This window comes from Dasypus novemcinctus, chromosome 6, assembly GCF_030445035.2.
Source record: "Dasypus novemcinctus isolate mDasNov1 chromosome 6, mDasNov1.1.hap2, whole genome shotgun sequence".
NCBI classification, from domain to species: Eukaryota; Metazoa; Chordata; class Mammalia; order Cingulata; family Dasypodidae; genus Dasypus; species Dasypus novemcinctus.
This window is the reverse complement of record NC_080678.1, coordinates 13,026,012-13,097,252: the sequence shown is the minus strand read 5'-3', so window position 1 is coordinate 13,097,252 and position 71,241 is coordinate 13,026,012. Positions and strand designations below refer to the sequence as shown.

Here is a 71,241-nt window from a genome sequence, read left to right as displayed (position 1 = left end):
AGTAAGGTTTTGACATTTGTAAGTGATTTAGATGGAAGCTTCTGGAATTTTCCTTTTCCTACTGTATTTGTCCTTTCCTGGACATCCTCCAGGGCCTGGGGAGACTGACTTCACAATCTCAGCAGCACCCTAGGCCTGACAGATCAGCCCCCCAAACAGGACCCACCCTTAGGGCAAGTTAAGGGGTGCCATGGACTCTCTTGAAGTTAAGAGCTCTGTGTAGATTATAGGGCCAGGAGGCCACCCAGAGAAACCCCCCCATTCCTCCCAAAGACACTTGCTCAGCCACCCACGAGCCAGTGGATCAGGGACTGGAGCCCGGGGCGGCAACCCCCACCCAAGTGCCCTCTCCCCCAGGGCAATGACACCCTTTGGGCCAGATGGCTCCTCCCCATAGGTGGGAGTGCAGGGGGTGGGCGGAGGGAGGGGCGGGGAGGTGTCACTGATTTGTAGCCTTTGCCAATTACTGTGGTGTAAATACTGCATGGCCAACTTGAAGCTACCAACCTGAGGTGGCGGGGGCAGAGTTAGGAAGAGGAGCTCTTCGCAGCCCATCTCTTATAGCATCATCACCGAACAGATACAAGAGACATAAATTACCTCAGAAATGCAGGTGACAGCAAAATGTAGTTAAATAATTAGAAAATAAGTTTGGGGTTTTTATTACCTTTGTCTTAAATATAATCTAATAATGAGTTTATGTAATTTAGTTTTTATTGGGGGCTGTACCAGTTCTCAAAATGCCTGAAGACTTAACCTTTGGCTCTCGTGAGGAGCTACAGGTTGGCTCCAGCACACCCTTCAGTGCTGCCCCCACAGAAAGTCAGTGGCTATGTGTCACTGTCATTAGCCAGGACCTGCTTAGGAAATGCCCATTGGACTGCCTTCTGGCCCGTGACCAGCTCAGCCGCAGACAGGCCGCTGGCCTGGCCTGGAAGGAAGAGGCCCTTTTCCTGGCCTAGCTATTGACAGATACTTCCTTTTCTCATCCATTGGCCTAAGTAATTGCTCAGCTCAAATGCTGTAATATATTTTGCTCCCTCCTCAAACGAGATTGAGTCTTTGAGCAGTATGTTCAGCCCTGCTGCAGGAAGGGAAAATTGAGCTCTCACCACTTATTTTTCTGGCCTCTCCCATCTGATCATCTCTTGTGGTCTTTTGTCAAATAATGGATCTGTCCCACTGATCCAAGGCAACATGAGGCATCTCTTTGGCACCTCCAGTTTAGACTCTGGAAGTGAAAAGAAAACCATGACGTGCCTTCTCTTAGGGATGGGGAAACAGATCCAGGAAGGAATGAGGCAGAATTCAAGATGCTCCCCAAGGATTCTAGCCTCCTGGTTTTCACATCCTTGGGTAGTTCCTCCCGCACCGAATAGGACAGAACAGGATATTGTGACAATGCACAGTAGGACTGCTGAGACCCGGGGAGAGTGTGACAATGCAGAGTAGGGCTGCTGAGAGTTAGGATAGCATGACAACGTAGACTAGGACTGTTGAGATCCGGGATAGCATGACAACGCAGAGTAGGACTGCTGAGACCCGGGGATATCATGGCAATGCAGAGTAGGACTGCTGAGACTCAGGATAGCATGACAACACAAAGTAGGACTGCTGAGGACTCGGTCATAAAAGACATCAAAGACCCCATGGCTTCCACCTTGCTCTCTTGGCTCACTCTCTGGGTGAAGCCAGCCACTATGTTATGAGGACACTCAAGTAGGCTGGAGCTGAGATCCAACAGCCATGTCAGTGAGCTGCCTTGGAAGTGGACCCTCTAGCAGCATCTTTTCAGTGCCAACACCCTGCAAAACTTTTGCAGGGAGGATAGATAAGGAATAAGTCAAAGAATGAGACCCGCCCTCAAGACAAAGTCTCCAAGGGGCTTCTATCCATTAGGAATCGGTTTGTCCATGCAATGATGCTCCTATGGTCAAACAGTAACCGCAGCTTAAACAACATAGAATTTCACATCTCTTAAGTAAGGCCTGGAGGAGGGCCATCTAGATCTCTTACAGCACTCTACCAGATCAGTGGTCCACATTCCTTCTGTCTGGTCACTCTATCATCCTGAGCAAGCTGCTTCTGCCTTCTGATCCAAGATGACTGCTTGAGCTCCAGCCACTAAGTCATCTTTTAGCCAGAAGGAAAGAGGAAGGGACAAAGAAGGGTGCACCCCTTCCACTGAAGACAGTTGCTTGAAGTTGCACACAGCCCTTCTGCTCTTATCCCACCAGCCAAAACTTAGTCACAGGGCCAGTTTTTATCCGTGGCAATCCCGCACTCAGCTAAAAATGTGAGGGTATAGTACTGAAAAAGGAAAGAGTGGGTACTGAGGGGGCAGTTAGCACTCTCCCGCATGGGGCCTCGTGGAGGCTTCACAACTCCTCAGTCAACAGATACACCCAAGGGGTAGCTTCACCCCTCTTAGCAGTTGACTGAGAGCCAGTATTCTATTTAGAGGCACTTCACCCCTCCCCTCTCCCAATCTAGGCTCCTTTCTTCCTCAGAGAACAGAGAACTTGCCTGGACTCCATGCTGCCTCCACGCAGCCATCGGGACAGCCCTCTTTTCCGCCCCCACTTTGACAGTGTCAACAGGATGCCTCCCCGAGCAGTGGAGTCAGTGCAAGTATCAAGCCACATGGCCCCAGAGCAGCTGTGGGTGGAGGGGTATCTTCTCAGCTGGGCAAGAACATGGAATCATAGATTGTCCAAGAGGGTTGTGGCCTCCCTGGTGATCTGATCCAAACTCTCATTCTGCAGGGAGAAAACAAGGCCCAAAAGGAGGAACAGGCTTGGCCCAAGGTTGCCTGGCAGAGTGGCCAGGCAAGGCAGGGACCCAGCTTCCAAGCAGCCCAGAGATTCTTTTGGCTCATGCAGCTGATATTCTACTGTCAGTCCCATAATGAGTCTCAAAATGAACAGAACCAAGAAGGCAACTGCCCTCATTTCCAGCTATGCTCATTCCTTCCCCCCTGGACCTTGCCATCAAGGACAAGCATTTGGACATAGGATCTTTTGTTTTGTGGTTGTTTTTTTTTTTTTGTCTTTATTCATTTTTTTTAATGTTACATTAAAAAAATATGAGATCCCCATATACCCCCCACCCCCCTCACCCCACTCCTCTCATAACCACAACCTCCTCCATCATCATGGGACATTCACTGCACTTGATGAATACATCTCTGAGCACTGATCATGTACCACATGATCAATGGTCCACAGTATAGTTTACACTCTCCCCCAGTCCACCCAGTGGGCCATGGGAGGAGATGCAACGTCCAGTAACTGTCCCTGCAGCACCACCCAGGACAACTCCAAGTCCTGAAAATGCCCCCACATCACATCTCTTCTTCCCACTCCCTACCCTCAGCAGACACCATGGCCACTTTCTCCACTTCAATGCTACATTTACTTCCATTACTAATCACAATAGTTCCAAAATAGAATATCAGTAAGTCCACTCTAATCCATACTCTATTTCTCCATTCTGTGGACCCTGGGATGGTTATGGACATAACATCTTAATTTAATTCCAATTGGCCCAACCAAAATACATTGGTCTCCAACGATTTTCCCTAAACCCATCACCACTCAATCATAATTGTGCAGGAATCATCCCTTTAGGGCAGGGGCTCTTACCCTTTCTTGTTCCATGGACCCCTTTGCCAGTCAGGTGGAAACCATGGGCCCCTTACTAAGTCCACACTGTACTGTGCATTATTTAATAAATAGATCACACCTGCATCGACATCTCCCCACAAGAATGTTTCTTTGAATTTCAAGTCACGCTCACAGACCCCTTGTTAAGAACCCTTGTCTTAGGAGAAGGGAATCTGTCTTGGTCAACTGAAAGCTTGGCTGCAAAGGTTTGAGTCAAAATATTAAAATTCTGTGGAAGCGTGTGGTGCTGCCAGCATCAGCCTGGGGTTTCACTGAGCAGAAACGTGCTGGCCGTACAACGAGGCCTTCACCTGGGCTTGTCTTCGAGTCAGAAGAACTCAAATTGAAAAACAGGAACAAGATTGAGGGGCTTACAAAAGGCTCTTCGTTTTTCATAAAATCAGATGAGCCTTTTTGAATTCCCAGAGGGGGCTATTCAAAAGGTCACACACAAGTTAAAAATATGAATGCAAACATGCTTGAGGGTCACGTAAAGGAACTATCACCTCGCAGAGTTAATTGACTTTAGGAAGCACTTCAGGCCTTTGCCTCCTTGCAGAGCATTTCTATGAGTTTCCCCAGGCTTGCAGGATCCTATTTTCAATGGGGGTTGTGGGGATCACCGTTTCCCACGAGAGGCAACCCCTTGGCAGGAGCCATGCCCGGGGCCCAGGTGGGAAAGTGCCCCCACGCTGGTGACTCTTTTTCCAAGAGATGGTCTAAGACAGGATGCCAAGCCTGGCTGCACAGGAAGTCATCTGGAGAGACTTAAAAAGGACTGATGCCTGGGCCTCGCCCTGATCAAGGGAATCAGAATCTCTGGGGGTGGCGCCCTTCCAAGGGTGCTCTTAAGCCCCCAGGAGATTCGAATGCTCTAACCAGGGTTCAGAGCCACGGATCAACAACACCCAGTCACCAACCTGTGGCCCCAAGGGCGAAAGCAGCCCAACTGTTCAGGTCAAGCCCATTTTATTTTAAGGGGGAAACATTTGGGGGGGGAGAGCTGGAGCTTGGCTCTTGTCCAATATCCACACGCCCCCATGTACCTCCTCACAGTACCTCTCCAAGCAATCTATCCAAAACAAAGCTGTATTATTCTTTAACCTGCCACCTGATTTGTTTGTTTCCTTCTTTATGAAAGCATTTTATCATGGTAAAACATATATAACATAAAATCTGCCACTTTAACCATTTCTAAGTGTACATTCATCATCATGAACGGATCACCAGTATCTATTTCTGAAACTTTTTCATCACCCCAAACGTTAATTCTGTACCCCTTAGGCAATAAGTCCCCATTCCTCCTCCCCCAACCCCTAGAAACCTCGACTCCGCTTTCTGTCTCTATGAGTTTGTTATTCTAGATATTTCTAAAAGTGGAATCAGACAATACTTGTCCTTTCATGTCTGGCTTATTTCACTTCGCATGTCTTCAAGGTTCGTCCATGTTGTGCGATGTAACAGAGCTTCATATTTTAAGGCTGAATAATATTCCATTGTCTGGACAGACCATATTTCATTGCTCCATTTATGTGTTAATGGACACTTGGGTTGTACGAGAATCTGTTCGAGTCCCTGTTTTCAGTCCTTTTGGGTCTCTACCTAGGAGTGGAATTGCTGGACACTACCTTCTTCATCATGTCTCCCTGCCTCTTACCGTAAGGTGGAGCCAGGAGGAAAAGGGCCTTGCCCTCTGGTCCCACTTTGAAACCCCAGCTCCTGGATGCTGGAGGAATGGATGAACGGGTGACCCAACCCTTCCTTAAGGTCAACAAGTTCACATGGACGCCTGGGATTAGGAAACCAAGATTTAAACCTTTGTATGTCTCTGGCCTCAGCTGAAACCATTTCGGAGGTATGCACAAACCTTTTGCCCAGCTCCTGTGCACAAATGCAGGGCCTCATCCCCTGACTCTCAGAGAACAGCTCTGTCACGTCGGTCACGCACAAAACACACCTGCCGTTCTTGTGAGGAAAATGAAGCAAATACAGAGTAAGCAACTGTGTTTAGAGCCCTTCTTCTTTCCCCAGCGAGCCAGAGTCAGTGTCTACACCTGCCCAGAGCCCTAGACAAGGCACACAAAGCACACTCAATCAACATCAAATAATTGGTTTGAGAATTTTTGCTTCTGCCAAACTAATCAGTTGTTTAGAAGGTCTTGGAGACAGACAACAGATCATGCTCAAAGTTACAAATAAAACCACAGTTAAAAGCTTAGAAGAGAAACCCCTGTTAAATGTGAGCCGAAGGTGCAGAGGCTGCACAGGTTAACCGAGAGCTGTGGTGCTCCAGCATCACCAACGGGGCAGTGAATGGCTCTCGTGTAGACACAACAGCTCTAAAAGCAAAGAGTAAAAGGAAGCCGAATAAAAAATAGACAAAATTCACAGAAAACAGGAACATAAAAGACAAAAATAGACGAAAAACCACTCAACTGCCTCACTAATCAAACGATTTTGACCCTTGAAGTGATAAACAATTTTAAAACTAATACTCAGGGCTGGCAAATATGTGATGAGATGGTCAATTGCACACACTGCTAATGGAGGGCAAATTTGTATAAATTGTCTGGAAAGCAATTTGGAGATGTGATTCTAAAGCCTCAAAAATGTGCACAGCATATTTGTCATAGTAATTCTACCCCTAATAATGTACCCTAAAAATATTCGCTCATTTACTCAATAAATAAATTTGATTGCCTGTTATATGACATTTCCCATGCCAGATACTAAAAACATGTGGGTGGATAAAAAAGACACATTTCCTGCCCCGTGGAGTTTATCATTTAAGGGGGGGTGGGCAGACAATAAATAAGAAAACAAGTCTGTAAATATAAAAACATCAGTCACCATCGTTATGCTGAAGGATGTTTGGTTACTGTGGTACAATGACAGAATCACAGGGTGAAGAAGACACTTTCTCTGAGAGGATGATACTGAAGCCAGTATCTGAAGATGGCGGCAGCCTTGTGAAAAAATGGGTGTGCTAGGGCCTCAGATAAGGAAAACAGCAAGTGCAAATGTGCTGAGGCAAGAAAACTCTTACAGTACTCACAGAACCAAAGAGCAGCCAGGATGGCTGGTTCTAGCTATCAAGAGGGGCAGAGATAGTTGGAGAAGAGTCAGAGCTGGATAAAGAAGCCTGACTATCAGTTGGACTTTATGCCATAGATAATGGGGATCATTTGAAAGTTCTTGAGCAGGGAGTGACAGAATAAGTTGCCTGTAAGGAAGCTCCATCTAGGGATTTGATAGGATCAAAAGGTCAAAGAAGACTAGTCCGGAGGCAAGGAGGTCATCGCAGGCAGTGGCCTGGGATCTAGGAAGGGCAGATGGAAGAGGTATTTTGAGGTAGAATCACATGGCTTGGTCACTGATAGCTGTGGGTGGCCAGGGAATGGGAGGAGCTGAAGAGGCTGCCAACATTTCCAGCGCGGGCGGCTGAGAGAATGTTGGGGTGATGAATAGCAACAGGAAACAGCAGGATGAGGTTTTGGGGGGAAGATTAAGGATCACAAACTGGATGTTGAGTCACAGTCTTGCATCAGAAACCATTCCCGTGACTGCCCAAACACATGGGGACTTCATCCCCTGTTGACTGAGGACAAAACCGAGATTTTCAAAATTCAATCCAATGGAAAGACTGGGAATTAAACGAGAAACCAGTTTTCTTTCCTTTCTCAGCCCTGTTTCTTCTATGTTTATGATTTCAACGAAAAATTTATCAAGGTCAAGTATTTCCCTCAATTAAACATTTTGTCAAGGTCAAGTATTTCTCCTCAATTAAGGATTTTATCAAGGTCAAGTTTTTTCCTCAGTTAAACATTTTTATCAAGGTCAAGTTTTTTCCTCAGGAAATTTTTTCTGGTAAATTTTCCCATTGAGAACACTTCTCTCATTCCTCCATTCTAGTTCAGGAAAGCGACTTTTATAAGTTTTATAACAAGATTTTCTTTTCCTGAGGCACTACAAATCCTCCCAAGCCCTTCATTTGGGAATCCCAGCTTGAATTAGTTGATTATCCTCAGCAGATTTCACAAAAGGTCGCCTCATACTTGTTAGCGGTTCTTTCCAAGAATTAATTACCTCCCCAGCAATTTAATTCTTCTTTTCTTAAAGGAGGCTGATGGGGACTTTCCTCAAGGAGGAAACTGAGCCAGGAGAGGATCCTCGCCGGCGGAGGTGGCACCCATAGCGCCTTCCCGTCCTCTCAGGCGCAGACTTGCCTGGAGGTGGAACGCAGCCGCCAGGCCTAATTGCCTATCACTGTTTCTCCTCACATAAAGCGGGGTGTTTAAGGCAATGCTCATTTTTCTGGAAAGCTTGTGTGGGCCTAAGGAAGCAATTGTAATATATGCAAGCCCACTGCCGGGAATAGAAATGAAGGAATTGCGTCCAGTGGCAGGCTCCCATTAAGCACGCTTCAGAAAACAAACACAGGCCTCCTGAAGTGTGTTGGCTGCGAGGTAATGAATTCTGAAAACACGATGGCAGGGATTTTGTCCACTTCTCATAAAGTGAAAACTTTTTCTCATAGAGGAAAATTGTTCTGAACGAACCAACTCAATAACTCAATTTTGGAACTGTTTTCTTAAGTCCTATTGAAAAGGGTGGTATTAGGGCTGCGCTATAAATCAGTTTATGAAAATACAATTTCCAGTCAGCTGTTCTAAATAAGGCTCTCTTAAAACCATTGCATAGTCGAGAGAAGAAATGATTCCCACTTCTATTTGGAAGTGTGGTGCTTTTTTTATTTTTCCTAATGATTTTAAATCTTGTGGATGGATGTAGAGTAAGAAAATGAGATGTTTACAACATTTTAAGACACAAGTTTTTAATACTGTGAAACCCTTCTTATCACAAATTCAGGAGAGTGTGGGGAGATTACATTAAACTTCTCATTTTGCACCACCTCATGTCTGCTTCAGAACTGTAAAGGATGCCCATTTAAAGAAAGGAAATCTTCCCACTCCAGCTGCCAGCATAGCTGCAAAGTCTTTAATAGAATTCCTTTCTGCAGAAAGAAAGAAAGAAATATCAGCTTCCCCTGACAGAGGCCCAACCAACAGAACCACATAAAAAGAAATTGAAATGTGCTCTTTTCTGGGAGTACCCTGAAGCAGTGGAAACAGTTATCTTTTCTTTTTGCTGCTCTTTTTTTTGTTGTTTTTAATTATGAAACATTTCAAACACGCAGAAAAGTGTAGAAAAATAATGTTAGACTCTTCTCCACCAAGATTAAACATTTGCCGTATTTGTCTCAGATGTCTCTCTCCCTCCCTCTCACCTCCCACCACCCCCCTCACTAAAATGACTTAAAACCAGCTAAAGTCACACCTCTCATTCTTGCTCCTTTTCCCAGAAGTAACCATTGCCCTGAAAATGGGCCATTCACACCTTAATTTTAGTCTGTTTACAACAGATGCATGGATCCATGGATAGACTATTGTTTTATGTGTTTTTAAAAGTTCATTTAAATGGTATCATTCTGCATATATCTTCTTAAAATGTATTTTTCCTTCAAAATTATATTTTTTGATGAAGAGACAAGCCATGTTTTTGACTAAAGAGGCTCATCATCATAAAGATGTCACTTCTCTCTAAGTTAATTTATAGATTTAATGCAATTCCAACTTTAAAAATGCCACCAGGTTTTTTTCCTGGAGCTAGGCAAGCTGATTATAAAGTTTGCTTGAAAGATCCAAAAAGCAAAGAGCCATATGCAGAGCTGGTGGTCCCAGGCATTGCATCCTGGAGAGCCTGTAATTAGGAGTTTGGTATTGGCACGTGAAGAAACAGACCAAAAGGGAAGAAAGAAAATCCATAAATAGATCCAACTGCCTCTGGAAAGTTATTATATGAGAAAGGTAGCTTTGCAAATTTCTGTGCAAAAGATGCGTTTTTTTTTAAATGAGTGGTGTTGAGATAACTGGAGAGCCATATGGAAAAAGTCAACATTGGAATGACTTCTCACACTGTAACCTGGGGTAAAGCCCAAAATAGATCAGACACTTAGATATAAAACTGAAACCCTTTAAGTACTAGAGGAAACCCTTTAAGTACTAGAGGAAAACGGGTGGACGCCTACAAAGCATGGGTGTGGAGAAACTTCTCAACCAGGGTCAATAAGGGAAAAAAGCGTTACATTTGATTATGTTAAAGTGAAACCCTACTGAGTGCAAAAACTCCCAAAAAAGTAAAATGACAAATGATAACCGGGTGGAGATCCCTGGGGCTCTTGTCACACGGTGATGTTAGGGAGAGCCTGGATTGTCCCTGGTCAGTGGGCGGTTGGGTTGGCACTCTGTTCTCAAGGCCACGGAAGTCGCGTAGCTGAGTGCTTGCATCCTGGGGTCCAGCTACGTGTGGTTGACTCTGACTCCACCACTTCCTAGTTGTGGGACCTTGGGAAAACTGTTTAAACTCTCTGGACCTCAGTCTTCTCATCTCTCATAAAGGGTAAGACCACTACCTAGGTTTTGATTCACATTAGGATAAATGAATTTCTTCATGTAAAAATGCTTAGAACAGTACCTGGAACATTCTAGAACCTCCTACTTGCTGAGGCTCATAGCTTCCTACAAAACCAAAGCCCAAGTAACAAATTGACTATGGAGTTTTTTGTCTCCCAGCCTTCCTTCACAAGGTGGAAATCCACCCCAGAGCAGGGTTTTAAACAAGTCTGGTTCTGTGCATCCATTTCACAAGGATACTTTATTCCTTATTCACCAAGAGGAAGCAAGCTTTTGACTGTCACTGTCAACAAAGGTGACTCTTTCTGACCTTTTGGCAAGAAAACCCTAATTTTTTTGTTTGTGCTTTCTCTTTTTAAATTGCCCTCAGTTTCTCTATTTTGTTCTTCTTTTAAATGAATCAGCTTTTGGTTTTATTGATCCTATCTATCTTTGTTTTCTGTTTCATTAATTTCTGCTCTTCATCATTTTCTTTTTTCTATTTTCTTTGGATTTACTCTGCTTTATTTTTTCCTACCATCTTTTTTTTTAAGATTTATTTTTTTATTTATTCCCCCCACCCACCGTCACTTGTGGTAGCTGTCTGCTCTCTGTATCCATTTGCTGTGAGCTCTCTGTGTCTGCTCGTCTTTTCTCTAGGAGGCACTAGGAACTGAACCTGGGACCTCCCATGTGGAAGAGAGGCACTCAATCACCTGAGTCATGCCAGCTCCCGTACCATCTTGAATTAGATTCTTAGCTCATTTATTTTTGGACTTCCTTCTCTTCTAATATTTTGCATCCAAGGCTACCCATTTCCCTCAGTCCACAGCTTTAGCTGTATCCCATGTATTGTAATCTGTGTGGCAGCCATTACTACTATTCGCTGATATCTGGTACCCTTCTACACATGGGAGTAGTGGACTTCTCACTCCTTCAAATTAGGCCTGGTCAAGTTCTAACCAAGGAAATAAGAGCTTACATGATGCATGTTACACTTGGGAAACATTTAACTGATGTTTAAGTCTCTCCGGAGTTGCCCTCGCCCTCCACTACAGGGACTGGTAACGTTCCAGATGGTGGAAGGCCCTTCAGCCTCAGTCTCTGAGTGAAGGTGATACAAGGCAGAAAGCCTTCCTAGTGATGAATATGCAACAGCAGTGAGAAACAAACCTTACTCTGCAAGCCACTTGACATTGGATGGGATTTTTTATGCAACATTTATGCAATCTAAAGGTTCTTTTAAAAAATTTTTTTTAAATTAAAAGTGATTTACAAAATCACACACAACACACACACACACAAGATGGAAGAGGGGCTGTTTGTAAGCCCAGCTTAACTTTACCTGTCCTGCCTGTTACATAATGTTTTCATTACCATTCGGTTTAAATATTTTACAGTTTCCATTATATAATTTCTTCTTTGATGTATGAAGTATCTGGCAGTACTTTTTAATTTCCAAGCTTATGATGAAGGGTTTTGATATATAGTTACATTTCATTGTGGTCAGAGAGTGTAATTTCCATATGATTTGATGACTTGGCATATATTGAGTCTTGTTTTAACGCCCAATAAATGGTCAGTTTTGGTAAATGTTAATCATATGCTTGGAAAAAGTACATATCCTCTAATTGTTGGAACCAGGTACTATATATTTCATTAGGTCAATCTGGTTTATTATGTGGTTCAACTTTTCTAGAACCTTGCTCATTTTTTTCTTTGCTTATCTAGCAGTTGCTGAGAGAAAACCATTAATTAAAATCTTTCTCTGTGATTGTGTATTTGTCCATTATTCTTTGCATTTCAACAAAGATATGCTTCTGTCCACTCTGTGCTCCAATGGTTTCCAATCTCAGAATCGTGGGGAGGGATAACTGAAATCACATAGCCTTTGCCCTCCAGCAACTCCAGCCTGGCAGGTGCTCCCTTTTCCAGACAAAGACTCCTGCAAGTATCTGATGGAAGCTAGGAGCCTTCTCTCAAGTTAACATATGTGCACCCATGGCGTTCTCTTTTCCCCCAAAAGCCTGACAGCCTCAGGAGGGAGGTTTGGGGACCGTGCTATTGAACCAGAAAGGCAGACTCGGGCCGTATAAATGAGAAGGAGATGAAGGAAAGGCTTTCAACCTGCGCAATGATGTCCCTGCCACTGGCTGGGAGGATAGCTCCGTGAATAGCCAGCTCATCCTCTCTCCAGTCCTGACCCTGCCTCCAACCTTGGCCATCTCTCCAGGACTTCCCAGGTGAGGAGGTGGCACCAAATTGCGCATCCCCCAATTTGAGAAGAAGTTGAAAGGACCCCTGCTCAGAGACAGGGACGAGCCAGGAATGGGAACCAGAGGATTTGGGGATACTGGTGGGGGTTCACAGGGAACCAGAGGCTGCTGTCATTGTCACTTGGTGAGAATGAGGAAGACAAGGACTACAAGACAGATGATGGAGAGGAACAAGAAGGAGGCAAAGAAGGAGAAGAAACCTCGTAGGCCACTGGGCACAAGCAGAAGAGAGAGTATTCTGGAGGCAGATTGGAGCTAGATTTAGGCTGGAAGGAGAGCAAGGCTTGTAATGCTACCCTGAGAAGCCTGGGTTTAACCCGAAAAGAAAGGGGGTATCACAGAAACATTCGGAAGATGGAGCTCGTAGGCATAAAGCAGCAGAAATTAATTGCGCAGCATCTGTAGACCAACTGTGATATGAGTGTGAATTGGGATATTGCCTCACAAGACTGTCAAGAAAAACTGGGAAGACTCATGCCTCATTGGATTTGAGATGGGGGGATGGAGATGGTGGCTTCAGTCCAGACCAATGGGGCACTGGCTTGACAGTGTGACCAGACATTGCAATCACCTGGTTCACAGGTATCTTCAGGCTTTGGGTGCCCTATATACCAGCTTACCAAGCAACGTATTCCTGAAATTATGAGTGGGGCACATTAATATTCATTTTTACAGAGGAGACAGCTAAGGTAAAAAGAGTTTAGCATCAATTTCCTGCATCTAGCAACTCAATGTAACGTGGTACTTAGGAGACCAGGATTTAGATTTGAAGGTCAGCTCCATAATTCCTTGCTGTATGACATTGGACAACTTACTCAACCTATCGAAGTCTCCATCTGTAAGGATCAAATCAAAATAACCTGTGTACAGTGCTCAGCAAGTGCCAAGCATACAGTAGGATCTCAACAACTATTAGCTGTTCTTCTTGCTATTATTGTTATTGATATTATTCATGCTGAAAGGACATGACACAAGATCCAGGTCAGAAGTTCTCCTCTGTCACTTCTAACTTGGCGACCTTTGGAAATACTTGGTCCCTCTGAACCACAGTGCCCTCCAGGGCGAGTGGGAGCTAAACCCTCCCCACCTTGCAACTACCAGTGAGATAAGCCAGGGGTTATCGGATGGTCAGACCTTTGCTCATATCACCAAAGATGAACTTGTAAAGTTAAATCTAGTTTAACATCAAAACCCAGAAGTCCCTGCAGCCAGTAGCATGTGGCTGCTTCTGCCCCTAAATGGAATCAGAAGCTGATCATTCAAACGATTTTCCTGTTTGCTTTGCACCAGAAAGAAGATGGACACCAGCTTAAAAAGACTTAGCCGGGGCTCGGAATTTTGTTGGATGCCAACCTTCCTCCAGCGGGGCTCACTTCTGTTCCAGCTGATGCAGATTCCAGACTTTAAATAGAAATGATAAATTATTGACTATGGTTATGATTGATTCTCAGACTGTCTGCTGACCACCAAATTGCTCGATTGTCTCCCGAAGGAAAATCCCATTAGTCATTAGCGTGAGCCTGTACCAACATCCGTCACGTTAATGATGCGGCTGCAATCACTCTTTGACACTAATTTCCTTTTCTGCCTAATTTTGAATGTGAAATTTTGCTAATGACTGAGACCTGCTGTAGAAGGCCCCATTTTTCCTGTGCGTTCCATAATATCTGGCACCTTCGTGCCCGTGTTGCAATTACTAACATTGTACCCGATCCTGCATTCTTTAAATAGAGAGCTCTTTATTCCAGGCTCCTTGACATGAACATAATTTTATCTGGAGAGTTCCCTGAAAGTCAGTTACCAGAGGAGCAGAGTGTGCGTGGCTAGATTGCTAACTTCATGGGGACAATCATGAAAAATGTTTAATCCACAGTTCTTCTCTGGCTAAGCAGAGCGGAGGGAAGCACAGCTTGCAGGGTGCAGGTGCTGTGTGTGGCTATTTCACAGGTTATTGCATGTTACCCTCACCATTTCCTGTGAGCCAGCTGCTATCACCCCATTTTACAGGCAAAGTAACTTGGCCAATGAAACAGCTTGTGAACGGAGCATGAAAGGAACTGGGGTTGTGGTAGGTGTCACCACATTGCTTCCCAACCATCCCCGACTTGTGTGATAACGTTCCCTTGAGTGTGGGCTGGAGCTATTGGCTTTTGTGAACAGACGATGGTAAAAGTGATGGGGTGTGGTTTCTGAGACTCAGTTACAAAAAGACTTTGTCTTGCTCTTTTACTGGCTCATTCATTCAAGGGAAGCAACTGCCAAGCTGTGAGCTTCCCCACAGAATGGCCCACATGGCAAGGAACCAAGGACGACTCATGGCCAAAAACTGTCGGCGGGCTAAGAGCAAGCAAGAAGCTAAAGCCCTTAGTCCAACTACCTATAAGGAACCACATCCTGCCAACAACCACTTAAGTGATGTTGGAAGAGGATCCTCCTCCAGTGGAGCCTTCAAATGAGATCACAGCCGCAGCCGCCATCTTGATTCCAGTCTCATGAGAGACCTTGTGCCTGAAGACCTAGCTAAGCCATGCCCAGATTCTTGACCCGCAGAAACTGGGAAAAAATAAATGCGTGCAGTTTATGGCCCTAAGTTTTGGATTGATTTGTTTTACAGCAATAGATAACTAATACATGGATCAAACATAGGTTGGAATGACATGGAAGCCCTTGTTTATTTGCTTCTCTTTGTGTGTTTTAAATCACAAAAGTAATGTTTTATTAATATTAATATAATCTTCTGGGTTAATTGTTTGTTAAGAATTCAAACATACATAAAAATTAATATAAAAGTTTACTCTCCCATCATCACCATCTACTTCATCTCCAAAGGAACCACTCTCTGCAGTTTTGTGTACCCTTCCTGATCTTTTCCCATGTATTTATTTACATACATAATTTTATTTAAAAAAACAGGATTCCTGGAAATGGTGTTGGCTCAAGCAGTTGGGCTTCTGTTTACCATATAGGAGGTCAAGGTTTCAATGCCCAGGGCCTCCTGGTGAAGGCACACTGGCCCATGTGGCGAGTTGGCCCACACATAGTGCTGACCCACTTGGGGTATCACCCCACGTGGGAATTCTGCCCTACGCAGGAGTGACCCAGTGCAGGAGTGCCAGCCAATGCAGAGAGCTGCAGCAAGATGATGCAACAAGAGACACAGAGGAGAGACGATAAGAGACACAGCAGAAAAGGGAGCTGAGGTGGCACAAGAAAATGATCACCTCTCTCCACTCTGGAAGGTCTCAGCATCGGTTCCTAGAGCTGCCTAATGAGAATACAAGCAGACACAGAAGAACACATAGAGAAGAGACACCGAGAGCAGACAACAGGTTGTGGGGGAAGGGGGGAATAAATAAATAAATCTTTAAACAAAAAAAAAAAACCAGGATTCTCCCACACACATTTTTCTGAGAGTTGATTTTTTTCATGTAACAGCATATATCAAACATTTTTCCATGTTGGTATAAAAAGATAGCTCTCCCTCATCCTTTTCAATGACTACAGAGCATTCAGAGGGATGGATTTTCTATGCATTATTTAAATATTCCTCTCCTGATGGACATTTGTTTCTAACAGTACTGCAATAAATTGCTTTATACATAAATCTCTGTACACATGTGCAAGAATTTCTGTAAAAGATGCTAGAAATGGAATTGCTAGGTCACAAAGTATGCATTTTTTAGATTTACCAGTGTCCTTTCCAGTGCATCATATTGCATCCTCAAACCAAAAAATAAAAAATAAAAAAATCACAGTGTCTCTTCATCATGAGACAAATGACATCAGCAGTCCCCAAAGCTCAGACACTAAACCCCACAAAATGTGGCGAGGTCTCAGGGGCTTCAGAGGTGGGTATCCCCAAGCCCAGAAGACAACAAAAGTCACAGACAGCTCCCTTTCTCTCTTTATAGCTTGGAATACTTTCTCTATTTTCGGTTGTCTTGATTTTTCGTGTGTGGAACAAAACAAATAGAATCCAGTAGGAGGAGTGGACATAAATGTGTATCAGGGCAGCCAGGATCCAGGCCTGGCTATTGCCCAAACTTGCTAAAGAGCCCTGGAAAAACCACTGGCCTGCCCTGGCCTCTCACCATCTCACTGAGGGGCTGGATGAGATGGGCTGCAGCCGAGACCACGGGGAATCTGCCTTCTCTGCTGCGCGCTGTGAGGCCTTGGGCAAGCTTCTCACTCTCTCAGGCCCCTGAGAAGAGGACATGGAATGCATCCACTTCTTAGGCACCTAGTGAGCCAGGCACCAGGGTCACAAAACGGATTAGCCAGGATCTCTGCTTCCAGACTCTGGGAGAAGGTCCAGGGCAGGCCTGGCTCTTGTCTGTTGCAACAGCTTCATCAGTCATCCATGCGGAGGAATGAGGAAAAGGGACTCCAGTTACTGCAAATCCCTGTGCTCCGGCCAAAGGAAGACCCGCAGGTTCCCAAAACAATTAGGAGCCTCTCATGTTATCTCAGCTCCCGGGTCAGACACCCATGAAGCCAAACAGGCATCGACTACGACCATGACGAAGCCCAGGCTGACCCAGAAGCACAAACTCTTCTTCAAGGTGGGAGGCTTAGGGCTGCAGCTGACACTCATCCATTTGATCCACAAATGTTTATTTTGAATGTGGAAGGTTGTTGCTGCAGTCACTGGGATATACCAAGCCTTTGCCCTGTGCTCTCCCAGCAGCACCTTAGAATTTAGGGGTGGAGTTTAAGGTCTGAATCCATCCCCTCAGTTTTCTGCCAAAGACACAGCACATATTTGCCAAATGAAGTATTGATCCTCTCCATAGCTAAGCAAGCACCCAACAGCCCCAGTGCAGGGCTTCTAGGAAGAGAGGACCTAAAGCATGAGGCTGAGGCATGGAGTAGCCTGGCTATAGTCCCCTCTTCAAAGCACAAGTGGCGAGACAGTGGAATGGACTCTGAGTCTACTTACCAAGGCACAAGGATAAAGAGGGCTGACTTGCCACCCCACCTGGCTACAGGTGGAATAAAGTGTGGTTGTGACCATGTGCTGCCTTGCAGGGGCATGACAATGCCTGCGCATGAAATGTGACCCAAAGAATACCAGGCTCTCCCAACCAGATTAGCCACTTCTCACCTGGAGGGCAGGACGTGGATGTGGATGGCAAAGAAGCCAAAACCATACCTTGGGTCCCTACCTCTGTGGCAAGACCAAAACAAAATCCCTGTGAGGTGGGTGCCAAGCACTGCACTGAGCATGGAGCACACTGATGAGCAAGTCACCATTCTCACCCCGAAGGACCTCCTGTGTGGGTAGCAAATAAGGGCAGTTCAGGCTGGTGGCGAAGCTTGTGGACCGTGATCTGCATGAGTGGAGGCTGGCATGCCGTATGCACAAGGGATGGTCACACTGTGACACTCTGTGTCACACCTCTGCAGTCTCCACTGGGGGACAAAGGTCTGGTGGTAGCACTGACATCCGAGACCATTTCCCAAGAGGAGGACTGGATGGTGAGCAGAGGCAAATCTCTGTCATAAGGAAAAGGTAAAGACCCCAGGGTGCTCAGTTTCACCAGCAAGAAAAACGACTCAGGGAACAATTGGTGTGTATGCAAATGCCCGAGGAGCTGTCCTAGGAGAAGAAGGAGCTAGGTGCAAGGGGTGATGTCCAGGGACATCAGTTTTCATTCTAGAGAAAGGGTTTTCCAGGAGCCTAGGCTGTCCAAGGCCCATGAACTGCTCTGGAGCATTGAGCCTTGCAGAAGCCTTGGTGGGAGAGCCACCTGAATCCCCTCAGCAGTCCCCCCTGGATGCCCAAGGCGGATTACTGCAAGAGCTGGAGAATCAAAGCCCTCAGAAGCAGACTGAAGAGATGGAGCATAAATACCTCTGCTTCCTCACCTCTGAGGTGGGCTCTATTCTGATGCTCAGAATTGTTCAGTGGGAATGAGCTCCGGTTGCCTCCAGTTAGTAACTGGATTAATAGCACACCTTTCTTGGTTCCTTTGCATCACTTCTCTATTGATGTTTCTTGAGAAGCTCTTTTCAAGAGTCTGCCTCTGGGGGATCAGAACCCAAGACGGTTTATGCAAGAAGTGGTCCTGAGAAGCAAGCCCTTGGGGTGGGATTCTGGAATTGAATCACCTGCCAACCAGATGGCCAAAGGTACCGCCGTGGGGGCTAAGATGACCCCTCCTGTGAGCTGCACCTCACTATGGCTAAGACTCTTCCCCTGGTGAACTGGAATGAAGTATAGGTGAAAGGGGATATGTGGCTAATGCAATAGCTTTAGCACCAAAGGGACGTTATAAGGAATGCCAGTTGTGATTACCATCAAAACTCTGAAGGAAGAAAATGACAAGCTCAGGGTCAGCCACCTAGAAACTAAAGGTATGGTGCAAGAACCAGATGTCCTCCAGAGCAGCATGAGAGAGATCCTTATTCTCTGCAGCCAAAAGGTGGACTGTATTGAAAATCAGACAAAAAATCTGATGATAGAAGTAGTGGAGTCATAAAGGAGACTGAATTCTCAGCCCCAGCAGCCAAAGCCAGGCCATTATAAGGAAAGAGTGAGACCTGGGGAAGGGACACGCAGGTGGAGAACCTTAAACCTCAATCTTTAGGTGACCCCGAGCCCTCTGGGCCAGGAGAAAGGCACCCTTCCCCTTGGCAGGGAGAACAGCCTCCCCTCGCCTGGAGACCAGCAAAGCACTCACTTGATTTGGATGTTGCGCAAAATGCTGCTTCCCTCACCTATATATGCCCCACCTTCCTTCATGACTTCTAGACTGATAATGAAGACCAAGGGATGGGTTCAAAGGCTCATGGAAGTGAGCAGGCAAGACAAGAGAAGTCCCAGCTGACAGGTCCTTCATGAAAGCAGTAAGGTATGTGCCAGTGTGGGAGGAGGAGCAGGGGCAGTCCACCTAGGTCAGGATTGTTGGTAGGGGGTCTGGCTATGGACCTGGGCTCTCTACTGTCAATGGGGAAAATAAGAATCTGGACTCACTGGGGCCAGGTGGCAATACCTAAGTATGATAAGATGGACATGATTTCCACAGGAGGCTGCAAGGCTGGAAAAGCAAATGGCAGGTCTTGACCCACAGGGATCTGTGGTGATGGACAATAGACCATCTTGTGCCAAAGGGACAAGACAAATGAGCAGCCAGTGAAGGTACTGCTCATCTTCATAGCCCAAAAGATCAACAACAGGTGAGCAGAAGGAGCGTATCAGCGAGTATCATGTCATGGAAAATCATGGTCTCTGACCTGATACCCAGACCTGAGTCTGTTCTCAGACCCAGAGTATCAGCTGCGGGGGAGGCCAGACACGTGTGGCAGGTAATGGCCATGCCCCACCCCCATCCCTTACCCTTACCACTTCGATGCACACCACCAACTTCCAACTGCATTTGATTGTCTGATGGCCTTCTCTAGCCCCTGGATCCTGCTCTGTTGCCCACTGGGCAGGTCAGGGCTACCAGAATTAACATGTGCAGCAGGAGTGGGAGATACACTGTGCAGAAAGGCAGGGTCCTGGCACCTCGGTGACTTGGAGGTCAAAGGACAAGTTATTGTACCTTGTCCAAGGAAAGAGACACAGGACTTCGTAGGCCTTCTCAGATTTTGGAGACAACATATTCCACACTTGGGAATACTGCTACAGCCCATTACTTGGATGAAGTTTCCTGTGGCCCAGAGCAAGAGAAAGTTCTGCAGCAGGTTCAGGCTGTGGTATAAGTGGCTCTGCTACTTGGGCCAAAAGACCTGGTAGATTTCATGGTGCCAGTGGCATCTGTAATAGATAAGTATGGGGTACAGAGTTTCTGGACAGCCTCTTTCTTCATATTTTAGTTTGTTCTTAAGAAATTGTGACCAGTCATCACCTTGAAGAATCAGGGATGGACAGCATAGACTTAACAAGGGGTCCAAGAGGATCTGAACAGAGCAAGGGGTACACTGTAGCAGATACTATCAAGGCCCTGTTTATGCCCACAGTAGCTTCAAATAGTGGGGATTCTCTACCTGAGTGTTTTTTGTCCTGCTTGGGGAGTATGCCAGGTCCATGCAGAAGTACCATAGAGTTAACACTCCCAGAAGCAGCCCTCGACTGATGACGGAAGGAGAATTGGTGGGTGAGCACACCAACTCCCCTCCCCTCAGTTGCCTTTCCTATGAGGTGTCGTCCACTCTGCCTCCTCGATACCCTGTTGTGGATTGAATGGTAGTCCCCTAAAGATATGTCCACTTGGAACTTCAGGGTGTGACCTCATTTGGAATAAAAGGACCTTTGCAGATTTAATTACGTAAGTATCTCTAGAGGAGATCATCTTGGATTAGTGTGGGCCCTAAATTCAATGTCCAGTGTCATTACAAGAGACAGAAAAGAAGAAAACACAGGGATACAGAGAGAAGATGACTGAGTGAAGAGGAGGCAGAGATGGAGTGACGCTGCCACAAGCCAAGGAATGCCAGAAGCCACTAGAAGCTGGAAGAGGCAATGACGCAGCCCCCCTAGAGCCTCTGGGTGGGGGGCGGCCCTGCCAACATATTGATTTCAGAATTCTGGTCCCCAGAAGAGTGAGAGAATAAACTTCTGTTGTTTAAGCCAAGTGGTAATTTGCCCCAGCAGCTCCCGGTAACGAAGCCCCACTCCACCCCAGCAGCACTGGGACCCAGCTGTCCACATGTTAACTCAACCTAATGACATGCCTTTTATTGCTTCCTTCTTAGTCTTTCTCATCTCCCCACTCTTCTACCAGAGTTTCCTGAGATTACCTCCCTTAAACTACTTGAATCCAAACCCTTATCTCAGGGCCCACTTCAAAGAAACCCAAACCCAGGCAGGCCAGCACTGGGTGAAGGCCATGTGTCAGGGTAGCTTGAGCAGGGAGTCCGGTACACAGCAGTGAGGGGAGTACAAGGTCCTCCAGGCCTCTTTCAGCCTTGTGAGTATGTGAAACTCTGTGCAAATGTGTATCTGAGAAAAATGATCTAGAGTTGGACTTGCAGAAGTTCCTGCTTTAACATCTAACCAACAATGTCCTTTCATCATCAGACAGCAGTAGGCAAAGAAGAAATACCTCTGTAAGGTGGAGGGCCAGGACTTGGACCTCAGAGAAGGAAGAATGCTTTATAACTAGGTGGGAGAACATTCTAGAAAAGCAGGAGTGGATGGATTATGCCTGTAGGCAAGTGTTTTAGTGAAGATGCTGGGTACTGAAGAATTAATGACCCTAAAAGGGGTCTTGCTTTGCCCTTGGCTACTGGCTGGTGATCTCTAGGCCCCAGGATGTCCTGCCTGATAGGAGTATCTTTGTTTGATTGGGGGGTTTGGCCACCTTACAGTCTAACGATGGATTTTTGATGGAGATTTTGGGTCATGTAATATCAATTCTGACCTCTGAAAGAACTCATGACTGAAGGTATTAGGCCAATCTCCAGGAGGGGCTGGAGCATAAAGGTCAGCTCGTGGGCTGTACATTAGCAAGCCCCAATAAAACCATGGATAGCAAAAGCTCAGATGAGCTTCCCCAGTTGGCAATACTCTGTGCTCTTGTCACACACTATGGCTAGAAGAAGGCAAAACCATCGGTGGCTCCGCAGGGAAAGTACAACCAGAAGATCTTCATGTGGCTCCTCCTGGACTCTGCCCGAGGAGTCTCTTCCCTTGGCTGACTTTAATCTACAGTAGACCTCAGTAGACCATAACCATGAGTATGACATCTTTCAGTGAGTTCTGTGAACCCTTCTAGTGAATAATTGAACTTGAGGGTCATTCTAGAAACCCCCTAAACTCGAGATTTGTGTCAGGAATGAGTGGTTGGTTCCCATTTACTGGACAGTTAGCCCAATGCTCACAGCTGGTTAGATGACTCACAGGGCTGAGAAGGCGCATTCACGCATCCTCATACTCCGTGAGAGTTCACGCCCCTCTGACAAGAACTCACTGTCAGAAACCTATACCCAGAGGACATCGCACTCAAAGACCTGGGAGACCAGCCCTCATTTCACAGGGAGAGAAACGGAGGTCTGGCTGGGGTCGACCGGAGCCCAGGTTTCCTGATCCCTGGCCAGCACCTGCTGGTCCCACTGCCTGGCCATGTGTTCCAGAGTGAACTCAGAGTGACGGGAACTCTGGGCTCTGACCACACTGCCACAGTGACCTTGGGCGAGCGACTTCCTCCCTCATAGTCGCAGCAAGGATTAAATAAGACCGTCCTTGAAAAGACCTCAGCTCCGCGCAAAGGCATCAGAAGTGCCTTTGAAATAAATGTTAGGTGATATTTAAGAATTGATGTAAAATAACACCAGGAACTTCAGAAACACTACCAGAAATTAGGATTTTAAATTACAAGGCTTTCTAGCTCACAAATACAGCTAGTCGCCCCCAACAAAGTCCATACCATTTTTCAGATTGTACAGCAAAAGCATCAACCAAGCCAGCCCTCAAACCCAGTCAGCGCCACTATGTCATCCTGTGTCAGTAGCCCACGGCAAGCTCAGGCGATTTGTTGGCAAGGACCCTGGAAAGTCCATAAAACAAGGAAAGCTGGACAGAAAGATCTTTTTAATTCCCACTTGCCAAGGGATTGTTATTCAACTCACTCTACCCCCTTCAAATCTAAGAGTAAATCACAAGCCGTGGTGATGAGCTTCTGCTCCCTGGGAGACCAGAGGTCAGCGGCCCCAGCCCATGTCCAGTTTCAGCACAGCCTCACCCTGACTCACACCTGGAACCAGCAGGCAAGTTTGATTACCCCAGCGGTTGTTCCTGTCTAACAATCCCCATGTCCCCCCTCCTGGGTCCCAAACGTCCTGAGACCCACCTTCATCAAAGTCCTGGAGGAATGACCCCTGTTTGAGGCTCATGGTCATTAGCTGTTGAGATCAGGTTGAGATGAGCTGGCTGTGAAATGAGGCCTGGGGACGGCTGTGAAATTAATGAATGTTCCTTCCTTACCCTCCTGAGGCGGCACAACATACCAAGGTCAGTAAACCATCAGGATCCCAAAGGAAATGTCATCGCCCAAAATACCCAGGGTGCTCTAGTTAATAAAGTATCATGAACGCTGCATTTTCTTCTGGATGAACACATTTTTTTAAAAATGCACTTAGAAATAAAGCCACACAGTACATGATTATAACTTCCCCCATGAGTCAGGACCTGGGCCGTACCTCTCGGGACCTTGGCAGTGAGATCATCGACTGAACCAGGAACGTGCAGGGTCATCAAGATGGCACACCAACAGGCCTGAGGCTGACACAGTGTACTGGCTTTGCCACTGGTGGGCACAGCCAAGTTTCTCCAGGCATCCTAAAGCTCCCAGTCTGAACAGAGAGTCCATGAATTGGGGAGATGGGTCATAATGGCCCCATTCTGGCGATTCAGGAGGACCTTGGTAGAAGAGGGCAACCCAATGTGAGGGCAACCCCAGCCAGGTTAATGAAGTCCAGGAGAAGAACAAGAAGCAAACTCATTTATTAGGGTCCAGTTTGCACTGCGAGGTAATAATCTTCCCTTTTTGGAATTCATCGCTTACCTGATTTCTCTAGTAAGCACCTAATCTGAGCCAGGCCCAGGATGAGCATTTTACCTCCCCAAAGTCCCATGGCAGACTCTGAGAATTTGCTCTCTGAAAAGTACCCACAACTGCTTTCCTCTTATCTTCCCCCACTACAGAGGCTGAGAGCTAAAATAGTCCATATCCCGCCATGATTCTGGCCAAGAAGACGTAGGCCAAAGGCCCTAAAGCAACTCCTCTTCCTGAACACAGAACCCCTGGTTTTTTTCCTGACTGGAACATAGACCAGAGGCTGGTGGTGGAGCAGCCGTCTTGAGACCACAAGACAGCGAGTGTGAAGCAGAGCCACGGTGCTAAGAATGGAAGGAAGCTAGAGCGAGCCTGGGCCCTTTCTCGGAGGCCCTGTTGAGCCATTGCCATAACCCTGGACTGTCTCCTCCAGACTCACAAACTCACAAAACTCCAGGGAGTTGAAAAATTTTTTAAATCCCTCTTCATCGAAACCAGCACTGGTTGAGTTTTTCTCTTCCCCACCATGAAAGGCATTTCCAGCCAATAGATTCTCACGCTACAGGTGAGAAAACTGAGCTCGGAGATGTGAGGTGACATGCTGAAAGTCACACAGGTATAAATGCACTTTCAGTCCTTCCTACCACGACTTGGCGCCACAGCCAGGAATCATGGCATCAACTTTGCAAGGGTTCTTGGCATCCCATTTCTTGAAGGTATTAACCCAGGAACCAGGTTCCAACAACCCTGGCATGTAACTACAGCTGTGCTCAAGACTAACGCGACCGTGCTAATCCTAGCCGGCTGACACCTATTGAGGGCCCCGTGTGCTGCGCACAGCCGTCCCATCGTCCCTGCCCATCCCAGGGCGCCTCACGAGAGCCCGCTGGGCGAGTGCTGCTAGACCCACCTCTTCTCACACATGGAAGCTGAGCACAGAGCAGGTACACCGCTGGCCCAAGATCTCAGAGCCAGGGAGAGGGGGAGGCGGGCTTGAACCCCGGCAGCCGGCCGAAGCCCACGGGCTCGCCTGCCAGTGTAGACGGAAGCAAGGCAGGCTCAGGTGTCCGGAGGCCTCTGTAATGCTGCCCCTTTCAAGACCTGACAGAGAAACCACCCCCACCCCAGGACGAGAGGGCTCCACTAGGCGCTACCGGTGCGCCCCCACCAGAGGGACCTGGGGGAGGGAGTGGGGGCTGCACTCACCCCTCTGCACTCCCTGCGAGGTCACAGGGTAACTCCTTATGCCCTTATCTGGTATTAATCCTAAGGGTCCGATGGCTTGCCAAGGGGATGTCCCCAAGTTGGGACCCCAATGAGAGGGAACAGGCCACACAGGGGTCCCAAAGCACAGGCAGTGGTTTATTTCCCTCAGAAACGAGGAACAATGAGCCCCATTCTCTCCCTCTCTCTGTCTTTCTCTCCCCTTCACCCTATTACATTTCCAACATTCTATAGCTTAAAATTTTCCTTTACAGGAAATTGTGTAAGTAAAATAACGCTGGCCACCATCTGATTCCAGCTCCTCTTGTCAGTGCCGTGTGACCTTGGGTGAGTCCCACATGACCTTGGACATGTCACCTCTCTATGCCTCACTTTCCTCAACTGTCAGGTTATACTCCATGGGACAAAAAACAAATAGGTGCAAAAAACCAGCATGGAAGAGTGCGGGAAAGCCAAAGAGGAGGAGAAGCTGGACAAAGAAAGCCACAGAACACTCCTGGCTTGGGGAGACCCGGCTGGCCCTTTCCCTGCTCACGGGGTGGCATCTGTGTTCCCAGAAGCACTGGGGGAGCCAGTGGCGCAGGGCCCGGCCAGGTGGCCGTCCTCTCGCCCGGGGACGGGTTGCTTTCAAGAGAGCAGGCTGGTGAGGCCGTCCACACTCAGGCACCGAAGCATCCACTTGGAGCTGCAGCACCTCCGGCCAGTTCTGCTGCATCTCTCTGCCTCAGTTGCCCCATCTGTCAAATGAGGGTCATCATCGTAGCTGCCTCACGGGAGGCTGGTGGGGTTCAGGGCGTTAGGACATATAGCACCTGAAACAATGCTTAGCCCATGTGAGCGCTCAACAGGTGTGGGTTATTATTATTGTTGTTGTTGTTATTAGCCGTGGCTCTCTGGGATTCAGAAGCTGCTTCAAGTCTTACAGGGGAAGGAAAACAGGAGCACACTTGATGCCAACCAAAGGCAGAAGAGGGGCAGCGGACTTGGCCCAGTGGTTGGCCCAGTGGTTAGGGCGTCCGCCTACCACATGGGAGGTCCACGGTTCAAACCCCGGGCCTCCTTGACCCGTGTGGAGCTGGCCCATGCACAGTGCTGATGCAGGCAAGGAGTGCCCTGCCATGCAGGGGCGTCCCCCGCATAGGGGAGCCCCACGCACAAGGAGTGCACCCGTAAGGAGAGCCGCCCAGCGCGAAAGAAAGTGCAGCCTGCCCAGGAATGGCGCCGCACACATGGAGAGCTGACACAACAAGAAGACGCAACAAAAAGAAACACAGATTCTGGTGCCGCTGACAACAACAGAAGCGGACAAAGAAGACGCAGCAAATAGACACAGAGAACAGACAACCGGGGTGGAGCGGGGGGGAGAGAAATAAATAAATAACTAAATCTTAAAAAAAAAAAAGGCAGAAGGGGGGTTCGGTGGCACCCTGGGGAAGCAGGGGCTCCTTCCACTGTGTAAAGATGGAAACTGAGGCTCAGAGAGGCTGAGTTGCCCCAGTCACCCAACTCATCAACAGCAACCGCCCCGCAGACCCGGCTCACCCCGTCCTCACTGGGCAGAGCAGAGGACAGGGCCCCGGGTGCCGGTCTCCTTTGGCCCCAGGGTCCCTGCACAAGACTGAGGGAGGCAGGACAGATCTCCCCAGGTGGCCCACAGCCGCCGGCCCGCCTCCCCACTGGGCCACCCTGCTCCGCGGCCCAGGTCAAGCCCCGCCCCCTCTGCAGGTTTTTTTTTTAACTTTTCATAATGACATATGTAACAGCTCCAAATTTCCCATTTTAACCACTTTCACATGCACAGTTCAATGGTATTAATTACATTCAAATGTGTTGCCATCACCACCGCCCAGTACCAAAACTTTTTTCCTCATCCCCAACAGATGGTCCGTGCTCCTTAGACCATTAACTCCCCACTCATGACCTAGAATATGTGTGCAGCCCACGCAACCCTCACCACCCCCACAGCCTGTTCTCAATAACACCCCACATGTCCTCTGTGGGAAGGAGGGAATTTTTTGACACAACATTCCAATCCTGCTGCCTGAGGATGTGGAACAGTACAGCTGAGGCTACATCAGGTCAGGGTTGATCCAGGTGAAGCAGAAAGTTCTGGGCTCTGCTTGATGGAGCAGTGAGAAGTGACAGCCGTGGACAGCAGCCAGTCCCCTGCTGGCACTCTGCTATCCCTCCACCCCCACTGTCTTTGTCTCCCCATGGCCAGGGCTATTTTTTCAAGCTCTGCTTAGTTTTATTCAAACAATAGAAATGTCTTCTTAGTTTTCCAAATATAAAATAATGTTCTTAAAAACACCGGCCACAGCTTTCCCCACTCCCAGAACCTGGCACTCACACCAGCTGTGCCTCACAGTATCAGAGCTTAGCAAGGGGCCGAGGAGCTCACGCTGCAGGATGAGTCCTGTGGAGTGACACGCGGAGGGCCAGAGTGTCTGGGGCAGGCTCGGGAGCGTGAGAGCTGTGCTGAGGAGACAGTCCTGTTTGCAGCCAAGGTCTTGGCCAGAACAAGGCACAGGGTGCTGCAGCAGGCACAGTCTAGGTTTCTGGTAAGCAGCAGAGCCTGACGGCTGGTGGCTGAGGTTCCAGGAGAAAGGTGGCACCAGCTCAGTTCTGAGCACTCGCCTTCCAGTATGCGTGCCAAAAACGCAGACCCAGAGTGCGAAACGGCAGCCAGGCCCACGGCCAGGTCTCCAGGGGCTCCGTCCCGCAGGCTGCCACCTGCTGCTCTGCCCTCCGCGGGCTCTGGGACACCATCAGCCTGACCCTCGCAGAGTTCTGACCCTGCTTGGTCCCCAGTTCAGGGGTGTCCCATCAGAGGCGGCCACTCTCATGACATTACCTCCTTGGCTTCTAGGAGCCACGAGACCACCGAGGGGACATCTGGGGCCCCTTCGCCCCGACCGGGGCGTTCTCTCTGTTCAAATGGCAAACAATTATCAGCTGCTTATACCATCCAGACGCTCTGCACTGTGCAAACGTAGCCTCTGCTCCTCCTCCCCCAAGCCACGTGTGGAAGTTGCAAGTAAACCTGTTTTACAGGAAAGGAAACTGAGGCTTAGCCCATGGAGCAGCTGGGCATTACTCAGGAATTCTAAAAAATAGATATTGAGTTGTGCTTGTGAACTGGTCTTTTCCTCTGGGCATGTTAGATTATATTGGATTCAGAGGTTTCACTCCTACTTCATTAAATAATGATTACAGCTTTGATTGGGCCTCGTCAGTAGGACGTAGCATCCCACCCCCTTGGTGGGTAGGGAAAAGACGTGACAGGGACAGAGTTGGGAGTTTTGAGCTGGAGCCTGGGCAGTGAACACACAGGAGAAGAACACAGAGGAATAGAGACGGCTCCTTAGACACAGCAAAAGCCCTGGAGAAGGGGACAGAGCTGTTTGCCAGAGAGTCTACAGCTGGCCTTGTGGAGAGAGCACAGCAGCTGAGCCCAGAGAGAAACGGAGCCCTGGGAAGAGAGGAGCCCAGGAAGCCTGAACCCTGGCAGACGTCGGCAGCCATCTTGCCCCAACATGCGGTAACAGACTTTGGTGAGGGAAGTAACTTATGCTTTATTGTCTGGTAAATGTAAGCTTCTACCCCAAATAAATACCCTCTACAAACGTCAACAGATTTCTGGTATTTTGCATCAGCACCCCTAATAGAGCAAGACTGAACATTTTCTTGAATGTTCTCCCCACCCCTGTTTCCAAACACACTGTCCTGAATATGTCAGGCACTTACTAGACATTTGAAGAGGGAATATTACATGGTACATCAACCCAGCAAAGGAGGGTAGCAAGGAGGAGAGAGGGGGCTTCCCAAAAAGGCCGTCAGTGGCATAAAAACACCAGGGGATACTAGAATAAAATTTAAAAAAAAAAACGGAACTGCAAAACACAAACAGCAAACCTTAATGTAAACTATGGCCTGTAGTTAATAGTACAATTATAATAATATTCTTTCACCAATGTAACAAAGCTACCACACTAGGCAAGGAGTTAATAATGGGGGGTAGGTATGTGGGAACTCTGTATTGTCTGCATAATTTTTATGTAAACCTAAAACAAGGAAGGAAGGAAGGAAGGGAGGGAGGGAGGAAGAGAAAGAAAGAAAGAAAGAGAGAAAGAGAGGGAGAAAGAAGAGGAGAAAGAGAAAGAAATGTCTGAGAGAAAGAGAAAGGAAGGGAGGGAGGGAGGGAGGATCAACCTCAACAGCAATAGGAAAAAACTAACAACCCAGCAGGTGAGACAGGGCAGGCAGAGCCTGGCGAGCGAGCGCTGGGGCTTTGGGGAGGACGTGCTCATTGCAAGGGGCAGAACCACAGATAAGTCACCTTAAGCCTAAGCAAGGGGGCTTGGCCGGCTGATGGCGCAGGGCAGCGGGGGGCCGGTCTGGCTGAGGCCAGGGGCCTCCCGCTGTCCCTCGGTCCCTCTTGCTTGCCCCGACTCCCTCTGAGCCAGGCTCTGTTCACGCGGCAGCCCCTTGGTCTCACCCTTCCAACCCACGGGCCAGGTGGCAAGACACCTCAGCTGTCCGTTCCAGCTAGAATGTTCCAGAAGGCACCACTCAGAAGACACGATCCTTGGCCAGCTGCAGCCGGTTCCTGCTCTCGGGCTGCTCCGCCTCTCTCTGAGTCTCTCCGGCACCTTCCGTCTCCCCTCCTTCATTCTCCCCCACTCCACCCCACTCTCTCCCTGACTCACTCTTTAGTCATGGGTTGACTGAAAAATAACACAAACTTCAGGGACCCAGGAAAACGAGGTTTGTCGGAAATGTGACCGCTCAGCGGCAGAAACTGTAATTAGTAAAGCTTGATGTGGACGAAAAAAACTGCTTTATGGAGCAAATCTCCACTGTAAAATTCCAAACGCAAAAGAATTGATCCCTGTGAAAGTAATCAGCAAAATGGAAATGGAAGCATCGGAAATGGTTTAACCGTGCTGTACAGAAAATGGTTAAAAGGATTAAATTGGCTTAATGGAGTTCGCTCTGGAGCACCAGTACTTTCTAGATGAAAGCCACGACCGTGGGGTAATTCTGATTAAAGTGCTCGCAGCCAAACTGTTTTGGGCTCATAATGTCCTCAGGAGCAAAACGGTTGGGTCCAAATAGCCGGGCCCTGACCCAGGGATTGGGCTTTTATCACTGGCACCCCAACAGAAGTGGGGAACAGGGAAAGCAGTATCCCCCAGGGCAAGTGGCCGGAGGGGGGGGGGTGTGACAGGACCAGAGAAGCTCTGGCGGAAGGGAGCAGGGAGGCCAGAGGCAAGGCCAGAGGCAGATCCCACCCAACACTCCAGGCCCTGGGGCCAAGGCCAGGGGCAGGCTGAGGTGTCACTGAGACTGCGGGGTGGGGGGGGCAGGGCCCGCTCACGCCCTCTCCAGGCCCCCCGCCCCAGCGCCCCCTCATTGCCCCCACCTGCCGTGGGGCGACCTGAAGCCCCCACAGAAGCCCCAGCCGCTTCTCCCTCCTCGGCCCCCGGGGGTTCCCAACAAGAGCAGAAAAGCAAAAGTGCTCAGCAAATGTTCTGGGTTTTCCCATCTCGATGGTATTTGCTGTTTTTGTTTTGCTAAGCATGAATGCAGTGAACTACAAGAGAATTTTTGGAAAACTCAGAAAAGCAGAAGGGGTAGAGTCAGCTACGCCGCCGCGGCCGGGGGGCCGCCGCTAGCCGTTTGCAGGGGGCCAGCTGCGCGCTGAGACGGCGGCGGCCACCCCGGGGGCGGCCCAGGCGTCAGGCAGGGGCTCGCAGGCCTCGGGGGCTGTGCCCGGGGCCCCAGGCTCGGTGGCCTGGTGTGTCTCTGATGTCCCCGGCTGTGGTTCCTTCCCTGACCTGGAGCCACAGGGGGGTGGCGGAGCCGCTAAGGGGGGCTTTGGCGGTTCCTCTCCTTCACGGCCCTCTGGGACTCCTTCCCTCGTGGGGGGCGTGGGTGTGGGATGAGCAGCTGCCCGGTGGGCTGCGGGCTGCAGGGTGACCCCCAGGCCCGCCCTAACCAGCACCCTAGGGGTGACGGCTCTTCTTGTTCCCATTTTACGGATGAAGGAAAGGAGGCCAGAGAGCAGGTCACCTGACCCAGGGCTCCCGGCAGGAAGGTAATAGACCTGGGACACGGATCTCAGTGTGGGGGGCTGGGGGCTACCGACCCCGTGGTCACACTTAGTGGTTGAAAGGGGAGGGTGGGGAGAGGAGGGGGGAGAGAGTAGAGGGAGGAGAAGTAGAAGAGAGGACAGAGGCAGAGAGAAGAGGAGGAGAGAGGACAAGCCAAAGAGAGCGACCTGTCGCGGCTCCTCTCCGGAGGCTCACATGGCCCAAGGCACACCCTGGGGATGGGACAGTCCCACCTGCTGAGCTGCCACGCTCAGCCCCACTGTGTGCACCCTTCCATGAACTGCCACCTCGGACTCTCAGGGAAGAACGAGTCCCCGATGCAGGAAGTGGCACGCTTAGAGAGCCCTGGCTTCTCCTCCCTTTCCCGTGCAAGACTGTGACAGCGCAGCCAGGGACTTCGACAAGGCTCCTGCCACTGGCCGCTGCCGCCTGCAGGCTGCCGCGTCGGCTGGAGGCTGGCACCCCGACACGGCCCCCGGCACCCCAGGGGAGCCGGCCGCCCAAACCCCGCGTGGCCCGATGCTGCTCAGACACTTGTCACCCCAAACCAGGGGGCCGCACTCCGCTGCCTTTATGAAGCCAGCAGCACTGGTTTTTTGTTTTTTTAAGGAGGTGCTGGAGATTGAACATGGGACCTTGTACATGGGAAGCAGGCGCTCAACCACTTGACCTCTGTCCGCTCCCCAAGCTGCTCTTCTTGGAAGGGTATTTTTGTGAAACAATCTCTGGTTTCCTTCAGGAATTTCAGCTCCGAAGCCCGGGGGGGCTGTGGTTTCTGCAAGAGTTAACACGTTTCTCGCCGGGCAGCCGGAAAAGACCGTGTACTTCCTCTCCCCCACGGCTCTTGCTGAGGAGCACGCCTTGTCCAGCTTCTTCTCAAATCCCAAAGCATCTCTTTGGCTCTCTTTTTACCAGCATCTCTGAGCCCCTACCTTCAGCCCAGAGATTCTGGGGATTCAAAGATGCAGAGGAGCTGGTTTCAGCCCTCAGGGCCTCGCAGTCCAGCAGGGAGGACGGGGAGCCCAGCACCTGTAAGGCACCAGCAGCACGTACGCGGACAGGGTGTGGCAGCCCACACTTGGTGATCCCGAATCCTGGGTGCCACCCTGAAGGCCTGAGAACGCGTCAGCCCAGCCCCGTCCCCAGCGCTTCAGAGCGTGCAATGGTAAACTGACGTCACCAGGGCACTGGGCTCCGATCCACACAAAGGCACATTGGCACCACCCTGGCCGCAGCACTGCCAGCATGGTACTGCTCCCCGGAGCCCCACGGCCACGTGGTATGAGGCGCAGCCTGCTTCTAACCCGGAGGAGGAGGCCAGGAGCTGGGGAGAGGCAAGCCCACGAGAAGAGGCCCTCTCCCTTCTCCTCTCTGCTAGCTCCTGCCTTTCATCAAAGTCTTAACAGCCCTAAGATCCACACAGGGACTTTAAAAACCCATTGACTCCCAAAGGTGCGGCTGTGGGAACCCACGCCCCGCACCCAGCCTGCCCCTGCTCTGGGCAGTCTCTAAACTCTTGAGGCTGCCCTGTGTCACCCACACTTTGACTCTTGCTTCTCCTGAGCCTTGATTTTCTCACTTACAAGATAGGGACACTAATACCTGCCTACAGGCTCTCAGCCGTCCTGTAAAAAAGTTAGGTTACAGTGTTTGAAAATCGCCAATCTTCACTCCCCAAAAGCCCCAGTTGTCATCCCGGAGACGCCCCAAGATCGCCCCCGTTCACAGAGTGCTCCGTGCCCTCGTCTCGTTGGTTCCATGCACAACTCAGTGAGGGATGCGCCATTATCCCCGTTTTCAGGAGGCGGAAACCGCATCTCAAGGGCAGGGAGCCGTTTCCGCAGAGACTCAGCTCCATTCAGCGGCAGAGCCAGGCTCCGGCACCCGCGCTTTGCATCCGGGCCCCGGGCTGGGCTGGGAACTGGGCGGGGGAGGCTTCTAGAGCACAGGCGTGGCTCTGGGGCAGCTGTCCTGTGCCTGACAAGGCCCAGGCCCCGGGAAGCCCCGAGGGAGAAGCCCGCAGCCAGGACTGACGCGGGGGTCCCAGGGCTGCGGTGGCCGTGAGGACTCGGCGGCGGGTCTCCCACTTGGCACGAGGCTGGCCGCGGGGCAGAGGGGCGGCCGTGATCCTGAGAGCCACTTTCCAGAGGCTTCTCTCCTGGCCATCCCTGTCCCATTCCCAGCCACAGCTGAAGAGCAAATCCCGAGGCAAGAGAGGGCATGGGGGCAATTGTAGCAAATGTACCCCACTAACAAAAGGTGTTGTTGATGGGGAAAGGGGGGGCGTATGGGAATCCCCTATATTTTTGATGTAACATTATGTTATCTGGAGCTTCTTGAAAAATAAAAAATTACTTCCAGGGGGTGGGTGGGGATGTGAGGAGACAGAAGATGCTGGAGCAGCCTAGCATTTATTGAACATTATTTGTGCCAGGCACTGTGCTACATGTTCTAAGATGAGGGGAGTGGAGCTGAGAGAGGTTAGCTCTCTACAAGCGCCGCCCCACGATTCCAACCCAGGCAGCATGAGACCTGAGTGGGGACCCCCGTTGACACCCTTCCTCAGGTGAAGTTGCTGGAGGGCAGGGGTGGTACCCCGTGTGGTGACGAGGGGAGGCAAGGCCCTGCGCGCCCTTGGCCAGGCCTCTCTGGGAGAGCTGCCCAGAGCCTGGGCGGAATTTCCTTCCTGCCTTCCCTGCATCCGTGACATTGGGCACCTGACTCAGGTGTTCGGGCGCTTGGCAAAGCTGAGGACACGTCTCTGCAAATTCCCCTCATTCGGTGTCAGCCAGGAACACTCTTGCAAAGTGCAGGGCCTAATTCGGGGGTTTGGCTGAATCTTTGGCCCGAAATGTTCCAGAATGTAACGGTGGGATGAGGGCGGGTGAGGAGTGGGTAGAATAATTTTCACTGCAGACCTGATTCAGACGGCTGCGTCGGCAGCTCCACACGCAGTCCCAAGAGGGAGGGCCGAGCTGGGCTCCGGGGCCAGCGGCTGGACCCAGCTCTGCGCCTGGGGATGGCGTGGATCTCCAAGAAGGAGGGAGGTGGTAGCCCGTGAGCCAGGCCCACAGAGCAGCCAGGAGGGTGCTTGACTGCCCCAACAGGGACACACAGATGACCCGTCTGGGTGGTGGAGGCAGCTGTCATGTGGCTCTCTCAGTCCGGGAACAGGTTTACCATTTTACCCTCTCTCTTTCTCTTTCCTTTTTTAGGAGGCACAGGAAATTGAACCCAGAATCTCATACGTGGGAAGCAGGGGCTCAACCACTGAGCTACATCTACTTCCCAGGGAGAATTGGTTTTTCTGTTTGTTTTGTTTTGTTTTTAGGAGGTACCAGGGATTGAACCTGGGATTTTGTATGTGGGAAGCAGGCGCTCAACCACTTGAGCTACATCTGCTCCTCTCTCCATCTTTCTAATGGTGAGAAATCCTAACTGGCCACTGATTTCCAACTCTAAATTCTCCACCGATACACGTGCACACGTGTGCTTGTACTCACATGCACATTCCGGGGTTCGAGAGCCCTGTCTTCATTCATCTAGTAAAAGGAGAAATTGTAATGGGAAAAGTTTATTTACCAGGGATGGGGCCAGCACTTAGTCCACTGTCAGTGGAATTTAATTTTTTCCCCAAAGAATGAGATTCTGTTGCAAGCTCAGCAGGCGGCCTGTAGCCCAGGGCTCCCCAGGAAGGTAAGTGGGGTTGAAGACCCCCTGGGCAGGGAGGGGCTCACCAGGAGCTTCCCCCCACCACTCGGTTAGTCTGCGCCTGGGGGGCTGTGGCAGCAGCAGGGGTTTAAGGGCCCGGGTATTTTAATGCACGGGGAAGGGGCAGGGAGACTCACCTTCCCTGCCCGCCTGCCCAAGAGCGCCAGCACAGGTGGGGTCCAGGAGTGCTGGCACAGGTGGGGGCCAGCAGTCAGATGCCCAGTGCTGGCCCCGGGTGCGGCCTCCAGCTGTGGGTGGGAACCCGAGGCATCTGGGAGATGTAGGGCGGGATTTCCACCAGGCCAAGCCCCCTCCTGAGGCCCCGAGATTTGCCAGGAGAGGCACCCACTTCTCAAAAGTCCTTTCCTGGGCGGGCTGAGCACAGTCAGTTTGTTCTAAAAAGCACAGCACCAGCTGCTTCATTCCGAGAGAAATGTGCAAACTTTGCAGACACAAACAGCCCCGAAAATAGGTCAGACTCTGAATTGTGCACCCACAACACTCTTTTCCAGCATTTCCCCCTAAAATCAAGTTAGCAGTGTATGCAAATGAGGTGAGAATTCATTATGTTAATTTATTTAATTTTGGAGGCAAACTTGAAGCAAACAGCACCTCCTTCCCTAACACTTAGGCGCACAAAGAACATTGATACCCAGCCTTTTTATAGCCCAAAGTCATAGCATCCAGTTTCTTCAGGAATACAAGTGTCCCTGCTCTTAGGTCCTGGGATATCATTCTCCAAGGCCAAGGGGTGCCCTGAATGCTGGGGCACCCCAAAGCTCAGACTCAGAGGTCAAGGGAAGTGGCTGCAAGTGCTTGCGATTACGTAGGGCCATCACTCCCAGCCATAGGTGGCCGTGGGGGCCGTGTCACGACAGGGCCCTTGAAGCACCCTCGTACTAGGCTGTGAGATGAAGAGGAGACCGAGGGCTTCATCACGCCCTACCGCTCCGGGACTCAGAGATTTCCCCTTGCACCCTTACAGCCTCAGCCTACCCCCAGGCTGCTCTGGGGCAGCCACTGCAGCACCTGGGAAGGTGACTGACTGTTTCGGTTTCTGAGGCTGCTGAAAGCAGCTACCATGAAATGCGGTGCCTTAAGCAATGAGAATTTCTTAGCTTAGAGTTTGAAGCTGAGAAAATGTCCAAATCAAGGTGAGGCTTTCGTCCTGCAGACCAGCTGCCGGCCACCCTGGGCTCCTCTGGCACGTGGCGAGGCACACGGCAACATCCGCAGGTCTCCCCCTTCCCTTCCGGGTTTTGTTGATTGCAGCTTCTTGCTTCCGTGGCTTTCTTTCCATCTGTCTGAATTTCCTTCTTATAAAAGGCCCCCGTAAGAGCATTAAAACCCATTCTGATTCAGGTGGGTCGTACCTTAACCGAAGCAGCCTTATCCAAAGATCCTTCTTGCAAAGGGTTTACCAGCACAGGAATGGATGGGAGCTAAGAGCACGGTTTTCTCGGGTGCATACAGCTTCAGACCACCACTGGGACTAAGGATGGAGAAGAGCAACATCTGCAAAGTGGCCCATACGCTTCCGCATTTGGGGTTCCAAAAGGAACCCCTCTGCCTCAGGTGTCTTCTGCAGTCTCTTGGGAGCTGGAATTTCCTTTCCTGGGGCCACAGGTCTTCGAGGTAGACACAGGTTCGAGCCCGTGGAGTGCACACACCTGCTTCAGAATCCTGGCCCTGCCCCTAGTAGCCACCCGAGCTCTCTGAGACTCAGTTTCTTCAGCTGGGAAATGGAATAATAACTCCCACCCAGCAGGGCTGTCACAAGGACGTGCGGTCATGGCAGTAGCACACAGGGGTGCAATAAGGAGCAGCTGTTTTTCTCTTTCCTAGAAATCATCAGAGTCACCAGCACCTTTAGGGAGCTGGGGCACACGCGGGTCACTCTGGGCTTGGGCAGACCCTGGTGTCCCTGGCCCTGCTGTGGTCTTAAATGTTGTGGTGGACTCGAGGACTCTTGGGGACTCTGCACCCGCCACCTCCGTGGGGGAGTGCCCTCTCCTGGCCACTGACCTTGGCTTGGCCTCTGGCTTGCTTTGGCCAGTGGGGTTTGGGCGGTAGTGATGGGCTTCCAGCTCTGGGCCTAAGCCTTGAGGGGCTTTGTAAATTTCCACTTACTCCTTGGAGAGCTTCTGATCCCCCACCCTGCCTGTGGAAAGCACACCCCAGATAGCCTCTGTCCCTTCATCCTGACCCCAGACCCAATCCAACCCACGGCCTGAAACAGAGCTGCCCCGCGAGCCTGGCAATCAACCAGAAGAATCTCGATTGGGAGAACGAAGGCTTGATGCTGAAGCCACTGAGTCTGGAGGTGGCTTCTTTTGCTGCACAGGGTGGCACTAACTCACTGAACAGATACTTGAGTGCCTGCCCACATTTTACCTCTAACAGCGCTCAGCTCATGGCACCTCCCAGCACCTCCCATCTTCGACCCTACCTGCTGCCCAACCCTCCCCTACCCCAGCTCCTCCCCTGGACCCCAGACCCAAGCCACAGCACTCCCTGCTCCTCCAGCTCTAACCTTTATCCATCCTGTCCTCAATCCTGCTCAGGCCCCATTCTACCACATGTAGCCGAGATGAGGTCACATCGCAAAGGCTCTCAGCAGAGAACGGGGCAGGAACCAGCAGTTTCCAGACCCCTGTCTTGGACAGGCACTGTGCTGGGCACACCACATAAGCTCCTTTGTGACCCCAGGGGATGTAACCCTGACCCCAGAATCAGAGCTCCTTTTGCTCTTCCAGGCAGGGGCTGAGGTCCATAGCACTCAGCACGTTTGTGTTGGAAGGGAATTAGGCAGTCCCAAGTCCAATACAGAGTAGGCCAACCACATGAAATGACCATTTTTGCAGGTCAAAAGAGTCAAATGTTAGCAATTTCACAGGCTTAACAGATTCACAGCTGGTTGAACAACGAAACCCAGTCCTACCTTCACTGACCAATATCCGATTTCTACTGTACTCTGTAGCTCATGATGATTTCAAGAGGGCCTCCCAGAGGCCCTGCCAGACTCTGGCATAGCCCACATGCAGGGCAGTTTCCTTAAAGAAGGAAAATGACTTCACTTTGGGCTGCCCTATGTTCACTTGCAAGTATTTGATTCTTCTTGACCGTGGCGATTCAAAAGCAAATCAACCAGCCAACCTCACTGCTCCTCTGTCACCTCCACTTTCTTTACTGACTGCTGCACCACATGTCCCAGAATCCACGCCAAGGATGGATTCCATCCAAGATACAACCCACCAGTCTGAGATTTTGAAATTTACCCCATTTCCTTTCTAAAGTACTCGGAATGTGGCAGCTGCCACTCCTGTTTTGAAAGCCCATCCCAACCCAGATTCTTTCCTGTGGTCCCCACTCCCTGGTCTCTGCATTTCTACCCTGGCTGGTGCCCTAAAGACCAGCTCTCCAGTCCACTGCCGTTTTGCCCCAGTGCAACTCCTTTTTCACCCCTGAGACGCCTGCTTTAGGGAAGGAAGGGGAAGAAGCAGCAAACCCACCATTTATTGAACAGCTGGCTTGTGCCAGGCCCCGGGCTGCCATGGAATATGTTGTTATTTCCATGAATCCTTGCATAACCCTGGAAGGGACAGAGGTGCTGTCAATCTGGGCCCCTCGGAAACCAGCCCCACCTCCACGGTTCCAGGGAGGCTTCCATCACTCATAACTTGACGGTGCTTTAGTGAATCTGCTGTGGGTTCCTTCAGCCCAAGAAGAGGTTGTGTCTGGCCCCAGCTGAGCCAGATGCCCCTTCTGCTGACCCATCCACAAGGGTGGGGGCGAGGGCGGCACAGTTCAGCCTCCAGGGCAGCCCACTCCTCACCGGACCTGGTTGGAACAACCACGCACTGCCCCTTCCCTCTGGGCCCAGCCACCTACGTGAACTTCCTGCCTTCCTTCCCACGCCAGGAGCAGAGCGTCCAAAATAAAACTGCCAGAAATAGATCTGCTTGGACCAGAAGTGGCAAGCAGGGCTCCAGCCTGGCTCACCCTGGGGTAGCTAAGGATGGCTGCTGATGGGCAGCTCGACCTAACAGCAGAGGCCCTGGGGCTCGAGAGGTGCTCAGCCAGGAATGAGATACGGCCTTCCTCTCTCTGCCCCCGCCCCAATCCTCTTCATCCTACAGACTTCCCATCTCTTTGCATCTCCTTCACCAGATTTGCCCCATCCCTTCCAGCATCAAGCAGATTTATCAGAACTGGAAACCAGGGTCCCCTGATAGCATCTATGAGCAGCACTTTCCTTTCACACCTCCCCCCCACCAGGCAAGAACCTGTGCAGCAGACATCGCCATGCCCCTTTTAGAACAACCACCCCCGGGTCAGAAAGTCGGAAAGGGCCAGGGCCAGGATGGGGTGGAGGTGAGCCTGGAGAGGTGGCCATGGGAGGGACCATATGGGATCCCGGCTGCCAGCCAAGGGCCATGGGCCAAGAGTGATGATGGAGGTGGGCTGGGGAAAGAGCAGGAGGGGCGGAGAGGAGCTGGGAAGAAGGAGCCCTTCCAAATCTCCAATCCCCCCTCCCCATAAAGCACAGAAGGAAGCAGAGGGTTTGGCCAGGCACTGAGGCTTTGCATGTTCTCTTCCCTGTATCTAGAAGCTGTTCTCTGCCCAGCCTCCCTTCACCTGGCCGCAGGGCCAGCTTCACGGCGTGTGACCAGGGCAGCCTCACTGGGCTCGGAGGTCGTCACCACTCTGCTTGCTCCGACTTGAACTGCTTCACGCTCCGTCTTGTGTTTTGTAAGTGGAGTCGGTGGGACCACAGGGCAGGTGCCTGAGCGGAGGGGCTGGGCCAGCACACGTGTGGCCTTGCTGTCCCCTCATTTGCACCTGGCAGCCACGCTGCCCCGTAAGCACAGAATTGCCGTGGGTTCACTGTGCGTGGGAGTTCAGCCAGGCGCAAAGTGGTTCAAGGTAAGCGTGTCCATCTCCTATTGAGTAAGCCAAGGTGCCTGCAGCACCCAGAGCCCATGCTTTCTGCTCAGACCCGATGCAGAAAGCAGGCGACGGTGTTCTGAGAAACCTAAGTGACCAAGGAGCCTGTCACATCCTTCTTTGCTCATGTCACTTCCCCGTGTCAGCCAGCCACTCATGCTGAAAACGATGACCAAAGGAAAGGGAAAGATCGGCAACACGCGGTCCCTTCACATTTCAATCCTTCCCTGCTCATCAGTAAGCTGGAGGTAAAGATGTTTGTAGAATGTGATTGCATCAAGAAGCAGAAGGAAGACTGTTGAGTCAGTTTGTGTAGCATTTCCATTGCCCTAGCAAAAATTAAACACATATGCATGTATGAGCTACAAAATACGACTTGCATCATTTCTGTGATCCTGCATACAAATGCATATTTGCATTTAAAATGGGCATTGAGCAATATAAAGATAAATGGTAAAAGTCCATGCTAATACTTCTACATTTTAATTACATTTTTCAAATTTAGAACATGATTGTTAAATTAATGAATTTATGAAAAATGAATCTAAAAGGAGACAACTTGGGTAAGGCAGTTTAGACCCTGTTTGGTCCGTTCTAAATCAAGCTACCTATCTTTTCAGAAGGTACAAATTATTTTGTACCAACCCACTTTTGGGAAATGTCAATATCAGTTTTCACAGGAATCCAACCTGGAAAAACAGGGAGATCAGACAAGTGGCCAGGTTAAACCTAGATGCAGATCCCCAGTCTGCCAATCTTCAGCCAGCTCAGTGCTGCGCGTTAGACCAGCCTCCTTCCCCAGATCCAGAAACACCCATTACCAGATGGGTCTTTGGCAAATTATGACTCAAGCATGTTTGTCTTTGGAATTCCCCCTTTCAGTGGGCATCTAGTAAAGACTCCCATTTCTTCATTCTGGACACACAGGAAGACTACATTTTCCAGTCACCTTTGCAGTTAGGCAAGACCATGTGACTGTCCCAGCCCCCAAGACATGTTAGCAAAATTGATGCATGCTTGGCCATAAAACAGTTGTCTATGCTCTTTTCCTCTTCCAAGGGAAACCTGGAGACCCTGTGTTGAAAAAGGTCATAAGATGGATCCCCAGATCATTGCTTGGAGGGACACTGCCTAAGCCACCCACATCAGGCTGTGACGTGAGAAATAAATGTGTTTAGTGACCACGATTTAGGGTGTGTTTGTTATAGCAGCTAGCATTACTTACCTAATATTGCTAATACAGAGTGCTATCATATCATTCAGTAGAAATGCATTCAAATACAAGAACCCAAAAAGTCAACCAAAGTGACATAAACTATAAGGTGTTTTCCTGCATAGCAATAAGTCTTGGAATAGGCAGGCCAAGAGTATTTCAGCAGCTCAAGGATACAGGCTCTGTCCATCTTTTTGCTCAGCCATCCTTGGTATGTAGGCTTTTGTCCTTATGCATGTCAACTCATAGTCACAAGGTGGCTGCTGCACCTCTGGCATTCTATTTGCATTCCGGACAAGAAGAAGAGAATAGGTCAGAGGGCTGAAGGGTCAAGCCAGCCGAGTCCCTCCCACCCAACTGACTTTCACGTGCTTTTCATTGACCAAAACTGCATCACATGCTCACCCTGAACCAATCCAGGCCACGGGGAATGACGTCATGGTGCCCGATTTAGTCCAATCATGATTCATCTCCTAGAACTGTGCTGGAACTCATCTTTCCCTGAGATCAGTGGATCTATACAACTGCCTGAGCAAACTGCCCCTAGCGGGAAGAAGATGAGAGTGAAACAGACTTTGGGGGGTGTCAAACAATGAGCCCCCCTAGTAGCCGGTGCCCTCATCAGGACATCAGGCTAGTCATCAACCAGGAGAGCAGCGTAACAATTCACACGGAGGAACAGCACTTTTCCAGGACCTGATAGTCTAGGACAGCTCCTTTCTTTCCCAGGCTACCATCGATGAGTTTCGATTAGTTATTAGACAGTAGCAGAGCTATTTAAAAATTAGAGTAGGCTTGTTGTAAGGATACCCTGCAGTGGGATTGCTCGCAGGTTGCCTGTAGGAAGGTAAAATGTTGTTGTTCTTTTGAAAGGCAATCTGGCAGTGAGTATTATGAGCCTTCGATATAATACATTCAACCTTTTTATCTAAAAATTCCACTTCTGGGAAACAATTTAAATACTGAAAAAGCTTTATGCACTAAGGTACTTCTGGCAGGATTACTTATAATAATGAAAACCTAGAAATGGCCAAAATAACCAATCATTGGAGAAGTCCATATATATTCCACTGCATGAAGGTGGAATGGGTGATGATAGCTAGCTAGCTAGATAGATAGATAGATAGAGACATAGATTAGATAGGTGATAGAAGACAGATAGTAGGCAGGTAGATGGATAGATGCGTAGATAGATATGGATGGAGGAATGCCACTCAACAGAGTATTATACATTCATAAAAATCATGACTGCAAATGATTTATAATGGGAAAACGTTTGGATAAAAAACATGAGCTACAATTATGTGTACAATATGCTTATTAGTGGGTGGAGAAGACTGAAATGTAGGGCTCCAAAATGTAACCGCGGGTGGTAAAAGCATGGATGGTTTTTATTCCTTCTTTCTATTTTATGCATTTTTAATTTCCTCCTTTATAAGCATGTGCTGTTTTTACAATAAAAATTATTTCAGAAAATTGAGGGTTGCTAGGCGAGCATGGAATTTGGCTGGGTGGAGGGACAGTCTGTGCAGCCAGGGCATTTGGAGGCTCTCCCCTGCCCACTGCGGGTCTCCTCTCTGGTGACCACAATATTTGTGCGGCCAATTCCAGGGCCCGTCTCTCCCCTGTGTCTCCCATGGGAACCGGCGCCTCCTCTGGCCCTCACAGAGGGCCCTTCAGGCTCAGATGAGACTCATGAGGACTTTGTGCAGGTACATTCGGTTCTGGTCACCTCACCTCAACTTGTCCATCCCTCAAGTTCCAAACCATCCCTTGGGGTGGTCCTCCTGCCAACAGAGGCTGCCTGTTCCGGCGCCTGCTGCTCATTCTGTTCTCAAAAGGTGTGACCCTTGGCTGAGCTTGCCCCAAAATGCTGGGACAACTTTTTGAAATCGCCTACATACTAAGGAGAAAAAGGCTCTCAGGCTTCCCTTTATTTTCATTCAAAATTGTCTGGCTAAGCTTCATCCCTATTGTTGCAGCCTGTTGTTTATTATTCCGTCTTCCTGCTCCATAGTATGCCAATGTGTAAATATACCACACTCGACTGTTTATCTACTTCTGTTGAAAGGAGTTGGGCGATTTCCAATATTTTGATACCAGGATCAGGGCTGCTAGGAATATTCTCAGACATACCTAGAAGAGGATTTGCTGGGTTGTGAGGTTTTGAATGCTCAACTCTACGAGACAATGTCTGGCTGTTTTCCAAAAGAGCAACAACTTTTAGAAAAAAATAAAAACCCCAAAAGATTATACAGACTCTCTGTATTATCTTCTTAATTTTTCTGTAAATCTAAAGTTGTTCTGAAAAATAGAGTTAAAAAAAGATTTATACCACATAATACCCCTTTATAAAGAGTAAAAAAAAAAAAGACTACTCTTAAAAATATTTTTGTGACTACATTTGGATATGATAAAAAAAAATAATCCAAAACTCAAGGGAATGATAAGCACATGATTTATGAAAGTCTGGTCCTTGGGTTAGGGGAGAAGGTTTCCCTATGGGAAAGAACCACGCAGCAAATGCAGGGCAAGGCGCCCGCTTCCTGCCGGGGGAGGCTTCCCAGGGCTTAGTCCATTAAAGTAAGGAAGGGAGGGAGGAAGGGAGGGGTCTCGCTGGGGGCGTCGTAACAGGTTATTCTTCATCCATTTCTGTACCTCCGAGGCCCCATTGACCTACAGGAAAGAACAGGGACCCGAAAGTCACACCCGCTGGCCATGGGAGAAAGACAACAGACTCAAACGCAAGGTCAGCGGCCGCGGAGCTGCGCGCCCCGGGCAGCGACACCCTCTGCAGCCCGACTGCTGGGCCGGGTGCCAGCTCTGCCGCCCGCAGCCCTGGGCCTCCGGCTCTGCTTCCTCGGCAGCTCGGCCTTCTCGCGGCAAGGTGGGGAGAAGAGGGGAGAATAAGGTAAGGGAAGCACGGGAGGTGCTTGGGACAGGGACGTGTGGGACACAGGGTAAGCACTCAGTCAGTTCCTCTCGCTCACGTATGCTTTTCTTTACATTTCCAGCACCTTGTCCTGGTACTGCCCAAGTGGGGAGTCTAGAGCCCTGGCCCTGAGCACACAGTGGGGTCTGAGGCCGGAGGCCGCCCCGTCCCACGCTCCGCCCACGCCCTGCCAGGACACACGCAGTCGTCCCCTCTCTCCCCTCAGGTCGGGGTGCTCAGGAATGCAGCTCTGAGGCCAGCAGCGCTTCTCAAGCCCGGCCCCTCCCTGACCCGCCTCCACTGGGGTCCCGTCACCTCTCACCTGGGCCAGCACCCCCACGCACCCCTGCCCACAGCCCCCGAGGGGCGCCCGCTGTCCCCGGGCAGTGACGCCCCGTGAGCTCCGGCCTTTGCCTGAGGCCGGCGCCTCCCCCCTCCCCCCTGCCGCTACCTCCCGCCTCACCCCTCCACACGCACTGGAGTCCAGCCCCGCTCTCTCCCCCCGCAGCACGCCTCCCCCGCCTGTGGCTTGGCAATGCTGCTCCCCTGCCTGGAGGACCCTTCTCCTCCCTCCCTCTTCTCCTGGGGGACACTTAAGGTACCTTGTGGGGCTCCCCTAGGTGGGGCCTCCACTGGGAGCTTCCCTCTTAACCCCCCTCCAGGCCCAGGAGCACTCGAGCCTTGCCGCTGTGTCCAGGCTGCATTTATCCCTTCCTGCCACACTGGGAATGACTCGGGGCAGGGATCAGCAGATCCCAGTGCCCTCAGGGTCTGTGCACAGAGGACACCCAGAAAGTATTTATCAAGTAAATAAACCGCTTGTTTCCAAAGGGTGACGATATTCTGCCCTCCAGCCTGCTCCCTCCTGCCCTCAGCCCACCCTCTCGTGCCCTCCAGCCTGCTCCCTCGAGCCCTCCAGCCCACCACCTCGAGCCCTCCAGCCTGTCCCTTAAGTATCCCCCAGCCTGCCCCCCTCCAGCCTGCCCCCTCACCCCCTCCAGCCTGCCCCCCTCCAGCCTGCCCCCTCACCCCCTCCAGCCTGCCCCCCTCCAGCCTGCCCCGTCACCCCCTCCAGCCTGCCCCCACACAGCTTGTCCTCTAAGTGCCCTCTAGCCGGTTTCCTTCCCTCTCCGCCCCCACGTCCACCACTCCGTGGAGGTCAATCCTGCATCTGCAGAGGGACAAAGGGAGGAACTTGCCCAGGGCCACACAGCAGCTCGGGCCAGCGGGGGCTCCTCAGCCTCACGGAGACCCAGCAGGGCTGTCGTAGCTGAGCCCAGGGCCCAGGACCCCCGTCCCCACTTCCTCTCTGCGGTGGCCTCGCAGGCAGACATGCTCCAACACCCCGCTTCAGCGGCGGGGGGCATTGCCACCGTGGTTATTGGTCACTGAAACTCCAGACCAGGTTTCTTCTAAGCCTCTGAAATGCGTCGTCCTATTCCAGCTCAGCGAGGGCGGACGACCTGTGTCCGGCCACCTGGTGACCCACTGGGCCTGCGGCCCCGCTGCTGAGCCGCCCTGCACTGCCCCCCACCCCAGCGCAGTGCGGGCGGGACAGGCTTGTCGGGGGCGGGAGCTAAGCCCTGCGTCCTGTTAGCCCCCGAGAGCCCCCAGCCCGGGCCCGCTGCCTGCTCCAGGGCTCCCCGGAGTTTTGCTCCGAAAGTGTGGGCCCCACAGTCTCCTCCTCACCCCCCGCATCCCACCCCGGAGAGGTGAGGGGGCAAAGCCAGTCGCATCTCCGGCTCCAGCCCCTCATTTCCCTGGACGGCCGGGACGACGGAGCCGGGGCTCCTCAGCGACCAGAGCCTGCCGCCCCCACCCGGCATGCGTGGACCAGCCGGCCGAGGACTTCCTTCCCCCAGCCCGTGTGCCCCCTCCCCGCCACCTGCCAGCCCCTCGCCCCCTGATCGCAGCCGCCCGGGACTGCTGGCCCGCTACTCCCGCCAGGAGGGAGAACGCCTTGCCCGAAGCTGGGTTCTGGAGCCTTGCTCTGCGCCAGGCACTGAGTGAGGGCTTTGGAGATGTTGAATGAACAGCTGGGGGGGGGGGGTCAGGCTGGGGGAGACCACATGCCACCAGGCCCCAGAGCTTACCCTGTAAGCCTTTGGTCCCCCACGCGCAGTCCAGAGGAGCCCCCGGGCAGCTCGCTAGCGGGGCCGATTCCCAGCCCCGGCCAGGCCTGCTGAGTTGGGACCTGCATTTTAACACGCTCCCGGGGAGAGGCCAATGCACGCTGAGGTGGCCAAGCGCTGCTGCGGGTGGCAGGGTCTGCGCAGGGCAGGACGCATGGCTGGGCCAGTTAATCCGCCCCGTGCAAGCTGCGGCCCGGAGAGCTGAGGCCAAGGGTGGGAGCTGGAACGGGAATCCTGGTGTCCACGGCCCCTTTGGGGAGATGGCCCCCAGAGCAAGGAGCAGGAAAGGAGGGCACTGCGTGGGCCTGCTCCTCGCTGGGACCCTCCCTGCCCCGCGCGGCGCCAGGGATGGGCCGGCTGAGGGGGCCCCTCCGCCCCACTGGGGACACGGGAACGCAGCCGCCTCCCTGGGCTATTCCGGAAAAGCAGGAGGATGGGTGGGTGCAGAGGGGGTGCTGGGGGCTCCCCACAGCCGTGCCGGGAGCCTCAGGGGCAAGCGGCCTCCCAGGCCGGAGGACCTGCGCCTCGGCCGCAGCCCGGGGCCGGGAGGACGTGTCCAGGCCAACCGGGCGTCCTCGGGTGCCACGGGCGGTGGTTTCCCATGTTAGCGACGCAGGATTGTGCTCCTCGAGCTGGTGGCCCTGTGGGGAACTCACTGCCTCTCCTGGACAGAAAAACAGCAGAACAACCCAGAAGCCGGCGGCTTCTGGACGACCCCGGAGACACCCCGTCCAGGGCTCATGTCACAGGAGGCACTAAGCAGGGACCGTCCCCACGCTCCCCGGGACGCTGAGGAGCTCCATCCGCACGCCAGGGCCAGCTCCCCACACCCATGACCGCGTCCGCGAAGGGGGCCCCGGCACACCGTCCTCGTCGGGCGTTACGGGGGGAACGCTGGCTGCTTCCACGGTGAGTTTTATCCTCCTGGGTGATTCTCCACTTCCCAAAGCGGACCTCCTCCTTGGCCGCCCCTCCTCGGGACGCCCCTTGCTCACCCCTCCTCAGGTCGCCTCTGCAGCTTCTCCCCCAGCTGCCCCCGTGCCCCAGCCCGCCTCCTGGTCTCCAGGCCCTTGAGTGTGGCTGCTCTCAGCGGCACTGCACCAACGGCTGGAGCACGGAAGGGATGGGGAGCCACAGCCTCCTTCTCGCGCTCTCTCCCATCACTCACCCCAGGGAACCTCAGCTGCCCTGTCATGAGCCAGGCGCCCGCCCGTGAGTGAACTCCCTGGCCAACACCCTGCGCCTGAATCCCTCAGGCACATTGCTCCCAGCCTCATGACCCACAGAAGTGATAAATGTGTGTAAATAAATTGCCCCTGAGTTTTTGGGGTATTTTGGTTCACAGCTATAGATAACAGATACGCTTCAGTAAACTCCTATTCATCCTTCAAGACCCAAGTGAATCACCATCTCCTCCATGGAGCCTCCCGAAACACCTGGCACTTATCCCATCATCTGTTTGTCACGTTGCTCTGTAATTTCGTTTACAGGACAGACCTGCCCCACCTCCACGTCCCAACAAGATGGTGAAGCCTGGAGGGTAGGGTCAGAGCCTCAGTCATCCTGTGTCCTCCAGGCCTCAGCTGGCCCCACGTCAGGGCCGGCCGGCGCGGGGGTGGGCCCATTCCCCTTGCCTGTTCAAGAGGGGGTGCCACTGCTTCCCAGAGCCCCTGGGGCACACCCCACCCTCCACCGCATGTGGCTGCCCAGCCACCACTGCTCGGCGAGCGTCCCCGGGGCAGGCTGGGAGGGGTGGGATGGAAAACGGCCCCCTGCTTTACCTGTTGGCTCCAGCGGCTCCTGCTGGGGAGGAAGGAGCTCCCCACAGCCCAGGTGGGCAGTGAGCGCGTGAAGGAATAAACGAACGAGTGAACGAGTGAGCCAGGCCTGGCTTCCTTCTCTGTGTACGCCTGGCCTTCAGGTGCAAGCCTAGGCGAGCACACTTTCCCAGCATGCGCTCCCGACGAGGAGCCGAGAGTCCTCACTTCTAAAGGCCACTCAGCAGGGACCCCAGGCAGGTCCTCCCCGCTGGGGCTCAGCCTCGCCATGTGGAAGACGGTGGAGAGGAAGGACAGAGCAGTCCAGGCCCCGCCACACACAACCTCCAGGGAGGCCCCATTTCATAGACGGGGAGCACAAGGCCACGGGGGCAGGCAGTGTGTCCAAGGCCACACCAAATGGCAACGTGGGGTCGTCTCCTTGAGGAAGCCCCCCCGAGGCTGACCCGGTGCTGACCTTGGGGGTCCGTCTCGGGCTGCTGGACCATCCTTCGGGCCTCCCTGCAGCCTTTCTCAAAACATAGCTGCAGAGCATTGAGTGGTGAACCCCAAAAGGCACACCCATGCCCCCAAACCTGCGAATGTGGAGTTAGGCTCAGGGTCAAGATGGGGTCATCCTGGGTTATCCCCGTGAGCCCTAAAACCAATGACTGGTGTCCTTGGAAGAGGCAGAAGAGGAAAAGGTGACGTGGAGAGGGAGGCAGAGGTCAGAGCTGGGGAGGCGGAAGGCGGGATGGCCAGGGGAGGCCAAAGAGGCGTCCGCACAGAGGACGAGGCCTGTGCGGCCGCCAGCTGGGAGAGGAGGGCGCGGCGAGGCCGAGGGGGCAGGGAGGCGGCCCTGCCGCAGAGGCACAGGGTGTGAAGTTGCAGAGCGGTTTCCCACGGGGGCCTGTGGGGAGAGACAGGAGGCCAGCGGAAGGCCCAAGAGCCTCCCGTTGACGTAGGATTTCCACTTACATTGACATTGACGACGCCCTCGTGTATTAGCAAATGCGGGTGGCCTTAGGAACCCCAAGTTCCTAGGAACTTAGCCCTGAAATTGTTTCATTCCGCTTCCCACTCACTTGGAAGGATGGGCTGGGGGTTTCTTCCGATTTCTGTGTTCTTGTTTTTTCTTCCCCAGCAGACTTGACATTTTTTCTCCTTCCAATTTAAAGAGAAAAAGGAACCGAAAAATCTTGTGACATGTTTATGAATGTGAACTTGGTTTACCTCAAGGGAAGCTGAGGTGGCCAGATAAGGCGCCACCTGCAGAGGGCTGGAGCGGGACGGCGGGGACGAGGGCGCGAGAAAACCCCCCACCCGTCCTCAGCCTCTGAGACGCCAGGGGCTCCGGCGGGGAGGCCGCCTGTCCCGGGCCGAGCCACGTCCCCCCCAGAAGACACATTCGAGTCGACCTGTGGTCCGTGGGTGTGTCCCCCACGTGGGACCTTCGAAGGTGCTCTCGGTTAAGGTGAGGCCCCTGGCGGGAGCAAGGAGCACACAACGGCGTGCCCACACACTCGCCAGCCAGGCCTGCGGTGGCCTCGGCCCCTCCTCAGACATACGAGCTCTCCATGTCCCGGACACCAGAGTCCCCAACCCAGGGTGACCGCCAGGCCGCTGGACACAGCATGGCGTGACCTGGTGTGAGCGGCCTGCATCAGAACGCACCGGTGACATTTGTCTACCTTTCTGTCGGTTTTGAACTTCGCAGAATCGTTGCAAGCAGGTTCACGTAAAGCTAGCGATGGCTATTTCCGGTGGTAGAGTTTGGGGGGACGTTTTGCTTTCTTGCATTGTCTGTGTTATTGGTGCTCTCTGTAAGTAGAATGTACCATCTGCAAAAGCAACGGGAATCCCTGTTGTTTCCTTCTAAGTCGCATGGTACACTGTTGGGAGGGAATTGCCCTCGTCCTGTGTCCGCGGCGGTTCTGGCTCTTCGATCCTGGGGTAGGACCGGGGGGGGGGTTCCCGCTGACTCAGCTGGCAGCCAGCTCGGGGGTCCCTGGCACTTCCCTGAACCGTCCTGAGAAGGCTCGCCTGGTGCTTGCTCAGCATGTGCCCCCAGGCCCCCCCGATGACAGGGCCCCGCGGGGAGGCCCGGGACGCGGCCTCGGGGACCGCAGCTGGTGGATGAAGTCTCCCACACATTTTCAGGCAGACATCCAGCCCTGCATCCCGGAGGCTGAGTCAGCAAGGAGCACCCGCCCGGTCCAACCACAGCTGGGTGGGGTGGGGGGCCAGCACAGGTGGCGGCTGCAGCTGGCGGGAGCCACGTCCGTCCACCTAAGGCACAACTTTTTGCCCATCCTCGGAGGTGGGGGTCCCAACTGCTCCATCTCAGGGGTTTTGGAGATTCTGGGGGCGTTTTCTAGGAAGAGCAAATGGGCCTGTTTAGGAGACGTTATGGCAGATCAGGAGAGAGCTGGTGGGGTTACAGGGACGATTAACCCCTCTCCACAAAACCACAATTGCAGGCTCGAGCAGTTTTTAGAATGCACAGACAAGGCAACGTGGCCAGCCAAGCTTCCAAGCATGAGCACTCGAGAATCCAAACTCCAAGGTCTCTGCGTGTCCAGAAAATAAAGCAGAGGCCCCGGCTTACCTTAGAGTGGGGGTGCGCCTGGACGTGCCGGCCCCTCCACTCCGCTCGGACACTGAGCCCCCTGGTGGAAAAGGCCGCGCAGGCCTGGAAGCCCCAGCAGCCCAGGAGCAAGCGAGCTGCTGAGGAGCCCGGCGGAGAGAGCTGGCCACCACCCACGCTCCAGGCCCACGCGCAAAGGGCACACTGGGAAATCTGCAGAGACCAGCCCTCGCTACGGAAAGAGGAACTAAAGGCGACGGCGAGGAGACCATTGCTGGGAAGCTGAACATTTCCCTTTTTCAAAAAGTGCTGCTGCCTTTAAGGCTATTTGGTAACAGGGTCAATTGCAAGAACCACAGAGGTGAAATAGGCCAACACCGCCTCCCCACTCCTGGGAGAACATTCCAGAACCTCCGCCTGTGTTGCGGGGAGCGCCTCCTCTTTACACATGAACCCAGCGGGGAATCTCCCGAGAAGCCAGTTTTGGAAGGAGAATGTGGAGGGGCATGAGGATAGCTAAAGGGTAGGAGAATTCACAGACTATTCCGTCCTTACCACCCCCAACTGACTGCCCAGCAAAACCCAGCCAGTTTTCAGGGTTTCCCAACTCCTGTGGGCCTCTCAGAGCACAGGCACATGGAGGGGTACAGGAGATATTAATATTCAGCCAGAGCTTTTTCATTATCTGAATTCCTCTCATAACCGCCTCCGCCTGCCCCCAGCTCATAACGGCAAGCACCCCCTGGGCCCAGTAAACAGCTCTTTATGAGGCTCTGAAAGTCTTTATTGGTTTGTCTCAGCTACCAGGACCCTGTGCAGCTCTGGGGCCTCCAGCTGGGTGGCCCAGGAGCCCCCGTGACCCAGGCAGGACACTAACCTCAGGTGCCAAGATAAAGGAGCACCAAAACTCAGTAGTCAAGATCAATTAAATCTTAGCACAATATTTTGAAAAGTCAAATGAATGCAAAAAAAAAAAAAAATCTGTAATGGACAAAATATCAAATCTTTAAATAGAAACAGGAGCTCACGGGTGCATCAAGGCTGGCTCTGGGCTTAGCAAGCCTGAACCATGGTGATTCTCACAGTGTAGCCTGGCTTGGTCCCATGCCACCCCTCAGCGCTGGACAAAGCCACCCGGACCCAGCACCTGTGGTGAAGAACCAGTGCTTTCTTGTTTTTTTTTTAAATTTCCAGTCCATTACAGATTGACACTTCTGTTAAAAAAATAAGAAAAGTGAATTTCTAGAAAAATGACATGGAAGGAAAAGGCACACAAAATCTAAGCCCAGCATTTTAATGCTTACTTTTGACAGGCACTATTACACATTCCCCTGGCCGTAACACATGTTAGCGTTTCCTGGGCTACCCAAGCAAATACCATGCAATGGGCCAGCTTAAACAATGGGAATGTAGCGGCTCACAGCTTCCAGGCCAGGAAAAGCCCAAATCAAGGCATCATCAAGACGATGCTTCTTCCGGCAGACTGCGGCACTCGAGGGCCAGCTGCCGGTGACCCCAGGTCCTGGGCTTCTCTGTCACACGGCAGTGCACACGGCGGCCTCTCCCGGCCTCTCCTCCCCTTCTGGTTTTTAAAGACCTTCAGTTTCTTGCCTCGCGTGGCTTTCTCTGTCTCTGTGGCTGACTTGCATGCTCTTATAAAGGACTCCAGGGAAAGGGTCAGGACCCATCTGGAGTGAGGCGGGCCACACCTTAACTGAAGTCACCTCGTCTAAAGGTCCTCCTTAGAATGGGCTCCACCTGCAGCAATGAATTACGTTTAAGGACATGCTTTTCTGGGGTAGGTTGCCCCAATCCGTCTAACGTGTCTAAATGCCTACTCTAAATTCTGTACTTTTCTTGCTCCAAAATAGTCCACGAATGCCCCTCATCCTGGGGCCCCAAGCTGAATGCCACAGGTCTGATCCAGGTCCCGCTTGGTCCGGGTCTCACCTGGCCCAGCTCTTCTTCTGGAAAGCAGGGGGCTCACGGCTGGGGCACCCAAGGACTGGCCTCCTCCCCCAGCCGTGGAGCTCAGGGTGCTCCCCACACACAGACAGACCCCCTGGAACATGGTCTCTAGCACCAGCCATCAGTCCAGGTGACGGAAGCTGCAGGAATTCGTGCCATGTACCTCACAAGGCCAAGGACGTGCAGGGAGTGAGGGCTAAGGGCAGTCAGCCCTGCTCCCCTCTGCCTCAGCTCAGACAACATCCCTTGCTCCCTCACCTTCCTCCCAAGGCCCAGCTCTTCTCCTCCAGGAAGCCCTCCTGGCTACCCCAGCTCAGGGCAGGGTCTTCTCCCTCTGCATCATGGAGGTGGCCATTGCCTCCCCCTCCTGGGACAGCCGGGGACTACTTCCCCAGGACACAGCCTGCTTTTCCAGGGCTCTGCAGGGAGAGTGCTGGGGGCAGTGTTCTCAGAGGAGCAGGCGCCAGCGGAACACAAGGTTGGATGGGTGCAAAAGCACAATGACAGCTACGAGTGCCACCTCCCCATGGAGCAGGTGTAAGCAGGCACTGCCCCCAAGAGCTTGTAAAGGTCCGATTTAATCGTTCCCACTTCTGTGACGGGGATATTATTATCATCACCCCCATTTCACAGATGAGGAGAGCGAGGCCCAGGGAGGATGTGCACCTTACCTGAGGGCTGAGAGTCAGTGAGCGACAGAGCTGGAAGCTGTAGCCCCCAGCTTCCCACCAGAGCAAAGCCACTGCCCAGGCCAGCAAGGGGAGCCCAGATCTCCAGGCAGGGGAGGCAGTGGTGGCCCCATGGGCATGCTCCACCCTTGGAGCAGCCCCTGCTGCCACCCTGGTCCTGCTGGTGGCTCAGCCTGCCTGTCCCCGAGGGGCCAGCCACCCCACGCGGCTCTCCTGGGTCCCCAGAGGGCTCCAGTCACTGACCCCAGCTGCCACCTGCAGAGGGGTCTGGGCCTCACAGGTATATGCACCTGGCTTTGTGCTGGGGGGGAGGCCTTGAGCGTGAAGGGAGGGTGGGATGGCCAGGAGGGAAGGGAAGGCAGCACCAGAAGGCCAAGGGCGCTCACCTTGCCTGGAAGCCAGCAGGGAGCCACAGAAGGTTCCCGGGCAGGGGCGTGTGGCACTGCTAGGCTGTGCTGCCGTCCAGAGGAGAGGACTGGGGGCAGGTCCAAGTCCGGTAAACATGACCCTGTTTGGAAACAGGGTCTTTGAAGATGTGATTAGTCGAGCTGAGGCCAAACTGCATTAGGGTGGTCCTGGTCGCACGTGCCTGGTGTCCTCATGAGAGCAGAATCAGACGGACAGAGGGGAGAAGGCCGCGTGGGCACGGGGGTGGAGACTGGAATGATGTGACCACCAGCCAAGGAACGCCGGGGACAGTGGCCACCAGAAGCTTGAAGCCAGCCCCCTGCCTGCCCCGCCGACACCCTGACCTTGGCCTTGTGGCCTCCAGAGCCCTGAGAGAACACAGTTCTGCTGCTTAAGCCTCCCAGCGTGTGGCACTGTGTCCCAGCAGCCCTAGGACACTAAGACAGAGGCTACTGCCATAGTCCAGACACTGCAAGGGAGCCTGAGCTCCACGGCACGGGAGGATGGAGGGGAGGACAGAGTTCATCGCTGCGGGCTGAGCCAGCAGGGCCTGAGGACTGACGGCCATGCCGGACAGCCGTGCTGACAAACTCCCACGCACTGGACGTCAGCGCGGGTCCCCCCAGCACAGTCAGCCTCTTCCAGGCTTGTTTTCCTTAAGCTGATGCACAAGCCACACGGCCCAGTGGAGTGGGCTGGGAAGGCCGCAACTTCCCACCCAGGCAACCTCAAGTGGGGCAGCCAGCCCCTCCCTCACAGAAGGACAATGACCGTCCCTGTGGATAACTCGCAGGATTGTGCATGCGCAGGGGAAGGCGGCTGCAGGGACTGCCTCTGCGCCGCCCCGAGCCCCCGCCCCACTCCCCAGCCAGGGATCCGGAGGACCAGGTCAGGGAGGTGGGGATAGGGCACCCCTGGTAGCTCCAGGACGGGCGGGCCGCTGGCATGGGCCCGGCCACCTCATCAGGGCACATCCCTCTGCTGCCTTTCGAGTCATCATTTCACATGCAGGCTGGGGAAGGAAACGGATGCCTCTTTGCTGGGGTTCAGGCTGGCAGGCTGGACCCCTCCTGGTTTCACATCAAGTCCGTTAGGCTGGGTCGTAGGTAAGAATGTGCCCGGGGGGCCCCTGCTGGGAAACATCCATCAGCCTGACGTCCCAGGGCCCCAAAGACCTGTGGAAAGCATGAAGGAGGGCCAGGAAAGCCAAGGTCAGGGCAAGGTCAAGGGGCAGGGCCCAGCACATCCAGGCAGAGCTTTTTCAATGTGTGATTTCAAGCAACTCTCCTTAAACATGGACTTTATTAGTCCATTTTAGAGATTGGTGAACTGATCTGCAGAGATTAAGCAATTGAGTGACGCAGAGGAGATAGTCAGAGCCAGGATTTAACTCCAGTTCTTTAAAGCCCTGGAGAGCCCACCTGTGCTTTGGAATTGTGTTGTCCATTGCGCACAAAGCACCTGTTAGCTTTTTCAGCGATTTCTTTTCTCCCGGAAAATGTCTCCTTTAACTTGGTATTTAACTGTAGAAGCGTCCACAGGAGCTCATATGGCCCAGGAAGAGGGAAATGGACATTCTCAGCAGGTCCCTGGGGACGCCCAGGCAGAGGGGTCACCAGTCCCGTGTCGTTCAGGTTCAACTTGGCCCTCCTGAAGCTTCCTCCGGCGGGCAGCGTGGAGGGCTGGGCAGTGCTGCCCTCCCCTCCCCCACCCTTGGCTGCCTCATCTGCTGGTAAACCAAGGGGATGGGGCACCCCTCGTTCGGGGCGGTAATGAAAGACAGGCCGCTACGGGCATGTTACAGCATGTGTCTGTGTGCCCACAAGGGTGTGGGCAGCAGGTTCCCTGGAGCTGAGCTTGTTTGCAGAAGGAGAACAGCCAGGTTGGGTGGAGCCCAGTGGAGCCCACAGGGTGAGAGGAGGCCAGGGCTAGACCAGGCCGGGCCTCAGGGCCAAGTTCACAGTCAGAGCCTTGGGCTGAGCCACTAGGTGTTCTGAGCAGGTGGGTGGCCTGGTGAGATCTGCATCTTAAGACGGACTTCTCTGATCGCTTCCAGGGATGCAGATTGCCAGGGGCCAGGCCGGATGCTTGAGGGCATCAGTTTGGAGAATTTCGTAGCCATCTGATGAAGGACTCAACCCACCTCCTGGCCCATTCGCACCTTAGGCCTCGCCTGGTTCCATGGCCCTCCTCCCTGGAAGGCTGCTCTGTGGCTTTTTCCGGGGTTAAGCAGTCCCAGTTCCTCAGCTCTTCCCTTGCTCTGGGATTGTCCGCTTTAAATAGTTTCTGCTTCTACAGGCTTCTTGCAATGAGGTACCCACAATCCCACACAGTTCTGCCCAGACCAGGGACTCTCACCTCCTAGATTCTAGACATCATATTTCTTTTAATCCAGCCTAAGCTCAAATGGAGTGGACTCCACCTTGCTGCCTTAGCCCTGAGTTCCAATCCAAAAACCCAATCGTACAAGCAGGGAGCTACTGAGTCTCTCGCAGCACAACCAAACAAGCCGCACAGTAACTGCTGAAAAACCAGAAGAGCATAGAAGAAATTAAGGGTCAGTAGAGTGCAGGGGGCAATGGCACTGGCTTTGGAGCTGACTTCCGGGCCCCTTACCGAGGGCCAATAGGCAATAACTTCACCCCTCTCTTGGAAATTGGTGCTGAGACCAGCTCAGCTATAGGTAGGTTGACTCAAAGGGAAGGCAACACAGAACTTAAAGAAATAAAGGACAAAATACACCTTATTAAATTTCAGTTAGCAGGAAGCTGATGTGACCCAATCAGCTGGGCTCCCATCTGCCATATGGGAAGCCCTGGGTTCGCATCCCGGGGCCTCCTTGTGAAGGCAGGCTCAGCTGCACACCGCAGAGTGCTGCCGTGGAGAGCCGACTCAGCAAGGTGACGCAACAAAAAGGAAGACAAGTAAAAACACAGAAGAGCACGCAGCAAATGGACACAGAGAGCAGACAGCAAGCAAGTCATGGCAGGAGGGGAGTAAATAAATAAATACAGACACACAGAAGAACACACAGCAAATGGACACAGAGGGCAGACAGCAAGCAAGCTGCAAGGGTGGGAAGATAAAAAAAATTTTCAGTTAGCATTCCCATAAACTTTTTACCTTTCAATATGCACTTAACTTTTACATCTTTCATTTTATCCTATGAAGAAAAATAAACTATTCATTTCAATTTAAGCAAGAACTATTTTTATGAAGAAACGTATAGTAATTCTATTAATCAAGACTTACAGTTTTTATTATTATAGAGAGCTCATTAACATGTTAAACTTAGGTAACAATACAAGCACTTATTTAATTTTTGGCTGTTTGAATAGCACTCTTTCAGAATTTTTTATTTATCAAATTATATCACCATCCAGAGATACCAAAATATACACTGACAATTCTTTCTTTCTTTCTTTCTTTCTTTTTCCTTCCTTTTTCTCTCTTCCTTTCTCTTTCTTTCTTCTTTGCTTTCTCTCTTTCTTTCCTGAACAATCACAAACACTGAAACAATTACAACACACACACTGACATTGAACAAACCAAAAGCAGTTCCAAATCTACTAACTTAGAAATAATTTCTACATTGATTTTAATTTGACTTTTTATACACTCTCGAGCTGCCCTATCTTCTACCTTTTCTGTTTCTTTCTTTTAACATTCTTTTTGTTAATTCTTCTTCTTGCTTTCTTTTATAATCCAGCATTTCTTTTTCAGTTTTCCTCCTCTCAGTTTCCTTCTTAATCTCTTTCTGTCCCCAACCCATACTTGCTTTATGATGCCATGCTTGAACAAGTTCTGTAGTTTAGATATTGAAGTAAAGCCATTCTAGTCTTTGGAACAAGCCCCAGCCATGCAGTTTCCAGCATCTGTCTCTCCATTTGCGTGACCGGAGGTTCTGGGTTCCACAGGACCTTTTGTTTTCCCTTGGCATTCATGATGTGGCTTTATCTGATGAGCTGGTACCCACACAGGACGTTCTCCATCTCCTAGGGAAGTACAAGCAAACCCTCAAGGACTTCAAAGGTTTTCCAAACCACATAGAGCTCTGCGCCATCACAGCCACTTTAGTTTTGCTTGAAGCGATACTTTTTCCCTTCAGGTCCCTGTTCAGATGCCAGTTGCTAAGGCCAGCTCAGCTATAGCTTGGCTTGAAGGGAAGTCAATGCAGAACTTAAAGAAATAAAGGACTGAGAGAAAGACACAAGAGAGGAGACAAAGATGGGACCAGGGGACTCACAGCTTCTGGAACTGAGAGCCTTGACCCTCGTTTCCACCTCACATTTATTCAGGAACTACCAAGCAGCTGTTTGCTGTCAGAACTGCAACACCATCTACAATAATAAGGAACAACTGCAACATCCACAATAACAGGGAAGAGGTCATACAGAATTCAAATGCAATTCAAACTATTTTTCCCACAAATCGGGACAAGGAAGACCAGCTCACACAGCTGTTGAGAGGTCCTAGCACTTGGTTGATGTACCCTGTGGTAGACAGCTTCCAGGTGGGCCCCCATGATTCTCACCTCCCGGAATTCAGTCTTGTGTACCCACCCCTTACCATCAAATAGGGAGGATGGCATAACCAATTGGAGAAATGACTATGTGTCGCTTCCAAGGCAAAGCCATAAAAGATATTACAGCATTTGCCTCGCTTTCTCTTGGGTCACCTGCTTGGAGAGAAGTCAGCCAAAATGTTCCGGGACACCAAGTAGCCCTGCTGAGAAGTCGGTGTGGCGAGGAAGGGAGGCTCCTGCCCTAGCCGGCACATACTTGCCGGCCACACACGTGGAGCCACCTTGGAAGGAGATGCCCCAGTTCCAGTGAAGCCTTCGAATGGCTGCAGCCCCAGCTGACTTCTGATTGCTCCTTCATGCTCAGCTTAGCCATTTCCAAATTCCTGATCCATAGAAACTGCATGAGTTAATAAAGTACACTCTCTAAACCCTAGATTTGGGGGTAATTTGTCACACAGTAATAGACGATTAATGCAACCCTACATGAAAACTCTGGTTGAGGACAGGCAAGTAAGAGCCCTGATCACTCCATGGCCAATTTAGGTGGGTCCCACCGTCCCAGATGAGAACATGAGGCTGGCTACGTAACAGCAATGGGCAGGAGAGAACAGCTAACATTTGGTTACTTAAACGCTCCTTCACAGAAAGGAAAGCAAAGTTTGTGACTGAACAAAGATTGGCCCAGAAGATCAGCAGAGAAATGATTTGGGTGTGTACCCAATCAATTATAACCTACTCATAGCAGGTGTAGAGTAGAGTGATATTTTTAAAATAATAATTACTCAGACTTCTCACTGTGTCCACAAAACTCATTCAGCTATCAAAGGTACTGTTCCAACGAGGAAGGAAAAGTCCTACAGGAAATTACGATTTTACCCCAAAGGAGCCACATGGGAAATGAAAGAGTCTGAACATTGTCTCAAGGCCAAGGTGGGTGTATTAGTCACTGTTCTCCAGGGAAACAGAACCAACAGGAGATGTATATATTTTGTAAATATTATGAGATTTATTATAGGACTTGGCTCACAAGGCTGTTGGATATGGGCAAGGCCAGATTCCATAGGGTAGACCGCAAGTTGGGAACGCTGATGAAGGTTTTCCATGAATTCCCCAGGAGAATCTGGCTGGCCGAAGCAGAGATGGAAACTCTCCCTTCTGACTGCAGAAATCATCAGTTCTCCTTTTAAGGCCTTCAGCCGATTGGATGAGACGTCTCTTATTGTTGAAGGCAAGCTCCTTAGCTGATGGTGGATGTCATCAGCCATAGATGCAACCAACTTACTATTTAAATCCACGAAGTAACCTCACAGCTTGACCAAACACCTGGACCAAACACCTGGACACCATCGCTTGGCCAAGTTGACACATGAACTTAATTACCACAGTGGGACTGACTGGCCTCTTGGACACTGCAAATGGGTACACGGCTTCAGGTTTCAGAGGACACGCGTGCTGACGTGGGCCAGCAGCCTCTAAGCTTTGATTTCTTTACTCACAGGACTGAGGCACCAGTCCTGCCCTAAACATCACTTGGCTGTGAATATTAAATGAGATGAGGCATAGGAAAGAGTACTGTACAAATGGGCAATTACTTTCAAGTTGTAAAGTGCCTACAAAGAATGATAGAAGGCCTTTTTTTAAAAATGAGAAATGTGTCCCTATCCCATTCCTAAGACTCCAACGGTCTCAGAGATAACAGTGAAGACTAAACAAAATAAAATACACAAACAGCAGGGGGAAACAGAGAGTTCACGCCCTCACCAGAATCCGAGAGTCCTGAATTCAGTTCCCAGACTGAGTTTGCTAGCTGCGGGCCCTTGGGCTCATCCATTTCTTCATTTGTAAATCAAGGAAGTGGAACCAGGAAACTTCCAAGGTCTCTTCTAGGCCTAGAATTTGGGGAGTCTGCCTACTCTGTACACCCGGGAAGCTTTTGGGAAACCCGCACTAAGTAGCGTTTCCCATGAGACCACCAGGAGCCAGCTAGAATCGCTCTGCACGTAGTTCTCCTCCTAGCCCACCTCTACCTGTTGGAGTATGGCCTACCACAGGCCTAGATAGAATTAATGTTCCGATTAATAAACATATGCTGGCTTTGGTGCCCCACAAGCAGAGAATATATCTTTTTCTCAAATTATTGATGGAGCATTTGCAAAACTTGTCAAATATTAATAGTTAGCTGTCCATGAAGATACTTACATTAAATGACAAAGGGCAGAAATTATACGAGCTATTCTCCAAACCACAAAATCCAACAAAAGCTGGAATAGAAGGCCAAAAAGCTGAACAGCCAAAAGAAATAAATGAACAAACCTCTTACCCACCCGTTTGAAAACTAAAATAATCTCACAAATACCTGTTGGGTTTAGAAAATAAATTAAAAATACAGCAGAAAATCTGAATAAGGCTTGTCAAGACTTAGTGCATATCACCTGCTACAGACTGAAGGTGTGCTTCTAGACCTTGGCCTTGTGATCGTGATCCTACTTGGAAACAGGATCTTTTAGGATGTTCTAAGTCAACACGGGGCCCAAGTGGATCGGGGCGGGCCCTTATCCAGTACGACTAGTGTCCTTACAAGGAGAGGAAATTTTGGACATAAATAGTAGGGGAAAGACAGGGAGGAGAAAACAGCCTTGAGACAGGAGGCAGCGGCTGAGTTATGCCAGTGGCTCCTGCCAGAACCCACCGTCTTCAGAGGAGGCGCCGCCCCCCGACACCTGCCTGCGGACTTTGGCCTCCAGGCTGGAGACAATAAATTCCTGTTGGGTGAAGCCACCCAGTTTGTGGTGCTTTGTTTAAGGCTGCCGTAGGAACTTAAGACACACCAGAGCTATATTCAGAGGTAAATTCATAATATAAAAACCCCTCTATCGTTACAGTAAAACAATACCCATTCCACTTCCAAGATGACAGTGTAGGGAGCTCCATGGACCCCCTCCCCAGAAAAACAAGCAAAACTGGAAAAAATATATAAAGTAAGACTTTTAAAAATGTTTTGAAAAACAACTATTTAAAGTCTTTGGAAATTGTCCTAAGGGCAAATAGCAAGTGAAGAAATACTTAAGAGAATCTGCTAAAACTCAGTAAGAACAGCGAGAGGTGTCTGTGGCGTTTCTCTCCTGACTCCCTCCCCTGCCCCAGCTTAGCTTGACCAGAGCTTCACTCTTGGTGGGTGTGGCCAGAGAGAAGGGACTCTCTCCCAGCTCAGGTTCCACGGGAGACTTACCCTCTCTCCCTGGGAGGGGCAGGCCACCAGGGTTTCTCAGCTTCTCCAACTCCACGCTGAAAAGGCTGCATTTCTGGTGAGTTTGGAACTCCCTTCCCCCTCCCTGCCCCTACTCAAGGACAGGACAGAGCTCCTTCCCCAAACTTCCAGGCCAAGACTACTAGAGCCCCTTGTGCCCTCAACCCAATTCACTCATGCAGCAGGGCCTCCATGGGAGAAACAAGCTGAGAAGACCAGAGGCTACGGCTTGTCCAATACCCAGAGGAGGGGCTCAAAGGGTTTGTCCAGGGAGAGAGGCAATATACAAGAAGAGAGAGCCCAGAAGCTCTCCAAAGGAACTGACTTTCTGAAACTGAGTGTGGAAAGTCCAGGGTTAAGGATGCAGGAAAGCCATGGCTCCTCTTAATTAAGAGCAACAACAACAACAAAAAGAACCAGACAAAGAGACAGCTAAGAAAAGCCCTCCTGAGGTCCAAACAAACCTCAAAGGCTGGCCTCAAAATCTACCCCAGCCTGCATTTAATTGAATCAGATTACAGAACAATTTATGCCCAAGGGCATTTTTTAAAAAACACTACAGAAATCCATGGGTAATTAGTGGAGTCTAATGGGCTGGGTGCAATATCAAGTGAAGCAGACAGCTTAGCAGAGAGATCACGGAAAGAAACAGCCAGAGCCTGGCTAGAACCACTGTCATTCCAGGGCAACTGTGCACACACCCAAAGTGTACCCTCCAAGGGGCAACATCAAAGGCTTCACACTTTGGCGGATGAAGATTCACTAAAAGTCTATATCAGATCACAAAGCAAATAAGCCAACAATAACAAAAGCAAACCCTGGAGAAGGGGCAAGGAATCAGTCAACAAAATTGTCATAATACATTACCTGAATTGTCCAGTTTTCAACAAAAAATCAAAAGGCATACAAAGAAACAGGAATGTTGACCCATACACAGGAAAAAAAGAAAGAAGACATCAATTACCTGTGAGAGGACCAGATGTCAGATTTAAGAGACAAAGACTTCAAAGTAGCCGTTATAAATATATCCAAAGAGCTACAGGAAGTCACACTTAAAGAAATAAAGGTAGGTAAGAGGACAATATCTCATCAAATAGAGAATATCAATAAAGAATAGAAATTATCAAATAATGGAAATCTTAGTGTTAAAAAGTACGGTGACCAAAATGAGAAATTCTTTAGAGGGTCTCAACAATAGATTTGAACAGGCAGAAGAAAGATTCAGTGAACCTGAAGATCAGTAGAGATAATGCAAATTAAAGAACAGAAAGAAAATAGAATGATGAAAAGTGAATAGAGAAATGTGAGACCCACTTAAGCACACTAACAGCCACATAATGGGAGTACCAGAAGGAGAGGAGAAAGAGAACCAAGTAGAAAAAATATTTGAGGAAATTATAGCTGAAAACTTCCCAAATCTGATGGAAAAAACTACATATCCAAGAAACTCAATGAGCTCCAAGTAGGATAAATGCAAAGAGATATATACTCAGACGCATCATGGTAAAATGGCTAGAAGAACAAGAGAAAATCAGCAAGTAGCAACAGAAAAACAACTGGTGACATGTAGGAGAACTCCAATAAGATTAACAGCTGACATCATCAGCAACAATGGAGGCTGGAAGGCAGTAAACTGTATTATACAAGTGCTGAAAGATAACTGTCAAGCCAGAATATTATATCTAGCAAACTGTCTTTCAAAATTAAAGTGAAAGACATTCCCAAGATAAACAAAACAGACAATTTGCTGCTCACACACGTGCCTTACAAGAAATACTAAAGGGAACTTTTCAGTCTAAAACCAAGTAAACCCAGATGGAAATTTGAATACACATGAAAAAAAAACAAGAGCTCCAGTAAAGGTAAATATGTAATTATAAAACATAGCATAAAAGCATATTTATTCTCCATTCTTAACTTACCTTAGAAAGAAATATCTAAAACAATATATGTATAATTTTATTTTGGCTTATAACATGTAGACATGTAATACATTTAACAATAACAACACGAAGGAGGCAGGTGGGAGCAAAGCCATATGGGAGTCAGAGAATACTGGATGGTAGCTCAAGCACACAAGAACAAATGTAGAGAAGCAGAAATAGTCAATAAGAAGGTGAATGTGACAAGCTCTGTAACTGTATACTTTCCTATCTTTTCCCAGCTTCTTTAATAAATACAAAATTATATAAAGTAATAATTATTTCTAGGTACTGTTGGGGTTGTAACGTTAATAGATGTAAGGTATATAGCAATAATAGCTCAAAAAGAGGAAGAGGGAATAGAGCTATGGAAGGGTAATGTCTCTATACTTAATGGAATTGAATTAGTACAACTCTGGAGTTAAAATGTTTATGAATGCTCTAGGGCAACCACTAAGAAAATAACTTTTTAAAAAAGAGTGGCAAAAAAAGCATTAAAAGAATTAAAATGGTACACTGGCCAGAATAGGAAAATCTATAAAGACAGCAGTAGGTGAGTGATAGCCCAGGGCTAGGGGGATTGGGACATTGGCGGGGGTAGGGTCTGGCTAAGGGGTGCAATTTGTTTCTGGGGTGATGAAAATGTTCTAAAATTGATAGTGATGGTGAATGTGCAGCTCTGTGAATATACTAAAAACCATTGAATTGTACACTTTAAATAGGTGAATTATTTGGTATGTAAATTATATCTCAACCAAGATTGTTACTGAAACAAAAAGACCACAGAAAATAAATGACCTACACACTCATCTCAATCTTATTTCCAAAAATCCAGTCTTAAGGAAAAAAAGACATGACCATGAAAACAAAACTAAAAAGACTTGGATGACAGAAGAGATCATGGAATTAACTATAAACTGATTTTTGCAGGTCCTGCTACTCCTCGTTCTATTTACAATAGCCCAGATTTCTGCAAAATGCTTCCACGTGCTCTCTGCAAAATCCTCATTTCAAAAGGCCTTCTCTCATCTGGCTACCTGGCCTTTGAATGGAAAAAAATTTTCAGCTGGATGCTCTCAGGGGCGTTTTTCCTTCCTTTGGATCCCTGCCATGTTGTCTTCCCTTGACACTTCTTTTCTTCCACTTGATTCTCTATCAAGAGCCCCCAAGGGTGGGGCTGCCTGCTGCTTGGCCTTCGCAGTCTCACCTTCACCCTGTCTTCCCAGTTTCACTGTACTCAGATGTGTTACACGTGCAGCACCCCAGGCGCCAAGGAGACGACAGCACTCAGCTCAAAAGGTTTCCGCTCAGAACCCCAGCTCTGGGAAGGAACCCCATTTTCCCAAAGGTCATTTGAGCCAGGCCACCACTCACCACTGTGGCCAGGGGGGTGTACATGTGGACACTACCTGTGTGAGGGAGAAATCCTCTCATCCCAGAACCCTGGTCTGCTGAGCTCTGCCACTTTCCAGCAAGATCAACTGGACAGATCATTTGGTCTCTTTCAACCTCAGTTTCCTCACCTGTGTAATGGATGAGGCAATAACTACGGTAAGGATGAAGTACAGTAATGTATGTGGGCATGCTTCGAACATACTTCCTTCCTCTCTTCTTTCTCAGCTATGAAAGGTCAGGGGCTCATGCCTGCTTTTTCCCAAGCAGATTCACTCTCACACTAAGGCAAAATGAGCTCAGAGGAAGACTGATTATGCTGTGTTTTAGTCAGCCAAAGGGGTACTGATGCAAAATACTGGAAATCTATTGGCTTTTATAAAGGGTATTTATATTGGTAGGAGCTTACAGGTCATAAAGCATAAGTTACTTCCCTCACCAAAGCCTATTCCCACGTGTTGGAGCAAGATGGCTGCCAGTGTCTGCCAGGGTTCAGGCTTCCTGGGTTCTTCTCTTCCAGGGTCTTTGTTCTCTCTGGGCTCAGCTCCTCTGTTTTCTCCACAAGGTCAGCTGTAGACTATCAGGCAAATGCCTCTGTCTCTCTCCCCAGGGTTTCTGCCGTGTCTAAGGAACCATCTCTATACTTCTGTGTTCTTCCCCTGGCTCAGGTCCCTTGCTTCTCTTTCCTCTGTATGTTTACTTCCCAGGGCTCCAGCTCAAGACTCCAGCATCAAACTCCAAATCAAAACTCCAACATTAAAATCTCTAACTCTGTCCCTTGCCACATCTTTTACCTGTGAGTCCCCACCCACCAGTGGAGACTCAACACCGTACTGATGTGGCCCAATCAAAGCCCTAATCATAACTTAATAATGCCAGGTACAGACCAGTTTACAAACATAATCCAATATCTATTTTTGGAATTCATGACTATATCAAACTGATATGCATTGGCAAAGTTAAACTGAACCAAAGGTGAATGACCTAGAACATAACAACCACATGGAATTAGAGTGGATGGTGTGCCTTGGGGCTGCCTCTTTGGCTCTGCCTTGCAGGTAAGGGGCCCCAATACACTTTAGCAATACTTGGGCTAGTGAGAGCTAAGAAACACCGGGAGTGGGGCTGACCTTGATGAGAACAGACATCCGCTAATGTGCACAAACCCAGTGGCCTGGAATCTTTCCCAAAAGCCAAAACTCTTGGTCCCTTCTCTCTCTTGGCATTCATTTCAAATACAAAATATTTGGAAATAATATCCATAATCCTTCCCCCAAGTTGGGAGATAGGATTGAGGAGGAATAATCCAATGTCCAACCTAAGACAGCCAACACTCCCTTTCGCCACCGCCCTGGGTCATGCAGCAGGCCGCTAGCAAGGTGGACCATTAGCCAACATGGGTCAGTTCTCCCTGGATGACCAGTGGTGCTCAGGGGCCTCCTGAGAGCCCACCCAGACATGTCGTCCTGGAAAAGCCCCAGTGCCAAGGAAAACTGAGGGGAGAGCCGAGGAAGAGCTGGGAGTTGAGGTGGGGTCGCAGAAGAGCAGGAGACCAGCTGGAGGTTGCATGTCCTGCCACCAATGACAGGTGGCCAGCTCCGCCTTCAGAGCCGGCCAGGGGACAAGGCCCGGGCAGCCGCTTGCCCCAGGAGATGTCCCAGTTCCCACCTGAGGGGGACTGGCCAATCTTGCGCACATTCCTTTGCTGGGGCATGAAAGGAGAGTTTCCCAACCAAGGGCAGAGGGGGACCTTTGGTTCTGTAGCTCAGGCCCGTGGAGCCACAGGAGCTCCTTCAACTGGAAGAGCACTGCTGGCAGGAAGGCGGGGCCACGGCCGAGGACTCGTTTGCCCTGGATGCTCGGCTCTGGGTGCCCACACCAGGGGAGGAGCTAGGTCAGGGGCTGGATGTCAGTTTATCAGAGAAAGTCTCAGATCCCTCCGTGCTGTGGGCTCTGAAATGGCCAGAACTGGAAGCTAGAAGATGCTCAGGTCTCCTCTCTGCTGCTTTGAAAACCTTAAGCTCCTGCCAACAACAACAACAACAACAAAATGCCCCAAACTAGCCTATTTCCCATATTAACATAAATCTGATGACCCCAGGGTCCTGCCTTACACCAAACCGTAAATCACCGACCGCGCCACCCCCCCCACCCCCCCCCCCCCCCGCCCCAGCAACCAAGCCCACCACGGGCTCAGCACTCCCCTGTCCTTTGACTTCAGCCGCCTGCCTCCGAGTCGAGACTTGCAGTTATTTCTACTTTTCCAGCCGCAGGAAGGAAAAAACCAACTTGGACCTGAAAAGCACTGAGAGGATTAAGAAAGTGCTTCAGCCCCAGGCGTACATTTTTTTAAACTGCTAACTGGGCAATGAATAATTTATACTGAAGAATGTTTGTGGGGGGGAATAAAACTGTTGACAAGTCAAGAAAAACCTCGTAGCCGCCCAGCGGAGCAATCTATCTTCAAGAAGCCGGCTTCACTCGCACGGTTTGTGAAGACACTGTTTGAAGCTGTTTTCCTCCCTCTGTCTTTTTTTTTTTTCTTCTTTTATCTATATGGAAATTGGTGGGTGCTGAAATATGTTTCACTTCAGCACAAACTTGGGCTGAATGATAACCCAGCGATAAGTGATAAGTCATCGCTTTGAAAGGCAAGCAGGATACACCCAAGCACAAAGGAAATTGTGCAGGCAGGGGAGGCGAGCAGGCGGTCTGAGCTGCTGGCCAGAGCCGTGGGTGCTCCCGGCAGGGGGCATGGCGTTCAGCTCCCAGGCTCAACTTCCCGGGGCTGGGGGGCCACTCATCCGGAGAAGCTCTGCTGTGATGGTGCCCCTGAGAGCTCCTCTCCCGAGCCCACCTCTGCCCTAAAACACGGGCCGGGCACTGAGATGCTGCTGCAAGTTATTTAGGACAACAGTGACTGGAACGAAGCTGATGCTGAGAATTCCCAGAGCTACAAGGTCAGATTCGAATCACGTACTTGCTGTGGGCCAGGCTCTGGCTAAGCTGCTCCCAGAGACCTTCTCGTTGAGTCCTCCTGCTGACCCCCTGGCTAGTGCTCATTAAGCTCCCTGCTCTGTGGCCACTTGGAAACTGGAGCTCATGGAGGTTCCCCAGCTTTGTTAAAGGTCACACAGAAAGAGGTGGTTGAACCTGACCTTGAACCTATGTCTTCCACCAAAACCCATATGCTTAACGGACCTGCTATGGTATGTAGCTATATGGAGGCTGACTTGGTTTTCCAGAAGGTTCAGGTATTAATGTGTGCCTCTTCATCTTCTCACTTTGATGGCCGCCCCCCCAGCCCCAGCTACTCTTGGGGTGGCCAAGGTGGTAGCTGACACCCAAGTCTCAACCAAAGCCAACAGTTCACCTGGGAACAGGATCAGTGAGACTGGTACAAGTAACCGTAACTGTATTAGTTATCCATTGCTATGTAACAAATAATCCCCAAATTTAGCAGCTTTAAAACAATAAATATTTCTCACCTCATGGTTGTTTGAGTCAGGAATCTGGGCACAGCTTAGCCAGCTCCTCAGACTCAGGTTCCCTCACAAGACTGGAATCAAGGTGCGTGCTATGGCCTCATCTCAAGTCTCAGCCCAGAGAGACTCCTCTTCCATGCTCACTCATGTGGTGGCTGGAGGATTCAATTCCTCTGCTCCATCAGAGCAAGTAAGAGAACAAGAAAGTCCAACAATATGGAATCTAATCTCAAAGTGCCAGCGCATCACATTCATCTTCATTAGAAGCAAGGGAGAGGGCACACATGGACACAGATGCAAGGAGGTGGGCACCGTTGGGAGCCATCTTGGCAGCTGCCCTCCACAGTAATCACCTGTCTTGGTTAACTAAGGCTGTGTAACAAATTATCCCAGTATTTAGTGGCTTGAAACAACAGTAATCATTTATTAGCTCTCTCAGTTTCTGTGGTCAGGAATTCAGGAGCTTGGCTGGGAAGTTCTATCTCAATTCTCTCATGGGACGGCCAGCAGCTGTCAGCTAGGCTCCAGGCCTTGGCAGACATGGGGACGTGGGAGAGGGATTCTCTTCCAAGTGGCTCACTCACAAGGTTGGTGGGTCCTTACCAGTTGTTGGAGGAGGCTGTGGTTGCTCTCCCTGGGCCTCCCCACAGATCTGCCTAAGTGCCCTCACAGTCCAGCGGCTGGCTTGACTGGAATGGGCACTCCAGTGAACAGGTGGAAGCTGCACTGCCTTCCGTGACCCAGCCTTGCAAGTCCACGGGCTCGCTTCAGCAGAATTCTCTCAGTTCCTCAGTCTGCCCCCTCCAAGGTGGGAAGGAACTCCGTGAACATCAGGAGGCGAGGCTCACTGGCGGCCATCTTGGAGGTCAGCGACCAGCCAGGCCAGCCCACCACGGGGTGGAATCACAGAGCACCAGAGCTGGTCTGAGGAGGAGATGGAGCCCAAAGCCAAGCCACATCATACTTTCTGTGGGTCCCCTGACGTGGCGGGCCCTTTAGGGCTTGTCCCTTTGTCTGTGATGCCCCCTCTTCTCCCCCATTAAACTCCTACACAATCTCCAAGACGCTATTCAAATGTTACTGCCTCCATGAAGCCTTCCTTATCCCTCATCCTGCTCCCCCCACCCACCCCCACAGGAGGTGCTTGATCTCTGTAAGGGACCTGCCCTAGTCACAGTGGGTCAGTTCAGAGCTAGGGCCAGAGCAGAGGTACCTGCCCGCTCCACCTTTCCTACGGTTAGTGGAGGCAGGCCCTGGCTGCCAGACCTGCTCAGGGGAGTGGACATCTCTAGCCTGACCTCCACCCACATCTGGCTCCCTGCCTGCTGCTGGATTCCCATTGTAAGCGGGACCTTTCTCCTGCATTCCTTCAGAGCTTAGCACTGTCGCTGACCCCATGGGAGGTCGTGGCAAGGAGAGGCGAAGTGCCCCACGTGGTGCTGAACGGTACTGACAGGCTGCTTCAATGAAGGAATTTCCATCACCAAATGGGAGACTTGCCTGGTGGCTCCAGGGAGGACACAGGTGTTCTGAAGGGTGGCACCCAGCCTGGCAAGCCTCAGAAGCACCTGAGGAGCTTTGTAACCCAGACAGGGCAAGGTGCTGGTTGCCTTCAGCCCTCCGGCCTCCCCTTCTTCAGCTCAATGGATGAGAGGCCCTTTGCCAATAGCATGGCACAGTTAAGCTGTAGGTTCCAGGGACCCACCCACGTTAGCAAGGGAGGTTGGCTCATCTGGAAGGTGTCAGGGTTGGGACACCAGGGAGTCCCCAGGCTGGGATGGAGTGCCAAGGCTGTAGCCCAAGGGGCAGGGGCAATATAGGGCCAGAACCAAGGGGTAGAAGGTGGGCAGAGGGGTGGAAAGGTAAAGAGGGCAGGGGGCTGGGCCGAAGGGACTTCCAATGCCAGCTGGACAGCCCAGCAGAATCAGCAAGAAGTTCTTGGACTCTGGGTATGTTTTCTTTTTGGGTTTTTGTTCGTTTGTTTGTTTGTCTTTTCTGGGTGTGTTTTCAATCAATGACTTCAAGAGTAGCTTCTTGGAATTCATCTCTTGGCACATTATACATCACAAGAGGGTGGCATGTTTTGTGACCCCCAAATCCCAAAGATTTGGGGTTCAGTATATCTGGGGGCTTTTTTTTTTTTAGTATCCCTATGGTCATTCTGATACAAATCAGGTTGAAAAGCCTCTACACTAAAGCTAAAGCAGCTATCCGACCTTAACTTTCTGACACAATCCCCACTTTATAAACTTAGTATTGAAGGCCATTTATACTAAAATAGGAATCATTTCATTTTTCTACCTAAGTCTTTGCATGTAAATTAATCTACATATAAAAAATCTGTTGATCCAACGTGTGATCCAATTTGGGATTTTGCCAAGTCCAGTCACTGTACATGAAGGGTCTCTTGACTGTTAAAATGATGGAGCAGGTCAGCTTCTAAAGGATTTCCAAAATGAAGTTTTATAATGGCCTCTTCCAAAATGAATTTACATTGATCCCATTCATTCATGTCCTCTCATTTTGCCTCAAATACCGAATGGCTCAGGGACTAAGAGATGAGCTAAAAAATAAGGCCTGAATATCTGATCTCTTATAGACCTGGTGGCTCAAGGTCTTGGTCACATTTAGTGACTTGGTGTGGCCCTCCCCTCCAGACGAGTAACTTTCCAAGAGCAAGGGCCATGTCTGGGCTTCCTCTCCACAATGCATTTCATACGCAGCACAGTACCTGGTGCACAGTAGGGGATTACGAGTAAGTCCTCTTGCAACCCTGCCAGGGCTCACCCACCATACAAAGGGGCAATGCCTCACTCCTGCTACTGCATGAAGCCCTCAAAGGGAAGAGCCAGGCACAGCCCCCTCCAGTGTGCACCCCTGGGCCCCTGGCCTGGGCCCCAGGGTCTGGCCTCTTAGAGAGCCCAGTTGCACCAGCCATCTGGGGCAGCTCAGCAGAGAACACCCCACCACCATCACCTCCAAATCTCCCGAGCTCAGAGATGCCGCCCAGCAGGACAATGGCTAGCAGGTGTCATTTAGCCAAAGGTGTCTTGACGACTACGATTTTTCAAGCTTGCCTTGGGAGGAGGTAT

At 50.8% G+C, this 71,241-nt stretch overlaps 2 long non-coding RNA genes across 3 annotated transcripts; one reads left to right on the top strand and one right to left on the bottom strand.

Annotated features, from left to right (window-relative positions):
- Window positions 1–43,548: 43,548 nt before the first annotated feature.
- LOC105747112 (uncharacterized) lies at window positions 43,549–50,706 on the bottom strand. Of its 2 annotated transcripts, XR_011648979.1 has the most exons (4): window positions 50,535–50,706; window positions 49,618–50,300; window positions 46,131–49,090; window positions 43,549–43,781 (listed from the first exon to the last, which is right to left on the bottom strand). It is a non-coding gene; the product is annotated as an uncharacterized lncRNA (long non-coding RNA). The 2 variants fall into 2 exon arrangements; XR_002798737.2 differs by having other exon boundaries at window positions 46,131–50,300.
- LOC139439209 (uncharacterized) lies at window positions 43,624–47,791 on the top strand. Its single transcript, XR_011648980.1, has 3 exons — window positions 43,624–44,016; window positions 46,842–47,078; window positions 47,660–47,791. It is a non-coding gene; the product is annotated as an uncharacterized lncRNA (long non-coding RNA).
- Window positions 50,707–71,241: the final 20,535 nt, after the last annotated feature.